General features: G+C 35.9%; 3 protein-coding genes and 1 long non-coding RNA gene across 9 annotated transcripts; 3 read left to right on the top strand and 1 right to left on the bottom strand.

Annotated features, from left to right (window-relative positions):
• Positions 1-22,151: 22,151 nt before the first annotated feature.
• Positions 22,152-23,286, bottom strand: LOC145001641 (uncharacterized). The gene is made up of 2 exons (XR_013661670.1): positions 22,841-23,286; positions 22,152-22,729 (listed from the first exon to the last, which is right to left on the bottom strand). It is a non-coding gene; the product is annotated as an uncharacterized LOC145001641 (long non-coding RNA).
• Positions 23,287-25,040: 1,754 nt separating this feature from the next.
• LOC145046561 (peroxidase 27-like) lies at positions 25,041-26,701 on the top strand. Its single transcript, XM_078994849.1, has 4 exons — positions 25,041-25,323; positions 25,428-25,613; positions 25,733-25,907; positions 26,053-26,701. Exons 1-4 carry the CDS (start codon positions 25,099-25,101, stop codon positions 26,454-26,456), a joined length of 990 nt encoding a protein of 329 aa, XP_078850975.1. The 5' UTR covers positions 25,041-25,098; the 3' UTR covers positions 26,457-26,701.
• Positions 26,702-41,312: 14,611 nt separating this feature from the next.
• LOC145046570 (peroxidase 27-like) lies at positions 41,313-42,940 on the top strand. Its single transcript, XM_078994857.1, has 4 exons — positions 41,313-41,569; positions 41,667-41,852; positions 41,972-42,146; positions 42,292-42,940. Exons 1-4 carry the CDS (start codon positions 41,345-41,347, stop codon positions 42,693-42,695), a joined length of 990 nt encoding a protein of 329 aa, XP_078850983.1. The 5' UTR covers positions 41,313-41,344; the 3' UTR covers positions 42,696-42,940.
• Positions 42,941-43,342: 402 nt separating this feature from the next.
• LOC145046578 (uncharacterized) lies at positions 43,343-45,994 on the top strand. 6 transcript variants are annotated; one of them, XR_013682033.1, is made up of 8 exons: positions 43,343-43,662; positions 43,786-43,847; positions 44,259-44,665; positions 44,731-44,873; positions 44,967-45,036; positions 45,130-45,248; positions 45,567-45,690; positions 45,772-45,994. XR_013682033.1 is itself a non-coding variant. In XM_078994874.1 (8 exons), exons 3-5 carry the CDS (start codon positions 44,630-44,632, stop codon positions 45,033-45,035), a joined length of 234 nt encoding a protein of 77 aa, XP_078851000.1. In that variant the 5' UTR covers positions 43,343-43,662; positions 43,786-43,847; positions 44,237-44,629; the 3' UTR covers position 45,036; positions 45,130-45,248; positions 45,567-45,690; positions 45,772-45,994. The 6 variants fall into 6 exon arrangements, 4 of the variants coding, with proteins under 4 accessions (XP_078851000.1, XP_078850997.1, XP_078850991.1 ...); XM_078994874.1 differs by having other exon boundaries at positions 44,237-44,665; positions 44,745-44,873; XM_078994871.1 differs by having other exon boundaries at positions 44,745-44,873; positions 45,114-45,248.
• The last annotated feature ends 26,095 nt before the right edge of the window (positions 45,995-72,089 follow it).

Genomic DNA, 72,089 nt, shown 5'->3' on the forward strand with positions numbered 1-72,089 from the left:
TAAAGGAACTGAATGAGTCATTGCTCTCATGCAATGGTTCGAGAAAACAGAGTCGGTTTTCGAAATCTGTTGATGCCCAGAAGGAAGCAAAGTGATGTTTGTTGCCTGCACTTTCGATGGTAAGGCCCTAACATGGTGGAACAACCATGTTACGTCACCGACCCTATCAGTGACAAACTCAATAGGTTGGGAAAACCTAAAAGAGTTCATGCAGGAAGAATATTGCTCGTTAGGCGAGATTCAAAAACTAGAACAAGAGCTGTGGGATCTCACTATGGTCGGCTCAGACATAGTAACCTACACAGACCGACCCTATCAGTGACAAACTCAATAGTTTGGGAAAACCTAAAAGAGTTCATGCAGGAAGAATATTGCTCGTTAAGCAAGATTCAAAAACTAGAACAAGAGCTGTGGGATCTCACTATGGTCGGCTCAGACATAGTAACCTACACAGACGGGTTCATTGAACTAGCAGCTATCTGTCCCGAGATAATTACCTCAGAGAGCATGAAGATAGAAAGGTACATTTGGGGTCTTACTACTCCGACCCAAGGAAATGTGTTGTCTTCTAACCCAACCACGTACGCTAGTGCTAAACGCTTGGCTCAGCGAATCATCGATCATGGAGTCCGCCACAGCGTGAAAGTCCCGATTCCCGAGTCATTAAGGGAAGAGGACTATAATCAAGAATCGGAGAACAAGATAAAGAAGAAGCGAACAACACCAGACACCCCGCAAGAGCAACAGGTGAGTACTATGTACGCCGCTACAACGCCTACTGCTTCAGCACCTTCCATTCGATATGCTGGAAACCTCCCCAAATGTGGATTACTGCAGGGTATGCCGAGAAATGCAGTGTCTGAACTGCCACAGAAAAGGATGCGCTGTCCATTACTGCAGGGCACCAACTCAACCAATCTCCCAATTCCTCGGAGCTGAAGAAAACCAAGCCTGCTATGGCTGTGGTGAGACTGGACACAGTTAGAAGGACTCCCGATAATCCGAAACATAGGCGCGGATAGACGCATTCTGATGATCACCGCCGGAGAATCTACCGAGGAGTCGTTAACGAGTAGTGGTATGTTTTCATAATGGTAATTTCTTTTAAAAATTAATATTATATTCATATAAGATTAAAAGTTGGGGATAAACACTTAAAAAGTAACAATAACAACTCACATGTTGAAGTAGGTCGTAATGTTCAAAAGAACTAAAAGATCCCTTAGAGAAGCTATTATGGCTCACCATATACATCATGGTTGTGCGCAACTGAGAGGTTGCCGACTTAGAGTGAGTGACTCCACATAGGTCCCCTTACTTAATTGGTAGAGGATTTGAGGCAGAGATGCTCAGTCGACTATCTGGCTCATCTTAAGTATTCACAACTTGTATATGACGGGCGACGGTAGTGGTACCATGGGGGATCATAGTACAAAAGTATCCCTTCTGTAAGTAAAGCACTTTTATTTGTATGTATGTGCACATAGCGGTACGATACATAGGAGTGCTAATTTCAATATAGAAGACAGGAAACCCAAGAACAGTGACAAGGAGTACATTGTTGGACATACTAGGAGTACAGTACAAATCATACCGGGGATACATCATCGTATATCAGACGCTTCTTTCATTTGACAAAAAACTTCGTTCAGTATGTAGTCAGTTGTTTTCTTTCCTCATGAGTTGGCGTGGTCCTCACCATACTAGGTTCATATGTTTCTATCGCCTCGATCGGCAAGTTCTTGAAACTTTCATCATTCGTATCGAAAGTCCGACCTAAATCAAAAATTTTATCTTTCGCATTCGAAACCCCCGAAGTACTCGTGTGAAGAGTACTTTGTCCTCTAAAGCCTTATCTTCAGATGTCCGCAAACCATCACGACATACCACTCGTCCAGCAGACCAAGTTCTAGCACAGAGGCTAAGGACGAATACAACCCTCCTATTATTATTTATTGTATACGCAAGGGTGGTAAATGAATATGATTTCGCAGATCTAGTATGTGTGTTTCCTCCCTATCTCCTGTTCTTCGTCGAGTTGTGGACCTGAAGCGGAGTCGCACATCTGACAGTCCTACTAATCCTAACTATATATGGATTTTATACACGAGGTAATGATAGATGGACCAAGTATGAATCCTATCAAGAACACCAGAGCAAGATTTCCAGGTCTACGAGTGAGTATTCCACAAAGCAGAAGAGCTCAACCCCAGTAGTAACGTTAAGAGAACTAATTTCGGGACGAAATTCATTCTAACGGGGGGATGATGTGACAACCCAAAAGTTTCCATTCTGTACAACCATCCACTTCAATAGAAGTCAAAACTGTTTCTACTAACTTTCAACCTTGTTGGAGTAAGTTTGAGTGTTTTAAAGTTAGTGCTTCCAGAGGATATCAGGAGAGAGGATAAACTAGGGTTTAATATGTTGCAATAAGTTCCCAAACCTTTAAGAGTTTGGTATATTAAAGTCCAAAAATCGTATTTGGATCAAAAACCCCTGAGCCTATATAAGGAGAACTTAGTAATTTTGAATTCATTTGTGACATTTCCAACTACAGAAAACCCGATTTCTCTCTCAAGGATCTTCACCCGATCACCCCCAATTGTGAGAACTTCAACCTAGAGTGTATATAAGTGTGTTATATGCCTTAATAGCATGAAAAATCAAGCCAAAACGCCAAGGAAATGGTGTTCACGGCACAAGATCTACTTGGACCATGAACACTAAATCTAGGTCCAAAGTGTGCCCAATCTCCCCTAAACCTTGGAAACCAAACATGGAACAACCCTCGACATGTATAGGCCTCGAAAACATTAATATTAAGGGGTTAAAAGTGAGTTCACAGCCAAGGATGCTCTTGGGCCGTGAACCTCATTTTATGGTGCCAAAGTGCCCTAAATGCCTTCCTTAAGCCAATAGACTAGAATAGAACTTTATCTTGATGTGTTTAGGACTCAAAATAATCCAAATACCATCACCCATAGGTGATTACGGCTGCAAACACAAGCCAAAATGGTCCAAGGGCCGAAAACTCAAGTTAGGGGTGTTTTGATGCCACAAACACTTCCTAAGGATTAGGCTTGAATTTAGGATGCTTCTTTATGACCTTTAGGACCCTCATTAACATAAATAACAATGATTTTATGGTAGTAAACTCATTTGGGACGTGAACTCCTCAAAAACTCCATAGATGGTTGTATTTCTCATCCTAGGGTAGAGCTAATGTCCCTAAATCACCTCCTAGCCTTCAAACTTGCACTAACCCATGAGTAACCATGAGATTATGCCCGTAAACTACCTTGGGCCATGAACTCATGGTATTAAACTCATGTGAGTGCCTTTATACCTTCCTATGTTGAATCACATGTGATTCCAACACTTGGTCAAGGTGTTTCCTAGTCCCGGAAGGTGTTTCCTTTCATATAGTTTTTATAAACACTATATTCATGTTAATATGCATCCTTATATGTCATTTAGGACTTATTGTGTCTCGGGACTTCATTCGTGGAACTTCTCATCCTTACACGCATACCCGTTTGGATCACCCACATCAGGTGAGTTCATACCCCGTAATGAATCGTTTAACTATTTGAACTGTTTTAGGGCGGGGGGGGGAGGGATACAGGTTGAACACAATGATAATTGTGTAAATGTTTTTTGTTAAACATCATTCAAAATGTTACTTATGTTATTTATAAGTTGTCAAAACATTTCAAAACTCGTTTAAATTTATGTTATTTTACAATTATACAAAACTCCGTCTTTAAAATAAGAGCATAACTTAGTAGAGAAATGAGTTTTTTCAGTAACAGTCCAAGTAGAGCATTAGTAAACTATTATAGGTATAGTTTAGGAGAATGTTATTCATTACTTCTAGTACAATGAAGCACACAAAGAAACAATACCATAACAGAACGAACAGTGAAGAGAATCAAATATTACCATAACAGAACGATAAGTGAAGAGAATCAAACATTACAAGAACTGAACGAACAGTGAAGAGAATCAAACATTACCAGAACAGAACATAACAAATTAAGTTGCTATATCATGAGAACACACAGATAGGATCTAATTATACCAATGAATCACTTCTACATTAGTGATAGTTATATTGGGTATACATGATCATATAACTTTAATTTGGATTACATGGCTTGCATGGATTTGCTTGGGTCGCATTGGGTTCCCTTAATCTACTTTCATTAAGAGTGATTACTAGGGGTTCTAGCTTTCACATTATGACCGTAATAAGAAAAATATGTTTTTAGGTTATTAGTACATCTGCATGTTATTATAAACGACATCTGTGTACTTACATTTCCCATTACTTTCATAAAGTGACAATACCACTTGATAGTTAATCTATTTTCTAGTCAAGATAGTTATAAACTAAGGAGAATATACTTTACATTTGACAAAGGAACAGTCGGGTTTAACACAGAATAGAAGATGCCATGGTAGCAGGCTACGATTTAAAGGTTAGGATCATGATGCTAACTTTATGATTCGTTAATGTATACACTATAGGATACATATATGCTAAATAGATCCCGACATCTAATAGGATGTGTAATCTACGCTATATGTCCTGTTCCAGTTGGATGTGGGCTTGCACCGAGGTCACCCAATCTATTATCTACCCAAATCTATATATATTTATACTTAGTATACCTTAAGTCATCATAAGGGTACTAGGTATGGATCAGGTCATAGGACATAGAGTTAACACATAGTTAATCTAGTACAAAACTTACTTTTCAAAGTCAGTACTTTTGATATGCAAAACAAATGATTTCCCAGTTAAGGGCTTAATCCATTTTATTAAGCAGCACAGTTTTAAAGACTTTAAGTGAGTTAACTCTATAACACCTTAGTTTATACACCATGTTTATATATAAGACTAATATCCAATAGATATTTAAATGTGTGTCTTCCCCTGACGTCCTGTTCCCGTTGGATGTGAGCTTAGGGAAGATTCCCCCAATTAACTATCTACCTGATATCAGATTATATATAGCTGTATAAACAAAGCTATTGTAAAAGTAACCACCATAGTAAATATTTCATTAGAAGAAAATTAAGTTTTCTTACAAGAACTATCCATTAGATATAAAGGAACCATTACAAATAACTCCATGAGTAACAAGTGAATACAACAAGGTTATATATGACAACGATCTAACAACCAATGGAATATGTGCTATCCACCTTACTTGTTGTTCCCCGGTGGGTTGTGAGTTTAGGACAGATGCGCACAATCGATTGTTTATTTACTCTAAGTATATATAACTTGTACCCACTTAGTACGCATAGAAAGGCTTGTAGTGTCATATTACTTAACTTCCAGTAAAGTATGAAATATAGGATTTTCTAGAGGAACAGACGAACTTTTCAAAACAGAACTTACAGCTTACATCACTGTTACATATACATTTTCCATATTTTATAGCTTACTCACATCAGTAAAATCTTATGAACTCACCAGCTTAATTGCTGATCAACTCTTTCAAATAACTTGTATTCTCATGAGACTATTAGACAGGTGCTTGTGCTGGGATTCAGAAGATGGAGCATTACAGCTTCAAGTCTTGTTTTGTTATTTGTTTATGACTTCTATGTTTTGTGAACACACAAATTGTAAACACTTTCTTTCTAAATGAAATGGTTGATCTTTACTTGCTTACCATATATATATCTCATGATACTTGATATGACGTCCTCCACCCCTAAACGTTTCCGTCGTTCCGGTTTTGGGGGTGTGACAAGTGTTATTTATGTTTTATTTTCTATTCAGAAAAATTAAAAATCCAAAAATAGTGTCTCATGATAGCCTGTCTGCAGGTGATGTGTTGGGAAGTGATATCAACTCAGTGATGACAGACCATGTTAATTTGTGTAAGGTACCAACGCTGAACTGTCTAGACTCCTTGTTTGATGCACTGGTAGGCATGAAAATTTTTAATTAACCAGACTAGGTATAGATGGACTTTAAAAGGACTTGACAAGTAATTGAATTAGATAGTTCCGATTGGTCTGACAATACGATGCTCGTGTGTATTGATGTGACAACCAGATATTTCGACTCTATGTAATGACCTAAAAAGTCAAGTATTGTAGCTACTTTTGAAATAATGAAATTAACTTCAAAAATGAAATGTGTAAAAGTCAGTATAGGGATGTCTATTATGCTAGATAATGTGTCAAGGTTTATAGAAATACTAAGAACACTAAAAACCGAGTTATAACGAAGAAGTTATGACCATTCTAAGATTTTCGACAAAACCGGCAACACCAATTAAACGAAAAATGCGAAGTTTCAATACAATAGTTTTTAGCCTTAGGTATCTAAATGAAAGTTATAGATAACTGTCACACCCCGAAAACCGAAGGTGGAAACATTTCCGGGGCGGACTCCACATTGAGTATCAAATCCAATGCACATAGTAAGTAAAGTAAAAAACCATTACATTACATATAGAAATTTACATTTGTTTCAAAAGTAAAGTTGTACAAGTGATATACATATGTATCATATTAACAAAAGTAAAGAGGAGATCTTCAGTACGCTCCGTCCTCTCCAAAAGGATCGCTGGGTACCTGTCTAACGTTGACCTGAGAATACAAGCGGTTTGAAAATCAGCATAAATCTGGTGAGTTCATAAGATATTTGTTTTCTGAAAATGTTTAATTTTCCTTTGGTTTTCCGAAAAAGTTACGAATCCAATAAAATACCATATTTTCTTAAAATTAGTATTTAGTTAATGGTTGGCTTACACAATTCTAGTTATGTATATTTATTATCCCAGGAAAATCATATATTTTCCTAAAAGTAAGGTATTAGTTAAAGACCACATTGTAAAGTTTTACTCATAAAACTATTCACTGAAAAATCATGGGATTACTATCCCGTACCAAATATAAGATAGTTTGATATACAGAAAACTGTAGATAGATGTAGACTTAAAGCTATAGGACTATCATCCAGTACTAATTATAGATTCAAAACCATGAGATTATCATCCCGTACCAAATATAGATTCAAAACCATGGGATTATCATCCTGTACTAATTATAGATTCAAAACCATTGGATTATCATCCCTTACTAATTATATATTCAAAACCATGGGATTATCATCTTGTACCAAATATAGATTGAAAACCATAGGATTATTATCCTTTACTAGATATAAGAATTATAAATAGAAGGTAGATATGAAATTTAATTCCATGCATAGACTTATATTAATACGTATTGTGAGTCGGGTAACCATGTTGATACAACAAAGAGACCTCCTTGACGTTTGTCGGACGTCGAAACTCTACCCAAGAATTTGTCACCCCAGGCGTGCCCGCCTAACTATAGCTAGCAGTTAAGGTGTGGGATTATCAGTCCCGAATAGATCTATCCACAAATTCCACGCTCCCCCTTCAGGAGACTCTGGTTAGACTTCCAGGGAGGATTTACTAATAAAGATGATGAACCTCACAAACTAGTATTATACTATTCACGGTGTTCTTGAATGTTATCAAACATACTAATCATTTAGAAACATAATACAATACAAACAGTTTAATACAATTAGATGATTTGTCAAAATAATCTAAATTAAACAGAGATAAACTGAATGAGACATAGCTTATCTATTAACTTTATATAAGTCTATATTCGTAAAACAAGAACTAAAGACTCCAAATTATTCCCATAATAATTTAATTGGTTTGGTTGTTTCCTTACTGAAATTCACGTAGTTATAATTGAGAAAACTTTCCTTATGCTCAACATAATACATAAGGGGTAAAGATATTTAAAGGTTAGCCAGATATTTATAAAATTACATCAGTATTAGGTTTTTGAAAACATTTATAGTTTTTCTTGTATTACCCCCCTGAAAACATTGAAAAACATGGAAAAACGGTAGAGGTATGAACTCACCAATCGCGGAATGTATCAGATTGGATGCTAAACGTCAGTTTAAGGATTGAAAATGTGCGTGGTTCCTATGAAATGTGAAATGATACACATTTGTATCTAATTATATTTTAATTCACTTATTAGATATGATTACTTACTCTAGGATGCGAAAACACCTCAAATCAAGTGTTTGGAGTGACCCGGGTGACATCTAGGGATGTATATGTCTTGGATATTGAGTTTACTCTTCAAGATTAAACTCATACTAGAGTTTTCGGCCCTTAACACCTCATCCATATGAGTTCATGGCCGTGAACTCATGGATGGTATTTTTTGGTGCAAAATGGCTTCATAACACTTGGCGATTAATGCTAGACTTGGTTATGAGGCTTTGGAATGGATTAAAACTCACATAGGGACCATTTATTGGAGTTTATGGCAGTGAACATGGAGTTTACGGTCATAAACTCCCCCTCATTCCAATCCTTAATGTTTTGGGTCGTTAATCAATCACATGTGATTCCAAATTATTTTTCCAAGCCTGTATGAATTTTTTGGGAATTTTGGCATGCATTTAGGAGTTTATAGCCCATGACTCCCCTCATGGTTGTGAACTCCTTAGAGGGGTGTTTTAATATGTTTTAAGGTCCCAAACTTGATAGTGGTCACTTCTAGAATTTAACCCAAGGCTTATGTTGTGTGTAAATGGCATTTTAACACATTAGAAGGAGTTTACTCCCCAAGTAAATGAGTTTACGACCCAAGCATGTTCTTGGGTAGTAAACTCAAGTTTACTCCTCTAATTTGATGTTCAAGGTGTTCCAATGCCAAGTCCAATATTCTACAAGTCATATCTAAGCCTCAATGGAGTTTTGGAAGGGTTTAAGGGCATAAAAACTCCTTTAATATGTGTTTACAGCCCAAGCATGCTCCAGGGCTGTAAACACATGAACAAGGCCCTAAATCATTGTTTAATCACGAATTTGAAAGCCAAAGATGTTTTACTAGGAGTTAGGGAATGTACCTTGGTGATTAGAAGCCTTAAATTGGTGATTTTGGACCCTTAAACTTGGTTGAGGAGAGATGTTAGAGAGAGAGTAGAGAGAGAGGGAAAAAGCTTCAAATCGAAGCTTAATCTCCTTTAAATAGGTTCTAAGTTCGGGACCCGATGGAATTCTACCCGATACCGACGTTAAACGGGGCTTTTGATCGTACCCGATTAAGATTTCGTAACCCGAAATGGTTGAAACTAAAATGTTTCCGATTACTAATATGGAGTGTTAAAATGAGTTGTAAACATGTTTAGACATCCATTAAGTCATAATAGAAGTTTGAAAAATAATGACTTGATTTAAAACCCAAACGGAAACAATTTGAAAAAGACGAACTTTATGGATGGAAACGGGTTACGGCGATGAAACAAACATCGGGTTGTCACATTATCCCCCCGTTAGAGGGAATTTCGTCCCAAAATTCAAACTTTAAATGCAACTCAAGGATTTTGAAATAGATACGGATACTTCAATTTTATCGGATCTTTACGCTCCTAATGGATTTGTGTCTTCGTATGGCATTCCGGCGAACCTTCATTATCGGGATACAGTTTTGTTTTGTATGTTTAACCTCTCGATCTATGGGTTCGATTGATTTCTCCATGAGGTTCAGACTTTCGTTGGTTGCGGTCACATCGAAGGGATTACTAAGGTTTCATCGAGTAAGCACTTCTTACGAATAAAGACGTGGAATACTGGATGGATGCTGCTAAGTTCTGGAGGTAATTGAAGTTCGAAGGTTACTAAAGAGGATCTCGAAGGGTCTAATGTACCACGGGTTAAGTTCTACGCACTTTCCAAGACATACCATGTCTTTCCAAAGTAAGACCTCCTACAGGAGGATACATTTTTCGATGTCGGAATGGTTAAGGATTTGGCGATTCAGGAAAATTCTTGATGAACATGTAATAGTAGTCAACGAGACCCAAGAATTGATGGGTTTCTGTGGGTGTCTTTGGTGCTGACTAATTCTTTATTACTTTGATCTTAGGAGGATTCCACATGTATGTATTCATTTTCTACTACATGACCAAGGGAAATGGTTTGATCGATGGGCATCACTACGATCTTATAGTGACCGTATCGAGTCCGGCATTCTGTCTAAGGAATATCACTCTTGTGGACTCGTAGCTGATGGTACCTTGTTGTAGGGTTTATCTTTGAGAAGTGGTTGGTTCTCTGAGTTGGATCGAAATAGTCATCTATTCGAGGAAAGAGGATATCGGTTATGATGGTCAACTCATCAAGCTGACTAAATAACTCTTGCATTACTGCTAGCGCTAATCGACATTAGGGTTTGGCTACGAGGGTAGTTCTAGGAATTAGGTCGGTGCGAAACTCAACTCGACACTCGGGAGGAATTCTTGGAAGCTCTTCGGGAAAAGACACCAGGAAAGTTGTAGACTTCGGGGATATGCTTCCTATTTCTCGATGGTCAAATAAGCTAGGAAATTATGGCACACTCTTTTGTGAAGCTCTTCGAGATTTTGACATACGAAATGGTACAACAGCTGGAACTAATCTTATCATCTCCAACGTTAAGAGTTTGGCCGGGGGAAGGCCGAGATGGATAGATTTTTTGGAACAAGGATATCAACATGATTGAGACTCAATCAACCCATGCCAATGAATATTTCAAAGTTCTTAATTGCAAAAATGGCATAAGATCGATAGGAAAAGGATGATTGCTGAGGGTAAGAGCTTAACCCACGAATATATTGCTAATGTTCTCTTTCTCGTTGTTAGACATCTCGACGGTTGACATTTCGGTTACTAATGGAGGACTACGGTTAAGGTGATGTTTCGATTGAATGGATAACAGATTCTCTTCAACAATATAATCGAAAAAAAGTTTGCAAGTATAAGGGCTACCGAGGAAGAAAAATATATATATACTTGTCGCGACAGTGGGATCCGCGGCGGCCTTACCTTTTCCTATAGCTAGGATTCTTACAGCGTTGCCAGTTGCTGCTGCTTTAGTGCAATTTCTCTTGAAATGCCCTACGTCGCCGCAACCGTAGCAGGCCCGACTGACACCTGCTCCGGATGATTGGTTTGTTGATTTGGCTGGTTTTCTGCAGGTTCGAGCAAGGTGGCCCTTCCTGCCACAGTTGTTGTAGAGTCTTTCGCGACATGGTCCAGGATTACGACAATGATAGCTACATTTGTCGCACCAAGGAAGGGTACCGGTATATCCACTGGTAGGAGTTTGAGTTGTAGATCCAATGGTAGTGACGGCAGCAGGGACAGTAGCAGCATGGACTGCTATTGTTTGTTGTTTCTTAGAAGATCCCTATGTACTTTGGGCCTTCTACTTGTTCCAAAATTTCTTTTTACTTCCACCACTACTCTTAGTTAGCTCAGGAGTAGCGGCCTCCTCATCAGGGTTATCTTCATGGTCGATCAGAATTTGCGCAAGGCAGTTGGCGCTGTCGTAAGTATCCGACCTCGCAGCTAAGATGTTTCCCTTGGTTGGCTGGGTCAACCCCCAGATGAATCTCTCTATCTTCTTACTCTCCGGGGTAACCATTACCGGGCAAAGTAGCGCCAAGTCGTCAAACCTTGAAGTGTAAGCAGCTATGTCGGAACCTTGCATCTTTAGATTCCATAGTTCATGCTCCAACTTTTGCATCTCGCCCCGTGGGCAGTACTCGGCAAGAAGAAGATCCTTCATGGCCTCCCAACCCGTAGCATTAGGTACAAGTAAAGTTAAGGATTTGACTCGGCCATTCCACCAAGTTAAGGCTTTATCGGTGAAGGTACAAGCGGCGAACTTCACTTTATCTGACTCAGAGCAAGCACAAATTTCGAAAATAGATTCGATTTTCTCGAACCATCGAGTTAGGGAAATGACACCTCCAGTGCCATCGAAGGATGTGGGTTTTGCATTCATGAAGTCTTTATAAGAACCCCCATTTCGGTGTCCTTGACTATCTTCTAGGTTCTGGGGTTGGGGATCACCTCCTGAATTACTGGGGTTCCTTTTTGACATGATTGTTGTCACTGCAGCAGTAAAAAGTGTTTGAAGGGATACCATATCGATTTCAAGAGAAGGTGACGGCGGAGGAGGGTTGTTGTTGGCCTTTAAGGTGGGTCTCTTTCTTGGAGGCATCTTGATCTAATAAGATTAGGAAAGAGAGGATGATAAGTCCTCCAAATTGAATCAAGAGATATGACAGTTATATATTCCAAATAAGCGATAAAACAGGAAGAAATTAGCGAAACAGATGATTTATCGCTAGAGAAATGATCAGGGAACAACGCTCTATTGAGGATTTATAACAAGGATTGACTCGAGAAAGACTCCCATAGTATTTCATGATTCGCTACGACCACGGTTCGATGTTTGGGATATTAGGGTAAGTTTTAGGCATGTCGCACACCACAGTCACTCCCAAGAACATGTTGGCCGTGTCTCAAATGAATATAGTTGGCCAGACTATATTGATCCTAGACACAACTACATAACTGCCCAGGTTTAACCACAGCGCACAACACCCATTTAATTATGTTTTGTTCTACTTGTAGTTACGGATCTCGACGGTTAGGTATACTTGTATACTTTTGAAAATACTTATACTTTGAACGATACTTTTAGTTCAGAGCACTTAGGCCCCTTAGTGTTTATAGTTTTATACCATGTAAGGTTTGGTATACTCCATTCACTATAAACAAGGGCTCTAATACCAATCTGTCACACCCCGAAAACCAAACGTGGAAACATTTCTGGGGCGGACTCCATGTTGAGTATCAAATCCAATGCACATAGTAAGTAAAGTAAACAACCATTACATTACATATAGAAATTTATATTTTTTTCAAAAGTAAAGTTGTACAAGTGATATACATATGTATCATATTAACAAAAATAAAGACGAGATCTTCAGTACGCTCCATCTTCTCCAAAAGGATCGTTGGGTAACTGTCTAACACGGACCTGAGAATACAAGCGGTTTGAAAATCAGTATAAAGTTGGTGAGTTCATAAGATATTTGTTTTCTAAAAATGTTTAAGTTTCCTTTGGTTTTCCGAAAAAGTTACAAATCCAAGAAAATCCCATATTTTCTTAAAAGTAGTATTTATTTAATGATTTGCTTACACGATTCTAGTTATGTATATTTATTATCCCAGGAAAATCCTATATTTTCCTAAAATTAAGGTTTTAGTTAAAGACCACATTATAAAGTTTTACTCATAAAACTATTCATAGAAAAATCATGGGATTACTATCCCGTACCAAATATAAGATAGTTTGGTATACATAAAACTATAGATAGATGTAGATTTAAAGCTATAAGACTATCATCCAGTACTAATTATAGATTCAAAACCATGAGATTATCATCCCGTACCAAATATAGATTCAAAACCATGGGATTATCATCCCGTACTAATTATAGATTCAAAACCATGGGATTATCATCCCGTACTAATTATAGACTCAAAACCATGGGATTATCATCCCATACCAAATATAGATTGAAAACCATAGGATTATTATCCTGTACTAGATATAAAAATTATAGATAGAAGGTAGATATGAAATTTAATTCCATGGATAGACTTATATTAATACGTATTGTGAGTCGGTTAACCATGCTGATACAACAAAGAGACCTCCTTGACGTTTTTCGGACGTCGAAACTCTACCCAAAAAAATTTCACTCCAGGCGTGCCCGCCTAACTGTAGCTAGCAGTTAAGGTGTGAGATTGTCAGTCCCGAATAGATCTATCCACAAATTCCACGCTCTCCCTTCACGAGACTTTGGTTACACTTCCGGGGTGGATTTACTAATAAAGATAACGAACCTCACAAACTAGTATTATACTATTCACGGTGTTCTTGAACGTTATCAAACATACTAATCATTTAGAAACATAATACAATACAAACAGTTTCATACAATGAGATGATTTGGCAAAATAATCTAAATTAAATAGAGATAAACTGAATGAGACATAGTTTATCTATTAACTTTATATAAGTCTATATTCGTAAAACAAGAACTAAAGACCCCAAATTATTTCCATAATAATTTAATTGGTTTGGTTGTTTCCTTACTGAATTTCACGTAGTTATAATTGAGAAAACATTCCTTATGCTCAACATAATACATAAGGGGTAAAGATATTTAAAGGTTAGCAAGATACTTATAGAATGAAGTCAGTATTAGGTTTTTTAAAACGTTTATAGTTTTTCTTGTATTCCCCTCCTGAAAACATTGAAAAACATGGAAAAAGGGTAGGGGTATGAACTCACCATTCGCGGAATGTGTCAGTTTGGATGCTAAACATCAGTTTAATGCTTGAAAACGTGCGTGGTTCCTATGAAATTTGAAATGATACACATTTGTATCTAATTAGATTTTAATTCACTAATTAGATATGATTATTTACTCTAGGATGCGAAAACACCTCAAATCAAGTGTTTTGAGCGACCCAGGTGACATCTAGGGACGTATATGGCTTGGATATTGAGTTTACTCTTCAAAAGTAAACCAATACTAGACTTTTCGGCCATAAACACCTCGTCCATATGATTTCACGGCCGTGAACTCATGGATGGTATTTTTGGGTGCAAAATGGCTTCATAACACTTAGGGATTAATGCTAGACTTGGTTTTGAGGCTTTGGAATGGATTAAAACTCACATAGGGAGCATTTATTGGATTTTACGACAGTAAACATGGAGTTTACAGCCGTAAACTCCCCCTCACACCAATCCTTAATGTTTTGGGTCCTTAATCAATCACATGTGATTCTAAATGATTTTTCCAAGCCTTGTATGAATTTTTGGGGGACTTATGGTATGGATTTAGGAGTTTATGGCCCATGACTCCCCTCATGGCCATGAACTCCTTAGAAGGGTGTTTTAATATGTTTTAAGGTCCCAAACTTGGTTGTGGTCACTTCTAGAATTTATCCCAAGGCTTATGGTGTGTGTAAATGGCATTTTAACACATTATAAGGAGTTTACTCCCCAAGTAAATGAGTTTATGGCGCAAGCATGTTCTTGGGCAATAAACTCAAGTTTACTCCTCTAATTCGATGTTCAAGGTGTTCCAAGGCCAATTCCAATATTCTACAAGTCATATCTAAGCCTCAATGGAGTTTTTGAAGGGTTTAAGGGCATAAAATCTCCTTTAATATGTGTTTACGGCCCAAGCATGCTCCAGGGCTGTAAACACATGAACAAGGTCCTAAATCATGGTTTAATCTCGAATTTGAAAGCCAAAGATGTTATACTAGGAGTTAGGGAAGGTACCTTGGTGATTAGAAGCCTTAAATTGGTGATTTTTGACCGTTAAACTTGGTTGAGGAGAGAGGTTAGAGAGAGAGTATAGAGATAGGGAAAAATCTTCAAATGGAAGCTTAATATCCTTTAAATAGGTCCTAAGTTTGGGACACAGTGCAATTCTGCCCGATACCGATGTTAAATGGGGCTTTTGGTCGCACCCGATTAAGATGTCGTAACCCGATATGGTTGAAACTAAAATGTTTCCGATTAGTACTATGGAGTGTTAAAATGAGTTCTAAACATGTTTAGACATCCATTAAGTCATAATAGAAGTTTGAAAAATAATGACTTAATTTAAAACCCAAACGGAAACAATTCAAAAAAGACGAACTTTATGGACGGAAACGGGTTACGGCGATGAAACAAACTTTGGGTTGTCACAACAACATTGAACTGTGAACGTACACAAAAACAACATCCAAATCTGACTTCGTATGTGGAAGTTGTGATTTTTCCAAGATTCGGGTATAGCAGTAGACAGCTAAAAACTCGAAATAGAGCTCGAGATACTTTTGACCAAAACAACCTAAATGAGAATCGAAGGTCTCAACATTAGTAGCGCAACGATGAAAAGTCTGACGAAAACGGACATCGGATGAAGAAGTTCTGGATTTTTAACGGACTTTTCGTGTCCTGGCCCCTTAAAAATAAATAATTAAAAATAAATCCAAATTTTCATATTTTTTTAGGAATCAACTAGTTAGAGGCATGTAGAGACACAAAACGTGTAGGGGCATTTGCATGTGTTGTCTTTCAAGTACATTGTAATTTATTTTAAAAAGTTGTTCACAATTATTGTACATTGTAATTCTTTTAATACTATTCTTGGTGTTGTCTTATAACTTTTTCTTTGTGTCCCTTTGTATTGTCACGTGCCGTGTTTCCGCTTTAGCGGGGTGTGACACAAACCAACTACTCAAAAAGGCCCAATTCAAGAAATGGAGACCGAACGCCCAAATATCGGCCAATATTCCAAATTGGGCCCAAACCCCTACATGGGCCTTCAACCAAAAAACCCAACATAATGACAGCACCCCAAAATAGAAATATGATGGCCTAACAAGGCCTTAACCTCTTAATGTCCAAATATGGGCCCAAAACCGAGAAGCCCAAAACCTAAAGCCCACCTGCTAAGTACGCGGGGCGTACATAGGTCGTACTTACCGTATGCCCTATGGGGCTAGTACGGAAAGTGTATAATCTTATCACGCCGATCATAATCCCTAGTTGACCACCCCACTGAATTAAGCACTTAATCCATTGAGACATTAAGCCAATCTCTCAGATATGATTCTATAAGAACACCAATCATATAAAGTTGACAAATTTACACGCATGCATGGCTTAATGTGGCTCAAGAGCTCAAAAACAGCTTAACAAAGGTCATAAAACATGCATGGTCCAAGATGCACCTAAAAGCTTGTGTTTTAATAAATAAGGGGACCAAAAGAGTCCTAGATCCATCACCAAAACTTCTAGAATTAGTCAAGAATCTCATCAACCAATCGAAGGACTCAAAAATCATAAAATAACAATATAACTAAATCTAACATCATATATCATAAAGATGTAAGATTTTTACCTCAAAAGGCTTGCAAATGATGAGCTATCCCCGAATATTCAAGCTCAAGACACATCTCCAAAATGGTCATCTTCTTCTTCTCCTTCACAAATCACCAACAAGCACACTTTAAGGCTCAAATGTAACACCGTGAAAATTTACAACCAATTTAAACTTTTCAAAAACATCCCATATTCATTAAGTTATTACAAAAGGTTTTCAGTTCATTTATTATCAGAGTATCCCAGAAACATCAACATAAAACTGAGGAGTGGTACGATCACGCCTTCGCCTTGCTACGGTCTCCTAAAGTACCTAAAGCATTACACTAAAACTGTAAGCACGAAATCTTAGTAAGTTACCCCCAAAATACCAACCATGATACCATACACATATCATATCATATCATAAATAGAACAGCCATGCATGTCGAGTCTACCGTGTGAGTGGTCTGCCTGCACCAAGCCTTCAGTCTACCCGGTCCACTCTCTCTCCGAGTCTATAGTATGATTGGTCCACCCGCATCGGGCCTTCAGTATGTCTGGTCCACTCTCTGAGTCTACAGTATAAATGGTCTACTCGCACCGGGCCTTCAGTCTATCTGGTCCACTCTCCGAGCCTCGACATGTCCGGTCCGCCCTCTTAGGGCCTTCAGCCTATCCGGACAGCTCACCGGGCCTTCGGTCTAACCGGTTCGGCCTGGGTAAGTTGGCCTATAGCGCAAAGCAGGACCCACCTGAACCCAACCCCAGTTTAACAACCATGTGCAAATAAACATATAATCATATAGAAATTTACAACTAATCAACCGATCTAGCAGATCACATAGCATAACAATATCCTAACTAGGATACCGACGTAACCGGTCACTAACATAGCATCATCCTATATACCAGGATACCGACCTTAACCAGGTCTATAACATATACCATCCTAACTACCAAGATGAAGACATAGTAAAGCAATAACATAACAAACAACTACCCGGATTCCCATCCGATAAAGGGCCGGCCTTGGTGCCTTAGACCCTATCGATATAGTGAGGATAACTCACCTTCAACTGCCAACTTGAAGAAATAAGACCACACTGCTCCGACCACCAGCACGAACTCCACCACTGATCATTACCAAATAACTAAAACCAATAAACACCAATAATTACCAAAATACCCTTGGAAGTCAAACTGGTCAACCCTTGGTCCAAGTCAAAGTCCTCAGTCAAAGTCAGCCTTCCTGGTTGACCCTACTCGCCGAGTCAACCCTTTGACTCATCGAGTTCCTATGCTCAGAAACTCCCATGACACGACTCAACTCGCTGAGTCACCCCAAGACTCGTTGAGTCCAACAAACTCTGAGTCCCTTCCTGCTCAACCCACCGGGTCATCCCTCGACTCACCGATTCACAGCTCAACTAGAAAAAGGTTAGGACTTCATGACCAGACTCGCATAGACCAAGAACAAACTCGCCGAGTCCAAGGCAATCTTCAACAGACTCGCCGATTTGTGCTTCCAACTCGTCGAGTCCACACGTAACATGTTCATTCAGATGATCACATGCCATTCCATTGCTTTCAATACATAGATCTTGACTCCTAGGGCCAGATTCACACGTAAAGTTTCCAACTTTACGTGCATGCAAGGCTCAACAAGCTCTAATCAAGCTAAAATGAAGGTTTAAGGCAAGGACACTCTTAATCAAGCCCCAAAGCTATTACTTTCTGATCACATGGTTCTAAACCAACCTAGATCTGAAGTTGCAACCTCAGATCTAGTCTCTATACCCGAAATAGATCCCAACCACGCTAAAGAACCCCGAATCACACACCATGGATGAAATAACAATGAAATAGCTTAAGGTAAGGTCCTCTTACCTTAGAGATGAGTCTAAGATGATGTAGACCTCAGATCCACAAGCTCTCTTGATGCTATCCTCAAATTCCTTCAACTTCTCTTCACCAATTTCTTCTTCCAAGCTTCAATCTTCTCAAAAATGGAGTCTCTCACGATTTAGGGTTTCTCTGGAACAATCAGTGAAGATAGAGGCTGACATGAAGGCATATTATTGTAACGCCCGTAGATCCGGGCGACTCAATTTAGAGGCAATATGGGTCGAAAACGAATTTTCGGCAAAAGATTATTTAGAATTAATAATTTTAACCAAGTTATAGTATATGTCACAAGGTTTCCGTACATATAAAGAACGCCGAAATCTGAGTTATAACGAAGAAGTTATGGCCCGTCGAAGTTTTACGGCAAAACCGGCACGGCACCGGGAAGCGTAAAAAGTGAATTTACGATAGAGCGAGATTTAGCCTTAGCGCTCTAAACGAAAGTCATAGAATATGTTAAACTAAGAACATCGATAAAAAGAACGCCCAAATCTGACTTCGTATGACGAAGTTATGATTTTTCTAAGATTTAGCATAACAGTGCACAGCCCGAAATCTGAATTTTAGATCGGTCGATTTTTAGCCGACGGGATCTAAATGAATGTTGTAGTACTCATAAATACCAACGCGTAGATATAAATAACATCGATAATAGAGCTCGTATGCAAAAGATATGGACGAAGCTTAGTCCCTACTTTTCGAGCGCGACGAAATCGATAGAGTTTTGTAAATCCGAGATAGAATGAGAATTAGCCAACGAGATCTAAATGAGAGTTGAAGATCTAATTAATAGTAACTCAACGGTAAAAAGACAGACAAAAACGAAACTCGTATGCGAAAGTTATGGACGAAGCTTAGTCCCTACTTTTTGAGCGCGGCGAATTCGATACAGTTTTGTAAATCCAAGATAGAATGAGAATTAGCTAACGAGATCTAAATGAAAGTTGAAGATCTCAATAATAGGATCTCAACGGTAAAAAGACAGACAAAAATGGAGCTCGTATGCAAAAGTTACGGATGAAGCTTCGAGACCACTTTACTATAAAACTCCTATAAATACAAGGGTGAACTCCTCATATTTTCTTCACACCATAAGCCTCTCTTTCTCTCTCTAACTTCTCTCTAGCCTCCCTAAACCCCTCCCAAGTCTACGGAACCTCCCTAGCACGAGTAGAAAGCCCCGGAGCGCCCGACGGCTCCGAGAAGAAAAGCTTTCGGCTTGGAAATGCTGCTCCAGCAAAGCCCGGTTTTTAATAAAAACTCGCTGTAAGTGAGCTACGTCCATACTATATTTAATATAGATTTTATTTAATTATAGTAACATTATTAGGACCTTAAAATAATTATTTGGGCTATTATTATGAGTTATATTGAGTGTTATTTAACGCTTATATAATAATAATAATAGCTAGACTATCAATTTGTCGTGGTTAACGTTTAAAACTAAACCTTAGTGGTATTGATACTAGGTTTTGTCGAGGAAAATTGTTTTGAGATAACGAAGTGCTGTCTGAGTTCAGAATCACCGCCTAATCAGGTGAGTGCATAGTCCCTTTCATCTTACACATAGATATGAAGTATTTTATATAAACTACGTGCTATGTGTGCATATTATCTGAATACTTGTTGTCTATGTTGGATGAACGTTTTATACATGTTTTAAAGGATTTAAACTGTATACGTATTTTATATATACGAATATGTTGGGTATGATGATGGGTAGATAAATGATGAGAGATAGAAGATGACGTGAGTATACATTGGCAGCTATAGACTTAGTGCCTATGGGACAAACACCGGTAGCTATGGACTTAGTACCTGTTAGACGTTGGTAGCTATGGATTTAGTACCTGTTGGGAATTGGTAGCTATGGACTTAGTACCTATTAGTTAGACGCTGGTAGCTAAGGATTTAGTACCTGTTGAACATTGGTAGCTATGGACTTAGTACCTATTAGATAAAGACTGGTAGCTATGGATTTAGTACCCGATGAATAGACTATAGCAGCTATGGAATTAGTCCTTTATGAACGAACATTGGCAGCTATGGATTTAGTGCCAGTCCTAGAACCCTCGAAGTAAGGGACTCCGGAATAAACGAATGAAGGATAGATGACTCTTAGGTTAAATCCTTAAAGAGTAAAGAAGATAATGGGGATGGGTAATTGGGTTGATTGTTTGATTAAACATAATAATTATATTATTGTGGGTTGAAAACCCTATGTACTCACCAGGTTTCCCAACCTGACCCACTCAGTTTATGTATATCACAGGTGACGAAATGAAGTGACATTACACTGAGAGATTTAAAGAGATGTAGATCACTAGTGTAAATAATTGTAAGTTCTGTTTATGCTTATGTTTCTGTATTAACGATGACATCCCAAACGTTTTAAGATGAATAAAAATACGTTTCTTCGAAAATGTTTTAATAACGTATTTATCGTGTTTTTCTGGGAACAAATTCCGCAACCTTTTTATAAAATAAAGTACTCTGATTTTCATAAAGCATAAACAAAATCGGTCTTTTCTGGCCGTGAAAAAATGGGGATGTCACAATTATTCTTTAAATATGGTGCAAATCCCAGGAATTAGGGTTTCTCATTCCAGCACGGACTCGTCGAGTCCGATCACTTATCATGTGCCTAGCACACGCATAGAATCGACAAGTTGTAGCTCTTACTCGCCAAGTTCCTCTTTTCCAAACATACACTTTACCCACTAAACTCTTGATTATGACTTGGGATGTTACATCAAAACACACAAACATACACTAAGCTTTCGATTTCTGGGCAAAGGAAGGTGAACGCTGCATTAACATGACCAAATGAGGCTATCAAAAGTTTTAAATAGGATGAAAACCCTAAAAATTACGGTTTCATTAAAGTCCACGTACACCATGCCTACTCCGCCTATGCCTAGTGTGTGTGGATGGGATCCTCGATTAACTTCAGGCTAGTACGTTAACTAGAGCATCTAGTACGCCCCGCGTACTAGACTAAGGACCAAAATGCAAACTTTTTTATTAACAAGGGTTAATGTGAGACTTACCAAATTCAAGTGTTACAATCTACAAATGTTCAACACTGGCGAGCGGTTTGGTAGGATTTGAAGTTTTAAGATCTGAATTTTTAAGATGTCTGTATTTCTAAGATGATCTGAATTTTAACATGTTGTTTGGTTGGAACCACTAAATTAATGTGCTGAATTATAAAAATGACCATTCTACCCTTATATATTATTCTTTGCCAAATTCAATGTTTCAGTGTATAAAATAACAAAACAACTTATTGAATATATATATATATATATATATATATATATATATATATATATATATATATATATATATATATATATGTATGTATGTATGTAAACACCATACACAATCTAAATTAAACATAAATTAAAATTAAATAAAAAACCAAATCAAACATAACTAATTGACAAATCTATCCAAATATTGCAATCATTGTTTTGGACAATAATTCGTTAACCTAAACAGATTTTAGAAACTGAATGTTCTAATATGAAGAGGTGAAAGTATGATGTTATAACAAAAGAAATCAACAAAAATATATGCCTATAGTCTTCAATACACTAGTTGTTTGACTTCACAAAAGTCTTGAATTATATACGCCTTCTGCTTTCCAAAGGTCTGCTCTTTTTGAAGTTGTTCGACCTGCATTATAAGTCATATAATTGTATATATTTCTGCAATCAGTTGTAATGCATAATTAGGAGCTGTTTGGAGTGCTTGATTTTGTCCCCTCTCTTTTATCTATTTCTTGTGCTTGTTGTCTGGTCTCTAGATCCCCTTGAGTCAATGAATGGATGATATGATTTACAATAACAAATTTTTAAAAAGCAATAACATCTAAACATATAAAGATATTTGGTTATGTTGACAAAGAATTCATCAAACAGGATTCCGCATCAGATTTCAGATTTCATAGGTTCAGATTTATCAAGTATCATGATATAAGATTTCACATTTTACATAATCAATTCTGTCAAAGAAAACACGACGAAAATCAGAAACGTTCAATCCAAAATCAAAATCAAGATGTTATTCACATAATCAGTAAGATTAGATATCAGAATTTGAATCAAAGCATCACCTTGAAATCGATTGTAGATGCCAAACCTAAAAAATTGATTTCTCCATACATCAAATCATGAAATCAATTGCTCCAGGGTGATGGTTGTGGGGGAAGACGGAAGCGACAATAGGTATGGTGGGATGACAACAAGTATAGGAGGGGGTTATGGTTGTGGTGTCCCTGATGAAGGGAGGAAGAAACAAGGTTCTTAAATCTATTACATAGAATCGATTTGAGAAAAAATCTTACATGATATTGTTGTCTCTGAGTTTTGACGAAGTCGGATGCAAAAGGGGCTAGTGTTGGTGACCGGATCGAAGGGTTGATGGTGGACGCGGAAGGTGTGAACGTCAAGAGAAGAAATAAAAGGAACAATGCCTCTTATTTTCTTTTTCAGACTTTACACTATATGTGAAATATTAAGTGGTTTTTAAAAAATTAGGAGACAAAAAATAAAAAGCTACCAAAATGGTCTGTATATGAATTTTTAAGAGGTTACTTTATAATATTTCAATTAAAAGGTAAACAAACAGGACTTGAGCGTCTCAACGAACTAACAATTAGTATATAGACATGATAAAGACAAAACACATAGTCAACTTATTCTAGATGATCATGTTCATGTTACACTTCTTCGGGTATGGTATGCTTAGACTTGTTAAAAAGGTAATTTTAAAATGTTTTTTTAAAATTGTTTTTTAGAAAATGAATTTTTACAACTTTTACATGTTGTTTACTACTCCATTTTAAAAAACTTTCCTAATTTTTTTTTGTTTTTGAGATTTATCCGTTTTTAGATATTGGTTTTTCTATAAGTTTTTTATTATTGCTTTTTTTTTTTGGATGAATGTGGGGGTTTAATTTTAAAAACATGTATTTATTTGTTCAAAGAAATAGTTGATATGTAGTTTATTTTTTTAAGATCATAAATTTTAGATACGTGTCAATTGCACGATGCATTGCTTTTATTACCTTGGTATTTTAATTTTAAATTTTTTAAGGTGCTAAATCCATTAATAAGAACATAAATGGCTTGTAAGATTCTTATTAATTTGATAATGCATGTTAAAGAGCTTGTGCTCCCCATGATCTTATGTGATCTAATTTTTTTATTCAAGAGCATGTTCTAAACTAGTGAAGGCACCGAAATAAAGTCAACGATAAAGATTTAGTACTTCACGAAACCATTTCAGTGATAAAAGCTAATTTTACCCATTTCTCCTAGACATAATTTGCTAATTGATTGTAAAATAAAGATGTAACTTGTAGAAAAAAATTCGATCATTTCAACAACCACAAATAGGCAAAAACCTAAGATAATTTGAAACGTTGATTATATTTACAAAAAATCTGATCAGTCATTGAAAGTGTCACTATGAATGCAAGAACATATGATAAAGGTTTCATTTCAGTTTAGATGAACCTAACTGATGAGTTGAAACTTGTAGATAGTAACCCAAAATTTTAAGTTCAATTAAATGGTTCGTTGAGTTTTCTCCGTTGAAAGCTTACTGCTAGATATAGATCAACGAATGTTAAAGTTTCACTTTCCCGAAAATATTATAATACACATAAATAATACCTGCTCCTCACAATTGGATTCATTCTTACGCATTGTAGATCACATCGGTGCAGTTGAATACATGAGTTGTGCTTAACTGCTTATATGATATTTAAGCATATTTAATTTTAGGATTTTACCAAACCATGTTTTTTAATCAAGCCATCTGCTTTAATCGATCCATTGATTAGCTGGACAGTTACTTTCGTTATTTTATATATTGTGTTACAAGTTGTTCTCCAATTCTTTATAACTTGTTGGGATTTTGCGATGGTAATGCATTAGGTTAATGATTGAAGAATGCATGTTCCTAATGCAAAGTCAACTATTTTGTGCCTTTTGATTGTCTTTACTTTTAACATGAGTTGTTGTAAACAGTTAAACGATGGCTAACCTTGTCATCTATAGTACATGTTTGCTAGATATTATAATAAATGTCCAGACCCTAGCAAATATTACCATTGTTAAAATGACCGTTCTCTGATCTCTATCATTTTGAAACGGCTTGATTATGTTAACTTGTCAATGTCAACCATATTTGTTTTTATTAAATTTCCATAAGATGCAAATTCATGCCATGTGGTGACAACAACATTTTGATGCTGTTCAAATTATTGGGTTTCACTAATAGACTATATAATGAGCCTTGATATGGTTTACATTCCAAATATCCCACAAATAAGTTAAAGTTGTGTGAGAGTCTTTCCAGTTCGAAATGGCTGGTGGAATGAACTTATTCCGGTTTTTCATGCTTCAAATAATAGTCCTATCACTGTTTACTTTACATGCAGAAGGCCAAGGGTTGAAAGTTGGGTTCTATAAGAAATCATGCCCTCAAGCCGAGGTGATAGTATCTAAGGTTATCAGCGATGTTATGGCTGTAGCACCATCTCTATCTGGACCTCTTTTGAGAATGCACTTCCACGATTGCTTCATTAGGGTTCGTAATAGCATACTCTAGCACAAGATGCTAATTCCTTTCTTTTTGCATCGTAATTTACTTTCTTAATTACTAATATACTTGTATGCCTCTTGTGTTCATAGGGTTGTGATGGATCTGTCCTACTGGATTCTCCAACGAATCAATCCGAGAAATTTTCACCACCAAATCTAAGCCTAAGAGGGTTCAACATTATCGATAGAGTGAAGGTGGCGTTAGAAAAGGCCTGCCCAGATGTGGTTTCATGTGCTGACATTGTTGCATTAGTTGCCAGAGACGTTACAGTGGCGGTATATATTATTCTTTTCTCAAATCTTAATTTCGGAAATGACTTTTTGTATCCAGTTTTCATTTCAAGTTGCACGATAACCAATTGTGTTTTGTTTTTTGTTTTTTCATTTGTTGACAGACTAAGGGACCATTTTGGGAGGTTGAAACAGGCCGAAGAGATGGAAATGTGTCTTTATTCATTGATCCCATAACCCCAGTGACAGGCTTGCCATCATTTACCTCAAACATCAGTGTTTTAAAACAATCCTGGGCATTACGGGGCCTAAGCACGAAAGACCTTGTTGTTCTCTCAGGTACATTCTTCTCTATTCCGTACGTGAAAACTTCTTTCAACAACAATGTCAGCTTTGGATTTTTAAAAGCTAGTCGAATATATTGATTTGAAAAGCATTATTTAATAATCTTTATACATGTGGATTCTTGATCATTAATTTATAGGAGGGCACACCATAGGGATATCTCATTGTTCGTCATTTGATAGCCGGCTCTACAACTTCACCGGTAAAGGTGATACAGACCCCACCATGGACCCAAACTACATTGCAAGATTGAAGTTAAAGTGCAAGCCAAATGATCAAACCACTTTTGCTGAGTTAGACCCAGGAAGCTTCAAGACATTCGATGACTCCTATTTCAAATTAGTGACAAAGAGGAGGGGGCTTCTTCAATCAGATGCAGCCTTACTCGATGATCCAGAGACTAGAGCTTACATGATTCAAGCTACTAGCCGTGGTTCCACATTCTTCAAGGACTTTGGTGTGTCTATGGTTAACATGGGCAGGATTGGGGTCCTTACAGGTTCTCAAGGTGAAGTTCGGAAAGTGTGCACCAAAAGTAACTAGTCCTCATTTTATACTAAACCAAAATAATACCTAAAAATATCTTGGCCGATATATGTTTGCATGTTGATTTAATCTTAAGCTTAAGATTGATTAGTGAATAACAGACATCCATCAAAGAGTGTGCTACGAGTCTGACCCCGTACACTTTATTTTCCCGGTATGCCATTCTATATAGACAAGAGTTTACTTTGTCACATTTCTTGTCGCTATGTATTCAATTAAAATTTTCAAACTTTTTTCCTTTATTTAAGTGTATTATTCTTGATTTGTTGCTTTTTTAATGAAATACATCCATCAAAGAGTGTATTACGGTGACGTTTGTGTTTGTTCTTTCTCATGGAGGGGTTTGCATAGGTATTTAATAGATAGATATCTTCGATAATGGGATAAAATAGCATATATATTATAAATCTAAGGAGGCGTTTGATATTTATAACTAAATTATATTTGAGTGAGTGAGAATTTGATTCGGTTAAAAAACTCTTACTAAATTAACTTCTAACATAAACATATTGTTTAATTTTGCATTTGACTGATTATGTAGAACGATTATACCTCAATCAACATTTTTTTTTTATAATAATTACTGGACACACCAATGAACTCAAGCATAAAGAAACTTTTAAAATATACACTCTTTTTATATATACTATTCTCACCATAATATATTCATGTTTAACTACAATATCTATTTGATATACATACTCAAATCATCGTATCAGCAACTAATATGTTGACCTGTAATCAAATGTGTGATCAAACGCAAGCACTTTCAGGCATCTACAAATCATCTTCGAGAAAACCCATGTCGTGAAAATGGATACATATTATCAATAAGCATTACACATACATTCTCATGGGAGTAGCTAGCTACATGGCACATGATTAACAAGACATGAAAAATGAATGCTACGTTGTATGAAAGCTAAAACTTCAAACTCAGTGCTAAAGCATTCTCAAAATCATACTTTAGTACACTTTTACTATTACATTGCAAATTTAAAAATTAAACGCATTTTTGTTAAGAAAATTCTCCCCACTCATTCTATTTCTCTTTTATATTTGTTTGGTTAATGTAGTTTTGGTCAACTTCTCGGATGCTTCTGTTACTTGATGTAGAGCACACAAAGACTCAAACGCATCCCCACTCACTCTATCAAACTTGACGAAATCACTTAGTGATAATGGAAAATTTACCTGATAAAATATACTACAATTTCTAGTTTAATTAAATTACCACCATTCGATCGATTGAGGTTGATTTCAGTTTCAATTTCAATTTTCAACAGTTTAAAATATGTTAGAATTTTCCGAATAACATGTAGATAGCAAGGAATATTTCAAGAAATTGAAACCCGAAACACAAACAAGAACAACAAAATAAGAAGTCTCAGCAAAATTGGAAAAATGGGAACAACAAAAAGGGAAAAAACACCACTAAATGAGAGGAAAGGTGATGGAGTTTGTGTAGTAACAGGAAGACCATAAAAATCTATGTGGAGTCGGAACCGATACCAAGGAAGATTGCTTTTTTTTGTGGAGGCGTATAGATGAAGAACATAGCATTATCATTTAACGTAAAAGATAATGAAAAATGAACTTATATTAAGAGATAAGAGTATGAGAAGGGATATAGGGGTAGATTTACGAGAAAGGAGGAAAAATATTACTGATTTCTTTTGGGGAAAAATGGGAAAGAAGAACTACATAATCAATTGAAAAGGCAATGTGACCAATTGAAAGTGACGAGGGCAAAGCGTATCATTTGGGGCCGATTGAATGCCAAAACTCGGTCAACAGGTTTTCAGATGAGGACCGAATCATCAAATTTCTTTGGATCCAGTCCTTTCTTTGGACCGAGTTTGAAGATGAACAAACCAAATCAAACAAAGTAACTTCTGATTGAGGACCGAGTCCTTTGTCTTGACTGGTTTAGTATCAATATCAAACAGTCCCTACGTGAATATCATTTCGATATACATACTTCGTTTTCCTTTATAGTTTTTGGATGAAATGATTTTACAAAAAAGAGAGGATAGTAACAACCAGAAAAAGTTCATTCCAACGTAAAATTAGGATTCTGAGACCACTACAAGAAAAAAAGCGTAATAGTGGCGACAAAAGTTTCCGGTTCAGAATATAAAAGTGTAACATTTCGTTTAGAATACAGTAATTTAATAATAAATCCTGAACCTTAAATGTAATTATTATTATTATTTTATATTATTGTAACCAAAAATCCATAGTATTTAGCGGGACATTGGTTTCGGGGAGCCAAATGACATGATATAGAGTTTTGGGGGTTAAATTGTAATTTCAGGACTTAATATGAAAGGATTTTGGATGGATGGGGCTAAAAGGGTAAATCATGTACATAAGTTGAAAAGAATTTGTCAAGTCGGGGCTGCTTGGTAAAATCCAGACTTAATTTTTAAAGGATTTCAAGAGGTAGGGTTTAAATGGTAAGTTATTGATTTGTTTTGAAAGAAAAGCGAAAAGGAGGGGCTAATGTTGTCATTATGGGGTTATGTCTCACGGTAGTCGGGTATATAACTCCCGTCCAAACCCTAACCCTAGGAGACCCCTTTAAGCCGCCACCTTCCCTTCTTCTATTGTTGGCACCGCACCAGTCTTATGCCACCCTTCACTACCGGCAGAGCCACGACTGTTGGAGTCAGAAAAAAAAAAGCGCCACCATTTACCTAGCCTCCATCATCCGATGTTGTTGCTCGAGTCATATTTATCGCAGTCCGCAACCACCACCCCCCCCCCACACACACACACACACACTGTTACATTGCTGCTACTACCACAATTGGTCGCCATTTCTGTGGCATTTCGGCGATGTACAACCACCTTGTAGGTGGTTAAATGCGTTTGTGTTCTCCTTTAAGGGCTGTTTCTGGAGCTAATAGTGAAACATGTGTGTTTTGTTGGTAGGAATCAAGATAACACACCACCACTGTCAGGTGGTGGCTGTCATCTCCAAACACCAATGGCCGCCACAAAGTTGTTGCTTAAGTGCATAACCCAGTGGTTGCGTCCAAAATTCCAAGAAAGGGCTTGCTGGTGTATGTTGCTGCTTGATTAGGAACCACAAGAAACCACCGCCACCATCGTGAGGTGGTGGTTGCGATCGTGAAACAGTCGTTTTCGTCCTCGTGAGCCACCATGGGTGGCTGGAAACAGAATCGCGTGGGTGTGCTTGTAGATGGTGTTTGATGGCTGGGAAATAGAAAAGATACCTACCATGGGTGCCATAAATGGTGGCTCCTGCTATGCATCATCATTGGCCACCACAAGGTGGTTGTGTGTGTATTTTATTTGGATGTTTTATTTTTTGCTTAAAACATTGAAAAGGTAATTAAAGATTAGAATAAATAAATAAAAAAACTCATAACCACCACCATGAGGTGGTGGCTGTCACCACCAGCCACCGTGTTGGGTAGTGGTGTGCTTTCTTTGTGTTGAGATTTCATTTGCTATGCTTTGACAAAAATGGATTAGAACCATAGCCACCACCGTAAGGTGGTCGCCGCCACCATTATCCACCATTAACCACCACTACCCAAGGTGGTAGTGGGTGGTGCCCGACTATTGAAACCCTAGTAGGCCTAATGAAACCCTAATGAGCCTAATAAAACCGTAATGGATCTAAGGACTTAGTTTTTGAGCCTATTGGGTTGTGACTGGGTCGGAAACCCTAACTAGGGTTTGGAAAACCCTACTGTCATGAAACCCTAATTTTGGGAATTTCATCGAGACCGTACTAGAATTATTTATTAGACTGAAAATGTTAATTAATAATCATTTGCAGTTAACCTAAGTTAATATTGGACTTAATGAATTAAGTCCTTAATGGGTGAATGTAATACACGTGTTTCTAGGCTAAGCATTAAAGATGATGTAATAATATAGGTTAACCTTTGTAACTCGTTTTGAAGTAATAAGAATGAATTATGTGAATTTATGTGTTTTATACTTAATTATTAAGATTTAATAAACTAAGGATAAAAATATGGGTCAAAAATAAATGTTAGATAAACCGAATATCTATGAATAAACATTTTATATAAGGTTGTATAAAAATTGTTGAGCTTCCAGCTACATTTGGAACCCATACACTAGTTAGTGCTACATTTCTAAACCTTTTGGGTTTGAATACCCCCATTTAGTGTCGAAATAATTTTTCACCAAATTGGTTTATGTAAGCTAATGGTTTCAAGGGATGTTCTTTAAAACCCCAAGGGCTAGAACCAATTCCTGATTTTTCTATAAAAATAACGATTAATGGCCATAAATTCAAAATAAGAGTTTTAAAAAGCGATAAAAATCTAAAAAATGGTACTATTAATGTATTCACTTATTAAGTATGTCATGTAAAATTTTAGTCTATTTGGATACTGTTTGGTATTTTATCCATATTTTTCAATAAATTGGAGGACGAATTTCCAAATTTAGGTCATTGGCACCAAAGACCCTAACTAATATTGTTATCAACCTTGGGAACAATATAAGAACCTATAAAAATTAAGTTAATAATTTTAGAACTGTTTAACAATTGTTTTTAATTTTCTGTATTATTTGGGCTTTAGTTTACAAATAAATATAAAATGACCTTCAAAAATGTCTATAAAATTTTTGGAAACTAATACCCTCTGTTAGAACCAAAATAAAAAGTTTTACAATTTTTGGAGTTCATTTTCATACTTTTATGGATTTTTAAACACAAGGCACCGTCAATTCAATAATACTAATAATGAACCGGACAAACTTTGGGCACATTGCGACACCACTAGTTGGATAGGTAGATATTTGATAATCGTTTAGTGAATTTTATCTCACTAAAAACTATTTTTTCCATAGGGCACTAGTAGAAATCGATCTCTACGACACCGAACCGCAAAGCTCGAACTGCAAACTCTCCCTAGTGAGTATTCACAACTCCCCCTATTTTTGTTTTTTTTTAAATGTTTTGGGGTGGAAAGTATGCTACCGCTTTTTGAACTTACTGAACTCTATTTTTGTGGATTTATTGAGCCTTGGTTTATGAACTTATTGAACTTGGAACGATATTGATCTATGAGCTTATTGAACTTGGAAGAATATTTTTTTTCTGAGCTTAATGAACATGGAACACTACTCTTTTATGAACATTCTATTATGAACATGTGTTATGAACTTATGCTATGAACTCTATGATATGAACTTGTTATGAACTTTCTATGTTAAGTCCCTGAGAACCAAACTATAACCTATTAACTCGTACTTGGAGCCAACAATCTTATTGATAACATTATTTGGGGTAGATAGCCCCACTCACCGACAACCGTGTGTGCGTATTTCTATAGACTGACAACATGGGAACCATGGACATGAGGGAATCGAGCAACAATAGTTGTTCGGCTTGGTTGTGAACAAAGTGCTTTGGAATTCAACACTCATTTTGGGTTGGAACTTTTGTTGAACAAATCTATATGTTCTTACTGAAATGATGTACCTTTATAATCCTGTGAACTCACCAACTATTTTATAGTTGACCATCGTTTTTGCATGCTTTTTCGGAAACGATCAGTGAAGCAGTTTAAGACGCCATAATGATTTATGTTTATTGCTCTTGTTATTTACTAGACTATGGAGTATAGAACTAAAATGTAATATTGTTTCGAATATGATGTAAAGATTAGATGCTCAATGATAATGCTTAGTAATCCTATTTACCTTGTGTTGTGAGACCTTAGCCTATCACCCTTCATGTTTCCGCTTTAACGAGTGTTACGTTGGGGAACTCACTAAGCTTTGTGCTTACGGTTTTCAATGTATGTTTCAGGTCCTTCGGTTTTCAAATGGAAGAGCTCGGGTGGTTGTAAAGCACACATCACATGTTTTCGTAATCTGTGATTTACTCTGATTTGATGATGTTTTGATAAATCTGGATTATTTTGGTTTCATAAATAATATGGTTGTAACATCGATTACTCTCGGTAATGCTCTTTCCGTGTTTAATTTATTAAATATAATTTGTGAGGGTTTTGGGTGGGCCACGACCTGGTGGTTGACGCCCCACGACATGACAACGTCCATTTAAGAACACAAACGTTTCTGATGCGATAATTTCTTATATCAAATTTATAATTTCTATACTCCGTAATATCTCTTAATTCAATGATATTAACGAATTAATCATCCCAGAATACCTAATTCAGCATAATCTACTCTAATTCATCAATTACATAATCACTAGTTAGGGTTTCTAATGTTGTAATTTCCTATATCAAATTTATACTTATAAATTGTACTTACTCTCTCTGAAATCACTACACAATTAAGGAAGTACCTATTTGTTTTTCAATCTTGATGTAGTATGTACGTGATGTCGAACACTTTGGAAACGAAAATGATTCTTAATAAATTATCTACTACAAGTTAAAAAAATTAAAAGGGGTGATTTTGATTTCGCAAGTTAAGAACACTTAAAACATAACTAAAATAACTAAAATAAATCACTTAGAAATATAGAAAAGCGATTCTAGAAAAGCAGTAACTAAAGAGAACTTTGTATAGGTTTGACTAGCAAATTCATTATGGTTGATTCATATGACAGTGTTATGGATTTAAGTTCGTTAGCTACCGGTTCCTAATGTGTGACAACCCAAAATAAAATTCTCTTACAAGTCCAGCCAATCAGTCGAGAGTCAGACTCGTTTCTGCTATCTTTTAGCATTGTTAAGGATCATTTTATGAGTTCTAAGCATAGTACACTTAAGGATTGTGTGTAGGGTTATGTACGGTCGTACACCCATGGTGGTCGTTAACTCATGCTCATATATGTCTTATGCCTTCATTTCTATTCATTTCTTACACTACCAAGTCTAGGAAATCGGTTCTCTCTCAAGTATCATCAAGATTATTCATCCTAATCCTCCAAAATCATAAGTGATCCTTCTATCCTTCTTGATATCTTCCTTAGTTATGTATCATCTCATGATTCATCCATGAAAACAACTCTTTAAAATAGATCTTCAAACTTTCATCCATTTCACCAAGAACACCATGAACACATACTAGTTCTTGCAGACTGTAAACCCCATTCAAGCTTCCAATTCGTATGTATCCTTTCCATATACTTAGTATACATTAGAAACTCTTGATTAATACCCTAGAAACAACCATTTTGCATGAACAACAAGACTGTACGGCCGTACTCCCTTGCATGATCGGACATACCTCAAGACCCTCCAAAATGAGAACTTTATTCATGTTCTTGTTGTACATTAGACACACTAGCTTCCCCATGCATCAATTACCCCTTTTATTCATGTTTTACCGTGAGAATACGGTCATACACTCAGTGACCGTACACCCCTTGGCCGTACACTCCCTTGTATGGTCTTTAACTCCTTTTAGTGAATCACATGTGATTGTAACACTTAGTTCAAGTGTTTCCAAATCCCGAAGGTTGTTTCCTTGCATGTTATTTGTCACTAATTTCATGCCTATATATACCATCATATGTCATTTTACGGCTCGTTTGTGTCTCGGGAATTCATTTTTGGAACTTCTCATCCTTACATGAATCTACAATTGAATCACCCACATAAGGTGAGTTCATACCCCCTATAATTAATCTTTTAAACTGTTATAAATGCTTTTAAGGGCGGGGGGGGGGGGGGGGGAATACAAGTTGAACATAATGATAATTGTGTAAATGTTATTTGTGATAACCATCACTTTAAGGGATTTCTTATACTTTTATAAGTGATCAAAACCATTTCTAAAACTCTTTTAAGTTATGTTACTTTATTGTTTATAAAACACTGTTTTTAAAGTACAATAATAACTAGTAGATAAATGAGTCTTTTATTCAAGTCAGTAACAGTTCAAGTAAACATACTCGTAAACTATAATAAATATATTTTAGAGGTACAATACATACTATAATGAGAAACAGAATGAACATACTATAAGGAGAAATAGGAAGGAACATACTATATATACACTAGAATAGAAGGAACATACTATAACAAGAACAAGATAACATTAATCTGAGACTACTTCACGACTTAACAACTTCTTTGCTAAGTCGCGTTTTGTAACCAGCATCTCCTGGAGGGAGAGCGTTATTAGTATGGTGACAACCACATCACATTTTTGAATATACTTGAAACAAGTTGTTTTTAAGTTAGTTAGTACTGTAGTAGTCACTTTAACATACTACTATATACTTTCATTATTACAAAAGACAAACAGTACAGCTGAGTCTTAGTAAATTCACTTAGAAAGGGACTTATAATGCTAACTTTATGATTCCTTACTGCATACATCAGGAATATATATTAATCGTGCTCGGAAGACAATAGGATGTGTGTTTTCCGCTTCATTTCCTGTCCCTTGTTTGGTTGTGGGCTTAGAGAAGATGCACCCAGTCTACTATCTATCTGATCTTATATATATATATATATATATATATATATATATATATATATATATATATATTCCATATACACTAAGTAATTATAAGGAGTACAAGCTATAGGTCAGCTCATAGTATTTAATTTCAATACACTCTTTTATAGTACAAAAACATACTTTTGAGATAGAACATGTAGTAGACGAAACCAGAAACTTACCAGTAAAGGGTTTAATCTATTTTATTAAACCAGTATAACTTAAAGGACATTTGGTGGTTAATTCTATAATACCTTACTTTATACATCAGAGTTATATATAATTAATATCTGATTGGCAGTTGGATGTGTGGTTTCCGCTTTACTTCCTATTCCTTGTTTGGTTGTGGGCTTAGGGAAGATTCATACAAGTAACTATATGTTCGATATTAGATTATATATAGCCAGTATAAACTAAGTGATTATAGAAGGAACTATTGTGGTTACCATTTTTACTAAATGAAATAAGCGTTTTTCTTAAAGAATATTTTCATCAAATATAAAGGAACTATTACAGTTAACTTTGTGAGTACCAAATGAATACGTTAGGGTTATATACAACGAAGATCTAACAAACAATGGGATGTGTGACTTCCGTCTCATTTCATGTTCCTTGTTTGGTTCTGGGCTTAGGGCAGATACACACAATCGATTGTCTGTTTACTCTAGGTTTTATATAACTTGTATCCATTTAGTACTCATATAAAGGATTATAGAGTCATTTTTACTTATCTTTCATCATATGAGAAGATATAGGATCTTCCGGAGGAACATGCAAACTTTTCTAAAAGAACTTACAACTTACTTTACATCACTAAAATACTTATGAACTCACCGGCTTAAATGCTGATCTGTTCTTTCAAAATAACTTGTATTATCAGGGAACTAGTAGACATGTACACACACTGGTATATACTTTTTTACATCTTTTCTATTCTCTTTTCTAAAAAAACAAGAGTTTTGTCCAAATAGAGAATTTCAACTGTAACCTCGAAATGCTTTAATCTGAAAATGTTTCACAACTATCATTGATCTAAGATTTCAATACATCGTTTTTCTAACAAAAAGTATCCTAATTATTAATGATTATAATTCCATTGCTATTAGTAGCATCGTAAAATATAACAAGGGTAGCATTCCCTTGAACTTTTACTAGAAGTATGATTTAAAAAGAAATATATCAAATATAAAATAGTAATATTGCATTCCTTTGACATAGTCTCGTATCCAAAGCATTTATTTTTTTCATTTTCAATTACACTGAATGCTCTAACAAATTAGAAACCATACTGGCGAGAAGCTAGAATTACAACAAGTTCAAACATTCTCTAGTCGAACAATTGCACTAAGTTTTTCAATTCAACAAATTTCCTTTCTTACATCTAAATTTGATCTAATTGAAAGCTAAAAGTTTGACTTCACTCGCTAGATCTTGAATGTTCCTCATGGCATTGTTGAAAGAGTGATAATTCTTGTATTTCCAAATAACCTAGGTAGTGGCCATGAGCGTGACAGAAACAACTTTTTTTTTAGTGATAGTAGTGTTGTTGTCCATTTAAAACAATGTTTAAATACAGTTGAAAGCAATTGGAATTTTGTAACACCACATGTGAAGTATGGAACGAATTTGAATTGTGGTCGAGCACCCAAATGTATCTTTGACTCAACTCTACTGTTACAAAGTGGGTAAAGTGTCGATTGAAGATCAATCCAGGTTGACCTTTTTGTGCAGCCTCTATAACCTTGCTTTCCACACTAAGATGTGAACTTTTCCGGGACAAATACGCTTCTAAAGAGTCTTGATCATGTTTGACTATAGCCAGTTGTCATCTATAATTTTTCTAAACGATGTCACTGTGTATTTTTCATTAGAATCACTACAAGAAATTTCGGTATTAGCGGCGACACTGAGTATTAGCGGCGACATGTAATTGATGCGTTACATGTCGCCGCTAATACTCGGTGTCGCCGCTAAAGGCGTCGCTACTAATGATGCTACAATATTGATCCGCGTCAAATCAACCCTATCCTTTCGATCTGTTTTTTATCTAACGGTGGGAAATGAGGAAAAATGGCGTTGTGTTTTCCCTCCAGGGGTGTCGCCGCTAATACCCTATTGTCGTCGCTAAAACCCTAGCATCGCCGCTAATACGCGTCACCGCTAATACTCATCGCAGATAACGCCCCAACTACGTCACTTTCCTGTTCACTCTGCTTCCTTTCACTCCTCCAAAGGTAATCGGTGACTGCACCTCCGATGACGACCTCGTTTGCGCCACATGACTCGTCTTCGGCAACCATTACCGCCGGCCACTAGTGGAGCTCCATTATTACCGGCGACCACACTTATTTCCGGCGACAAAAGTTCGATTTAAGTTCCGATTTCTTCTGTATTTTCTATTCAACTTCTGTTTTGAAGTTTTCTTTACTAGTTTAAGTGTTTAATTTAATGTTTTTTGAGCCCTTGTCGGAAAATCTAATTCTGCCGCATTTATTGCCGGAATTGTTGCCGGAAAACTAAATTTCTTACCGGAAAATCGCTAAATTACACTACCACAGGTTCCTTTTCATGAATTTTGAGATTATATATTTGATTTGTATGTTATTTGTATTGTTATTATTTAGAATGAATTGTCACGGAATTTTTTATGTGTTATTTGTATGTTTTTGTGTGTTTTTTGTATAGTTATTATTTGGAATTAGGTTGCTATAATAGAAAAATAAGTATGATGCTATAATGAATATGTGTAGGAAAATGTTTATATGTATTTGTACGTATAGTGTGTGTATCTATGTATGTAATGTGTGAAAAAAAAGTGTGTATATTACAAAGAGTAATTTTTGAATCAAAGTTAATATTTATGTGGTATTTTTATGTTTTTTGTGTGATTTTTGTATGATTATTATTTGGAATTAGGTTGCTATAAGAGAAAAAGAAGTATGATGCTATAATGAATATGTGTAAGAAAATATTTATATGTATTTGTATGTATAGTGTGTGTATCTATGTATGTAATGTGTGAAAAACAAAGTGTATATATTACAAAAGAGTAATTTTCAAAACAAATTTAAAATTTATGTGGTATTTTAGTTTTAAAATTATTCATAATCATAAATTGCTTTGTAAAACTATTAAATTAAATTTTCGATTATTAATTTAGATATTAAATATAGTTATAAGAAATATAGTTATTTATAATCATAAATTGTTTTGTAACGGAGGTGATGGCCGATATTATAGGCCTTGGTCACGGTGGTGATGGAGCTGGGGATCCACCATCTCCAGGAGGCTTTGGTCGCGGGCAACATGAACAGGATGGTAAGTTTTATTATGATATATTTAATAGCTATTTTAATTTATTTATTATAAGTTATCGTGACTAACATTTTTAATTGTATTTTTTCAGTCAAGCTTCCAAAGAAAAGAAGGGGCTTGTCAAAGAATATAGTGCTAGGAAAGTGGATAAGGGCAAACAGGGGAAAGATTGTGGATTTGAATTTTGACAGGGAGATCACATATTCCCCTGTCGGGAAGCCTACTAATTGGTTCACACATGAAATTGGGAGGTATTTGTGGAACAACGTCCCTTTAAACGTATCTGGTTGGGATAATCTTTCCCTCGCGTTAAGGAATGCGACAGTTATGCATTTAAAGGTAACTTGAATAATATTTTATTTGAATAATATTTTAAGATTCGTTGTGATTGTTATTTAATTAACTAACTTTTTTGTATTTGTAGAATAAGTTTGATTTGGATAAGGTTAACTTGGATCCGGAGCGTGCATAATTGTTGCGGAGCATTGATTCGAGTCTTGCAAAAGTTTACAGAGGCTGAAAAAGTAAAGCCCATTCTTATTTTAAGGATATCGGGGGGCCTGCAGATATCCCAATGGCACTAAACAACCCCCCTCCCCCCCCCCCCCCAATGGTATGTCACCAGAAAATTGGGTGAAGGTAGTCAAATATTTTCAATCGCCCGAATTTTTAAGTCGTTCAACATTAAACAAAGAAGTCCGTGCAAAACAACTAGTTGTAAACAGAGCGGGGTCGAGCTCGTATAGTAATGCATGTTTCAAAGAAGTAAGTTATGATATATTTAAATGTTTATTTAAAGTATAATAAATCTATTTTTTTTTTTTGTTAAATATGATATCACTCGAATTGAAGCATTCCATAAGGCTAATTCGAATCGCCAAGGGGTGTTTTATAGTCATGCAGTCGAGCAACAATACGTAAGTGGTTAATTTGTATTTTAATATACGTGTTTATATCGTCATGGGTATTTAGTAATATATTTTTATGATGTTTATCATTTTTTGAAAATACAGAATGCTTTACTTCAAGAGATCAATCAACAAACTCAAGCTTCTTCTTCAGCATGCAGTTTAACGCCAAGTGATACAAGAAAATGTTTTGAAAAAATATTGGGTGTTCGATGCGGACATATTAGAGGCATCGGGCGTAAACCCCCTACCATTGTGTCTATGTATGATCAAGAACAACCGATGACACAAGAACCACCACAATCACAGGTAATTGTTTGTTTAAGTTGAAAAATATAATGCTATAATGCTATAATGACATGTTGTTAGTTTTTGAAAAATATAATACTATTATGATATATTGGTAATATATTATGATTTCTTTGAAGATCGAAATGTTGCAAACGATACTGCGGCATTAGAAGAGTGGTTTCGTTCATTGTCATCACCAAATAATGAAGAAAATGATGAGAGTGACGGCGAGGAGTAGGAATTTTGGATTTTATGAAATGTTTGTTTATAAGAATACTTTAATTAGGTTGTATGGACTAATATTTTTGATTGTGGATTAATATTTTATAATTGTTATATTGTTTTTGGTTGTGTATGGGTTAAATATAGCTGATTTTATAAAATCGTACATTTATATTCCATAAAATTGTAAAAAAAAAAAAAAAAAAAAAAAAAAAAAAAAAAAAAAACTAAAAAGAATCTTTTGCAGCGATGCTTTTAGCAGCGACATATAAATATTATCAGCGACGAGTTTTTAGCAGCGACATGTAAGTATTAGCAGCGGCAGGTTTTTAGCAGCAACAGGTAAGTATTAGCGGCGACAAGAAAGACATTAGCGACGACGTATTTGCGGCGACGCGTCGCCACTAATACTTTTAGCGGCGACACACCTATTCTTTTGTGGCGACGGCTGTCGCCACTAATACCCGTATTTCATAGTGAATCTCCAATTCATCTCCATTGATTACTTTTAGTAATTCTTTTAATTTTGTTTATATATTTATTATGATCTATGATTTAACTATTAACTTAAGGTTTATTAATATTTTTTTTTCATTTTATTTTTAGTTCTACTAATCTCATCAAAACATAAAAAAAAAACGTTCTACAACTGTAAATAATCATTTTTAAAAGTTTAAAACACAAAGAATAGTACCAATATTCATTGTATTTATTAGTTTGTGTAAGAATCTTTAACTTTTGTAAATTAATATTTATTATTAAAATTAGAAATTAGTATATTGTGACACTTGTTATATTATTTTAATACATTGATCCAATTATTTCTATAATGTTTTCAAGTAAAACTAATGATGCATGCCTTAGGTTTTTTTCTAGATCTGCATGGCATTAACGACCACGAACACTATGACATTACACGGGACAACATTAGTTGCCGCCGGTAATAGTGATTTTGCCGTTATTACCGTTGCTGTTAATGCTAAATGACTCGATCCGTGTAAATTGCATCCCATCCATCCGATCGAGAGAAATGAGAAGATAAGAACACTGGGGTATATAGAATACATAGAAAAAGAATAGGTATGGTTGCTACTTGTGATTGAAATATTTATGAATATTTAATTTTAAGATTTTACCTAACCCTGTTTTTTTATAAAGCCATCTGCTTTAATGGATCCATTGATTAGCTTAACAGTTACTTTGGTTTATTTTATATATTCTTCTACAACTCTTTTTTCCAATTCTTTATAACTTGTTGGGATATTGCGCTGGTCATGCATTAGGTTAATGGTTTACGAATGCATGTTCCTGCTAAAGTCAACTATTTTTTGCCCATGGATTGTCTTACTTTTAACATGATTTGTTCTAAACAGTTAGACGATGGCTAACCTTGTCATCTATACAGTACATGTTTGCTAGATATAATAAGAAATATTGGGACCCTAGCAAATAGTACCATCGTTAATGAAAGTTTTCCTATCTGTATCATTTTTTAAACGGCGTCATTGTGTTAATCATCAAAGTCAACCATTTTTTTTTTAAATTTCAATAATATATAAATGCATGCCATGTGGTGACAACGACATTTATATCGTGTTCAAATTATTGGGTTTCCCTAAGAAACTATAAAATGAGGCATGATATGGTTTACATTTCAAATATCCCACAAAGAAGTTTAACTTGTGAAAGCCTTTCCTATTAGAAATGGCTGGTGGAAAGAACTTATTCAAGATTTTCATGCTTCAAATAATAGTCTTATCACTGTTTTCTTTACATGCAGAAGGCCAAGGGTTGAAAGTAGGGTTCTATAAGAAATCATGCCCTCAGGCCGAGGTGATAGTATCTAAGGTTATAAGCGATGTTATGGCTGTAGCACCATCTCTATCTGGCCCTCTTTTGAGAATGCACTTCCACGATTGCTTCATTAGGGTTCGTAAAACCATACTCCAGCAAAATATTTTAATTCCCTTCTATATGCATTCGTAATTTACCTTCTTAAAAGACTAATACACTCTCCTATTTATAGGGTTGTGATGGATCTGTCCTACTGGATTCTCCAACGAATCAATCCGAGAAATTTTCACCACCAAATCTAAGCCTAAGAGGGTTCAACATTATCGATAGAGTGAAGGTGGCGTTAGAAAAGGCCTGCCCAGATGTGGTTTCATGTGCTGACATTGTTGCATTAGTTGCCAGAGACGTTACAGTGGCGGTATATATTATTCTTTTCTCAAATCTTAATTTCGGAAATGACTTTTTGTATCCAGTTTTCATTTCAAGTTGCACGATAACCAATTGTGTTTTGTTTTTTGTTTTTTCATTTGTTGACAGACTAAGGGACCATTTTGGGAGGTTGAAACAGGCCGAAGAGATGGAAATGTGTCTTTATTCATTGATCCCATAACCCCAGTGACAGGCTTGCCATCATTTACCTCAAACATCAGTGTTTTAAAACAATCCTGGGCATTACGGGGCCTAAGCACGAAAGACCTTGTTGTTCTCTCAGGTACATTCTTCTCTATTCCGTACGTGAAAACTTCTTTCAACAACAATGTCAGCTTTGGATTTTTAAAAGCTAGTCGAATATATTGATTTGAAAAGCATTATTTAATAATCTTTATACATGTGGATTCTTGATCATTAATTTATAGGAGGGCACACCATAGGGATATCTCATTGTTCGTCATTTGATAGCCGGCTCTACAACTTCACCGGTAAAGGTGATACAGACCCCACCATGGACCCAAACTACATTGCAAGATTGAAGTTAAAGTGCAAGCCAAATGATCAAACCACTTTTGCTGAGTTAGACCCAGGAAGCTTCAAGACATTCGATGACTCCTATTTCAAATTAGTGACAAAGAGGAGGGGGCTTCTTCAATCAGATGCAGCCTTACTCGATGATCCAGAGACTAGAGCTTACATGATTCAAGCTACTAGCCGTGGTTCCACATTCTTCAAGGACTTTGGTGTGTCTATGGTTAACATGGGCAGGATTGGGGTCCTTACAGGTTCTCAAGGTGAAGTTCGGAAAGTGTGCACCAAAAGTAACTAGTCCTCATTTTATACTAAACCAAAATAATACCTAAAAATATCTTGGCCGATATATGTTTGCATGTTGATTTAATCTTAAGCTTAAGATTGATTAGTGAATAACAGACATCCATCAAAGAGTGTGCTACGAGTCTGACCCCGTACACTTTATTTTCCCGGTATGCCATTCTATATAGACAAGAGTTTACTTTGTCACATTTCTTGTCGCTATGTATTCAATTAAAATTTTCAAACTTTTTTCCTTTATTTAAGTGTATTATTCTTGATTTGTTGCTTTTTTAATGAAATACATCCATCAAAGAGTGTATTACACTACAATAAATCAAAGTTTAGCGGCGACGCATAGCACTACAAGAATAAGCAACTATAGCGACGAGATTTATGTGGACAACATTTGTGGTCCCTATAGGCTACCTATAGGGACGACATGTCGTCACAAAAGAGTTGACGAATTTTTTTGACTTTTTAAGCTACAGAGGCGACTTGTGGTCTAAACACCGTAAGCGGGAAAGGAAATTGATTTGGCGCGTTCTTGAAATACTTGTGGCGACGAATTATCGCTCTAACAAATAACAAAAAATTAAAAATAGCATTTTTTTTAATAATTTAACGGAAATAAAATTAGGTCGTTTTTTTTGGGGATAATTATAGGGACGACTCGTCGTCCCCATAGCTATGTACTCCCGAAATTAGGAGAGCAGCTCCCTTCGTTTAATTCACGCACGCTCCATCATCAATCTCACTCTCTCTCTCTCTCTGTCTCTCTCTCTCTCTCGATCGACAATTCTCCCCTGGCAACCTCCTCACCTCCCACTCCTAGCAATCTTCTTCCTCTCTCTCTCGATCCACATGCTAGTTGTCGAAGACCACCGGCGATTACCTTCAAAGCCGACGATTCTAACTACCAACTTCATTTTCACATCCGATTACAAATTCTAACGAATACAAGCCCCACTCTAGCGGCCTAGGTTAGTAATTTTCACATCCGATTAAAATTTGTGATTTTCTATGGTCTCGCAGCTTTTTGTTTGAAGATGCAATACTGATAAACTGTAACCATATCAACGATTTTCGGTTAATTTTCTTTCTAGTTGTTCGTTATTCAAGCTTGGAGTATTGATTTATCTGTGGATTTTGATTCTGCGATTAAAAGGTATTGTTTTTCATTGAGATATGTTTTCAGCACCGATCATTGTCATGTCAACCTGTAACAGGAATTAGGAACTTAGAACATACTTCATAATTGGATATTATTGTCATTCTGTATTCATTGTGCTTCTTTACCGGTTGAAAGTAATGAAAAAGATGATTAGTAATTGGTATAGACTTTAACATATAACATCAAGTCAAGTAATATATTCACAGTTAGGATTATGAAAATTTGTCTATTAAGGAGGAATCTCTTACTGTATTTCATTCGTTATAATGGTCAATAATTCGCAAAGAATTTCTTCACTTTGTTTAATAACTTGAGTTTCTTGTTCAATTGATCGGTAGTAACATGTTCATTTTGGTATGTTTATGTTAAATGCTGACCGATAGGTACACTATGATGACATAACAGGACATTAAATGGAAGCACCAAAAAGGATGAGGCTGAAAGTACAATGTTCATGGTTCTCAATTTCTTGAGCAGCTTCATGGAAACATCTCTTCGTTTCATGAAAAAGAAGTTATTACAACATGACTGCTTGACATTGCTGAAGCAAGAAAGGAAGGACATGTTATCATTGGTTCACATTCTCAAGCAATGCCATTGTTCATATCCATCCATATAAACGGTAACCCATTGGCAAAGAAGGTAGTAAAAAAAAGCATCACTTCTTGACAGAGGGTAAATTGGTCATTTCTTTTATTCAAGCAATTCATTCAGTCCAAAAAATAAACAAAACATTTTAAGTTAACTATTCCTCAACAAATTTTCATAATCCTAACATGGTGTTGGAAAATGTTAGAGAGATGTGGACTGAGGTTAGTTCTTTCAATGGAAAATATCTGGTTCCAAATTTGTATGCATTTTCTGATTTTTTTTTTAGTTTTTGTATGATAGATCACAAAAACAGGAAAAGGCAAGAAGAAAGCTCTTCTAGTTAACAAAGACAGATTTATCAGCAAGATGTTTCTCCGAGGCGATTCTATCATCATTCTTCATTCTTCATTCTTTTCCTTGACAAATCAGGTCTTTTAGTTTTCTTTTTGATGTTTTGCCATGTCTTGTGACCTTCGTGACTGGTTCATTTGTACTAAAAGAATCACTAAAAATATCACACAGGAGAACAGAAAGTATGCAAGTGAAGGAAGATATGAAGAGTATTACAATCAGCCAGTAACTGTTTATTAAGGTAACACACTATATATTTTGCTGAAGATAAGTTACAAAGATCATTTTTTTGAAGGGGTAAAGATGTCTTTTTTATAGATCATTATCTTTTTAGGTCTGGCAATGGGGAGGTTGAAGCTGTTCAGACTCCACTGGATGTTGGACAGTGTCTCTGATGCAAGACCTCATAAGGGATTCATATATTAACTATATATCCCTGTAAAGCCTCGAAAGGTTCACTTTCTTTTTTTAATATAAAATTTGATCTTTATAACAAGTTATTTGTATACTTATATATAAGAGTTTTCAAAATCTTGTAAAAATAAATAGCACTCAAGAGTTGAAAGATTGAATTACAGTTTCCTTTTTTGGGTTAACATGGTCACCAATTGGTGATAGAGAATTTTAGTTTCTTTAAATTTAATCATGGTTTAATGGAGGTAGGCTACATTGGTCATTAAGATGCAATTTTGCAACCTAATAATCTTGATTCTAATGTTTCTGTTTGTTGAATGAAGTGGAGCTAAAATACTAATTAAGTCCTTTCTTTAGTTGAACATCTTGTTCATGAAGCCTCCAAAAAATATGAGTATGCATACAAAAAGATCAAAAAAGTGAAAAAAGACAACTCACTTTGTGTGCACGAAAACGTGAAAAGCCATGGATCGGGATCAAGGTTCCTTTTTCCTAGTTCTTTCATCCTTTTCTCTTTTTTTTTTTCAAAAAAAAAAATGATTAAAACTGAATTCATGATCAGGTTCAGATAATGAAAGTGGGAAGAGTGCAAGAAGCTGTAAGGAGCACAGAAGGGCACACTAAGATGAGAAGCAATATATTGTTGATGGCACTCTATGATGAGAAGTAGTCCATTGTTGATGGTGTTATTTTATAAACCATGTAGAATGTAGTGTTATGCACACAAATGATCATGTGATGATTATGCTAATTTCCTCAAGTTAATAATTTTATTCTTCATAATATTTGCAATAATGTAGAGTTTTGAAAATATATCGTATTTTAATGTTTTGCAATTAAATTTACCGTTTTAGCTATTTTGTAAATTTACTGCTTTAGTAATTTTGAAATGTAAAAACGGAAATTATAGAGAAAAAAAATCAGCCTTATAGGCATATACCTATAGAGACAACATGTTGCTTTTATAGGTTCATCTATAGAGATGACATGTCATATCCACTGGTACATCTACCACAACGGCCCGTTGTCGCTAAAGGGTATGTCTATGACTCCACACCTATATCTATGGAGACGACATGTTGTCTTTATAGATATACCTATAGAGACGACATGCCGCCTCTATAGCTTCATCTATGGAGACCAACACCATATAGCGACGAACTAGAAAACGACGACATGTGGTCTCTAAAGGATAACTATTGCAACGATATTTATAGCGACTGTCAAATATATCTATTGCGACGGGGTTATGGTAACGAAAGCTATAGGGACGACTTTTAAACCTATAGAGACGACATTTTTCGTCCCTATAGGTCCCGTTTCTTGTAGTGTAGCAATAGCGGCGACATGTAAATGACGCGTCACATATCGCCGCTATTGCTCTGCGTCGCTGCTAAAGGCGTCGCCGCTAATGCTTTGATTTAGCGATCCGCGTCATTTTCACTCCATCCGTCCGATTTTCTTTTGATCTAATGGCTGCTGAGGAAAGCGGAAACGTGTGTTACCTTTTCCCTCCACTTGTCGCCGCTAATGCCCTACTGTCGCCGCAATTGCGCTTGCATCGCTGCTAAAACCCATCGCCGCTAATACTCAACGCAAATTACCCCTTCACAAGTTACCTTTCTGCCATTTTCTTCCTTACCTTCCACCTTCTCTCGTTTTCCTCTCTATCTTTCTTCAATATCATGATTTTTTGACAATTTTGTGGAGTAGGAATTTCTTCTCGGACCGGTGCTTACCCCTCCTTCCCCCAAGACAGCCATAAACCAGAGACATTTTTGCAAATTCCGAAATTGCCCCTCCTTCCCCCAAGGTCGAATTTCTCATCTTTTTTTAATGATTTTTCTGTTTTTGTGTTAATTAAGATGATAAAATGTCAGCATTTTTCAATTTTATTGAGTCATTATGTTTGTATTTTAATATATGAAGTGCTTATGCATATTTTGTTGGATTATTTTGTTTGAATGTATGTATTTTGTTGGTTTGTGTGTGTGTGTGTGTTTTTTTTCTTCAGATTTGTGGGAATTTAATTATGCATTTTGTGTATATTTTGATATTTATGTTTAGATTACATTGATGTATAAAAAAAATGACATGAATATATACATTTGTTGGATTGCAATTTATGTTTATACCACATTGCCTTAAAATGAAATTTAGATGTATATATTTGTATGAAATTGGATGAAATTGGAATATGCAAATTAGATGTATACAATTGACTTAAGTGTATGAAATTGGAATATGCAAATTGGATTAAATTGGAATATGCAAATTGTATGAAATTGGATATATACATTTGGCTTAATTGTATGAAATTGGATGAAATTGAAATATGCAAATTGGATGTATATATTTGGCTTAATTAGGTTATTAATAGCAACTGACTTCTAGTAATGTATTGTATATTGTTTCAAAGTGCTTAATTTGTTAGTGACTTAATGTTTGGCCAACTTAATAGCAACATACTTTTAGTGACTTAATGTTGGTCATTACAACTTTAGCTTTAATTAGGTTATTAATAGCAACGTACTTCTAGTAATATTAATTTAATTATAGAATAAATTTAAATTAACTTAAAAAAAACATTAAAAAAATAATAAATTAGTTGTAAAATCAAGTTAATGTTAAAATTAAAATAAAATAAAGTTAGATTAATAAACTAAAATTAAAATAAAGTTAGTTTAATAAATTAAACTAATAACAAAAAAGAAAATATTAAATTAATTATAAAATCTAATTAATTTACCTTTAGAATCAAATTAAGTTACCTTTATAAAATCAAATTATATTAATTATAAAACTAACTTAATAGCAACATACTTTTAGTGACTTAAAATAAAGTTAATGTTAAAATTAAAATAAAATAAAGTTAGTTTAATAAATTAAAATGAAAATAAAGTTAGTTTAATAAATTAAACTAATAACAAAAAAGAAAATATTAAATTAATTATAAAATCTAATTAATTTACGTTTATAATCAAATTAAGTTACATATATAAAATCAAATTATATTAATTATAAAACTAATTTAATAGAAAATATTAAATTAATTATAAAATCTAATTAATTTACCTTTAGAATCAAATTAAGTTACCTTTATAAAATCAAATTATATTAATTATAAAACTAACTTAATAGCAACATATTTTTAGTGACTTAAAATAAAGTTAATGTCAAAATTAAAATAAAATAAAGTTAGTTTAATAAATTAAAATGAAAATAAAGATAGTTTAATAAATTAAACTAATAACAAAAAAGAAAATATTAAATTAATTATAAAATCTAATTAATTTACGTTCAGAATCAAATTAAGTTACATTTATAAAATAAAATTATATTAATTATAAAACTAATTTAATAGAAAATATTAAATTAATTATAAAATCTAATTAATTTACCTTTAGAATCAAATTAAGTTACCTTTATAAAATCAAATTATATTAATTATAAAACTAACTTAATAGCAACATATTTTTAGTGACTTAAAATAAAGTTAATGTCAAAATTAAAATAAAATAAAGTTAGTTTAATAAATTAAAATGAAAATAAAGATAGTTTAATAAATTAAACTAATAACAAAAAAGAAAATATTAAATTAATTATAAAATCTAATTAATTTACGTTCAGAATCAAATTAAGTTACATTTATAAAATAAAATTATATTAATTATAAAACTAATTTAATAGAAAATATTAAATTAATTATATAATCTAATTAATTTACCTTTAGAATCATATTAAGTTACCTTTATAAAATCAAATTATATTAATTATAAAACTAACTTAATAGACAATATTAAATTAATTATAAAATCTAATTAATTTACTTTTAGAATCAAACTAAGTTACCTTTATAAAATCAAATTATATTAATTATAAAACTAACTTAATAGGAACATACTTTTAGTGACTTAAAATAAAGTTAATGTTAAAATTAAAATAAAATAAAGTTAGTTTAGTAAATTAAAATGAAAATAAAGTTAGTTTAACAACCCTCGTTGTGTCGTCGAGCATGCTAATCATCGAAATATTTGGGATCTACCATCCGACAATCTTCATGTCCAAAATGCTTATAGTGACTCTGTCCAAGATGTCGACAATGTGGAGGCCAAAAATGTTGACATAGTTCAAAACAACTCTTCATCTGGAGCTAGATTTTTTATTGACTTCTCACAATACTTTCAAAACAATGTTGACGTAGCTCATAACAATGTTGATTATGATGATGAAGACGAGACTAAAGTGCCTCCGCCAACGGGTAGAATCAATAATGTATCCGATGAAGAGACTGATTATGATGATGACGATTCTGATTATGATATGGATGAAGAAGACATTGAAGTATATGATCAAGATTTTGATTAAAAAATCATTTATTTATTTATTTTTTTTTTTGTAATAGAAACTTTATTTGAAATGTCCCTTTAATTCATATTGTTTGTCTAACTTTTATTTATGTTGTTTGCCTATATTGTATATCTTACAATTTCGCTAGGGTAACTAACTTTTATTCATATTGCAAATGAGGTTTACTTGGGCAATACTCTTGGCCATGATGGCCGATGTTATGGGCTTGGATACGGAGGTGATGGAGCCGGGGATCCACCACCTCCGGGAGCCTTTGGTCGTGGTCAGCACGATCAAGATGGTGAGTTATATTATGATATATTTATTAACTATTTTTATTATTTTATAATAAGTTATCGTGACTAATAGGTTTAATTGTATTTTTTCAGCCGAGCTTCCTAAAAAAAGGAAGGGCATGTCAAAAAATATTGAGTTAGGAAAGTTGATAAGGGCAAATAAGGGTAAGCCCATAGATTTGGATTTCGACAGGGAGATCACATATTCCCCTATCGGGAAGTGTGGTAATTGGTTCACCCATGAAATTGGGAGGTATTTGTGGAACAACGTCCCTTTCAACGTATCTGGTTGGGACAATGTTTCTCCCGCTTTATGGAACGCAACAGTTGTTCATCTAAAGCTAACTTGGATACAATTTTAATTTTAGTTGTGATTGTTATTTAATTAACTAAATTTTTTGTGTTTTGCAGAATAAATTTGATTTGGATAAGGTTAACATGGATCCGGAGCGTGCTCAATTGTTGCAGAGCATTGATTCGATTCTTGCAAAAGTTTACAGAGGCCGAAAAAGTAAAGCTCATGCTTATTTTAAGGAAATCGGGGGCCTGCAGATACCCAAGCCGCATTAAACAACCCCCCTAACGGCATGTCACATGAAAATTGGGCGAAGGCAGTCGAACATTTTCAAACGCTAGAATTTTTAAGGCCTTCGGCGTTAAACAAGGAATGTCGTGCAAAACAAGTGGTTGTAAACAAAGAGTGGTCGGGCTCATACAACAATGCATGTTTCAAAGAAGTAAGTTATGATATATTTAAATATTTATTTAAAGTATAAGTAATCTAAATTTTAATGTTAAATAAGATATCAGTCGAATCGAAGCTTTTCGTAAAGGTAATTCCAATCGCCAAGGGGTATTTTATAGTCTTGCAGTCGAGCAACAATACGTAAGTGGTTAATTTGTATTTTTCATATAAGTGTTTATATCGTCAATGGTATTTAGTAATCTAATTTTTATGATTTTTATTATTTTTAAAAAATACAGAATGCTTTACTCGAAGAGATAAACCAACGAACCCAAGCTACTTCTGAGGCAAGCGGTCTAGCACCAACTGATATAAAAGATTGTTTTGAAAGAATATTGGGTGTTCAATGCGGACATATCAGAGGCATTGGGCGTAAACCCCCTACCGTTGTGTCTATGTATGATCAACAACAACCAATGACACAAGAACAACCACAATCACAGGTAATTGTTAGTAAATGCTATAATGAAAAGTAGAATGCTATAATGATATGTTGGTTATGATTTGATATGTAGATATTTTGTAGTTTGGTAATTTTTGGAAAGTAATGCTATAATGGAAAGTAGAATGGTATAATGATATGTTGGTTATGGTTTGATATATTGATATTTTGTAGTTTGGTAATTTTTGGAAAATACAATGCTACAATGGAAAGTAGAATGGTATAATGATATGTTGGTTATGGTTTGATATGTTGATATTTTGTAGTTTGGTAATTTTTGGAAAGTACAATGCTATAATGGAAAGTAGATGTATGTTTAAGTTTATTTGATATGTTGATATTTTGTAGAATGGTATAATTAATTATAATGTTATTCTGATATGTTGTTAATATATTTTGTTTTCTTTATAGTTGCAAATGCTCCAAACAGTACTACAGGTCCCAGCCTGTTCTGCAGCATTGGAAGAGTGGTTTCGCTCATTGCCGCCACCAAATAATGAACGAGATGATGATGAGGACGAGTAGTTATTTTAGGATTTTATAAAACGTTTTGTAATTTGGAAGAATACTTAATGTGGTATGGATTAATAGTTTGGATTGATTGAATAATATGTATTAATATTTCTATAAAAAGATATTAGATTTCTCAAATGCTATATGGATTAACAGTTGGATTGATTATAAATTTAATGTTAAATAAATTAAAAAAAAATCAAAAGAGTATTAGCGGCGACAGCTTTTGTGGCGACACTGTGTTATTAGCGGTGACACCCTATTAGCACTGACCATTAGTATTAGCAGCGACGCCTGGTATTAGCGGCAACATTCAGCGTATTAGCAATGAAACAATACTGGCGACGCATTTGTAGCGACATGTCGCCGCTAAAGGTTTTAGCGGCGACAAGCCCACCCTATAGCAGCGACACGTATCGCCGCTGTTGCCCAATCTTCTTATAGTGTTACCCTGACGTTTGTGTTTGTTCTTTCTCATGGAGGGGTTTGCACAAGTATTTAATAGATAGATATCTTTGATAATGGGATAAAATAACATATATATATTGTAAATCTAAGGAATCGTTTGATATTACTAACTAAATTATACTTGAGTGAGTTAGAATTTGATTGGGTTAAAAACACTTACTGAATTAACTTCTAACATAAATATATTGTTTAATTTCGCATTTGACTGACTATGTAGAAGGATTATATTACCCTCAATCAACATTTTTTTTATAATAATTACTGGACACATCAATGAACTCAAGCATCAAAAAACATTTAAAAAATACAATCTTTTTCTACTATTCTCACCATAATATATTCATGTTTAACTACAATATCTAATTGATATACATACTCAAATCATCGTATCAGTAACTAATATGTTGACCTGTAATCAAATGTGTGATCATGCGCAAGCACTTTCAGGCATCTACAAATCATCTTCGAGAAAACCCATGTCATGAAAATGGGTACATATTATCAATAAGCATTACACATACATTCCCATGGGAGTAACTAGCTACATGGCACATGATTAACAAGACATGAAAAAATGAACGCTACATTGTTTGAAAGCTAAAACTTCAAACTCAGTGCTAAAGCATTCTCCCCACTCATTCTATTTTTCTTTTATATTTGTTTGGTTAATGTAGTTTTGCTCAACTTCTCGGATGCTTCTGTTACTTGATGTAGAGCACACAAGGACTCAAACGCATCCCCACTCAGTCTATCAAACTTGACGAAATCAGTTAGTGATAATGGAAAATTTACCTGATAAAATATGTTACAATTTCTAGTTTAATTAAATTACCACCATTCGATCGATTGAGGATGATTTCAGTTTCAATTTCAATTTTCAACAGTTTAAAATATGTTAGAATTATCCGAATAACATGTAGATAGCAAGGAATATTTCAAAAAATTGAAACCCGAAACACAAACAAGAACACCAAAATAAGAAGTCTCAGCAAAATTGGAAAACCGGGAACAACAAAACGGGAAAAAACACAATTGAATCGGAGGAAAGGTGATGGAGGTTGTGTAGTAACAAGAAGACGATAAAAATCTATGTTGATTCGGCACCGATACCAGGGAAGATTTTTTTTTTTGTGGAGGCTTATAGATGAAGAACATAGCATTATCATTTAACATAAGAGATGATGAAAATTGAACTTAGATTAAGAGATAAGAGTATGAGAACGGATATAGGGGTAGATTTACGAGAAAGGAGGAAAAATATTACCGATTTCTTTTGGGGAAAAATAGGAAAGAAGAACTACATAATCAATTGAAGAAGCAATGTGACCAATTGAAAGAGACGAGGGCAAAGCGTATCATTTGGGGCTGATTGAATGCCAAAACTCGGTCAGCAGGTTTTCAGATGAGGACCGAATCGTCAAATTTCTTTGGATCCAGTACCTTCTTTGGACCGCGTCTGAAGATGAACAAACCAAATCAAACAAAGTAACTTCTGATTGAGGACCGAGTCCTTTGTCCTGACTGGTTTAGTATCAATATCAAACAGTCCCTACATGAATATCATTTCGATATACATACTTCATTTTCCTTTATGGTTTTTGGATGACATGATTTTACAAAATGGAGAGTAGAGTAACAACCAGAAAAAGTTCATTCCACTACAAGAAAAAAGCGTAATAGTGGTGACAAAAGTTGCCGCTTCAGAATATAAAATTGTAACATTCCGTTTAAAATATAGTAATTTAATAATAAATCTGGAACCCTAGATGTAATTATTATTATTATTTTGTATTATTGTAACCAATAATCCATAGTATTTAGCGGGGCGTTGGTTTCGGGGAGCCAAATGACATGATATATAGTTTTCGGGGTTAAATTATAATTTCAGGACTTAATATGAAAGGATTTTGGATGGATGGAGCTAAAAGGGTAAATCATGTACCTAAGTTGAAAAGAATTTATCAAGCCGGAGCTGCTTGGTAAAATCCATACTTAATTTTTAAAGGATTTCTAGAGGTAGGGTTTAAATGGTAAGTTATTGATTTGTTTTGAAAGAAAAGGGAAAAGGAGGGGCTACTGGTGTCATTATGGGGTTATATCTCATGGTAGTCAGGTATATAACTCCTGTCCAATGGCCACCACAAGTTGTTGTTTAAGTGCATAACCCGGTGGTTGCGTCCAGAATTCCAAGCTAGGGCTTGCTGGTGTGTGTTGCTGCTAGATTACGAACCACAAGAAACGACCGCCACCATCGTGAGGTGGTGGCTGCCATCGTGAAACAGTCGTGGTCGTCGTCGTGAGCCACCATGGGTGGTTGGAAACAGAATCATGTGGGTGTGCTTGTAGATGGTGTTTGATGGCCGGAAAACAGAAAAGATGCCTACCATGGGTGCCAGAAATGGTGGCTCCCGCTATGCATCATCATTGGCCACCACAAGGTGGTTGTGTGTGTATTTTATTTGGATGTTTTATTTTTTTGTTAAAACATTGTAAAATGTAATTAGAGATTAGATTAATGAAAAAAACCTCATAACGACCACCATGAGGTGATGGCTGTCGCCACCAGCCGCCGTGTTGGGTAGTGGTGTGCTTTGTTTGTGTTGAGATTTCATTTGTGATGCTTTGACAAAAATGGACTAGAACCATAGCCATTACCGTAAGGTGGTCACTGCCACCATTATCCACCATTGACCACCACTAACCAATGTGGTGGTGGGTGGTGCCCGACTGTTGAAACCCTAGTGGGCCTAATGAAACCCTAATGAGCCTAATAAAACCCTAATGGATCTAAGGAATTAGTTTTTGAGCCTATTGGGTTGTGATTGGGTCGGAAATCCTAACTAGTGTTTGGAAAACCCTACTGCCATGAAACCTTATGTTTTGGAATTTTATCGAGACCGTACTACAATTATTTATTAGACTGAAAATGTTAATTAGTAATCATTTACAGGTAACCTAAGTTAATATTTGACTTAATGGATTAAGTCATTAATGGGTGAATGTAATGCATGTGTTTCTGGGCTAAGCATTAAAGATGATGTAATAGTATATGTTAACCTTTGTAACTCGTTTTGAAGTAATAAGAATGAATTATGTGAATTTATGTGTTTTATACTTAATTATTAAGATTTAATAAATTAAGGATAAAAATAAGGGTCAAAAATAAATGTTAGATAAACCCAATATCCATGAATAAATATTTTATATAAGATTGCACAAAAATTGTTGAACTTCCAGCTACATTTGGAACTCATGCACTAGTTAGTACTACATTTCTAAACCTTTTGGGGTTGAATACCCGCATTTAGTGCCGAAATAATTTTTAGCCAAATTGGTTTATGTAAGCTAATGGTTTCAAGGGATGTTCTGTAAAACCCCAACGGCTAGAACCAATTCCTTATTTTTCTATAAAAATAACGGTTTAATGGCCATAAATTCAAAATAAGAGTTTTCAAAAGCGATAAAAATCTAAAAAGTTGTACTATTAATGTACTCACTAAGTATGTCATGTAAATTTTCAGTCTATTTGGATACTGTTTGGTATTTTATCCATATTTTTCAATAAATTGGAGGATGAATTTCCAAATTTGGGTCATTGGTCCCAAAGACCCTAAGCAATATTTTTATCAACCTTGGGAACAATATAAGAACCTGTAAAAATTAAATTAATAATTTTAGAACTATTTAACAATTGTTTTTAATTTCTATAGTATTCGAGCAACAACTGTTGTTAGGCTTGGTTGTGAACGAAGTGCTTTGGCATTCAACACTCGTTTTGAGTGGGAACTTTTGTTGAACAAATCTATATTTTCTTACTGAAATGATGTACCTTTATAATCATGTGAACTCACCAACTATTTTATAGTTGACCGTCATTTTTGCATGCTTTTTAGGAAACGATCAGTGAAGCAGTTTAAGACGCCATAATGATTTATGTTTATTTCTCTTGTTATTTACTAGACTATGGAGTATAGAACTAAATTGTAATATTGTTTCGAATATGATGTAAACATTAGATGCTCAATGATAATGCTTTGTAATCCTATTTACCTTCTGTTGTGAGACCTTAGCCTATCACCCTTCATGTTTCCGCTTTAACGCGTGTTACATTGGGGAACTCACTAAGCTTTCTGCTTAGAGTTTTCAATGTACGTTTCAGGTACTTCGGTTTTCAAATGGAAGAGCTGGGGTGGTTGTAAAGCACACCCCACATGTAATCTGTGATTTACTCTGATTTGATGATGTTTTGATAAATCTGGATTATTTTGGTTTCATAAATCATATGGTTGTAAGATCGATTATTCTCGGTAATGCTCTTTCCGTGTTTAATTTATTAAATAGAATTTGTGAGGGTTTTGGGTAGGCCATGACCTGGTGGTTGACGCCCCACGACATGACAACGTCCATTTAAGAACACAAACGTTTCTGATGTGATAATTTCTTATATCGAATTTATAATGTCTATATTCCGTAACATCTCTTAATCCAATGAAATTAACGAATTAATCATCCCAGAATACCTAATTCAGCAATAATCTACTCTAATGCATCAATTACATAATCACTAGTTGTAATTTCCTATATCAAATTGATACTTATAATTTGTACTTAGTCTCTCTTAAATCACTACACAAGTAAGGAAGTACCTATTTGTTTTGCAATCTTGATGTAGTATGTAGGTGATGTCAAACACTTTGGAAATGAAAATGATTCTTAATAAATTATCTACTACAAGTTAAACAAATTAAAAGGGGTGATTTCGTTTTCGCAAGTTCAGAAAACTTAAAACATAACTAAAATAACTACAATAAATCACTTAGAAATACAGAAAATCGATTCTATAAAAGCAATAACTACAAAGAACTTTGTATAGGTTTGACTAGCAAATTCATTATGGTTGATTCATATGACAGTGTTATGGATTTAATTTCGTTAGCTACTGGTTCCTAATGTGTGACAACCCAAAATAAAATTCTCTTATAAGTCCAGCCAATCAATCGAGAGTCAGACTTGTTTCTGCTATCTTTTAGCATTGTTCAGGATCATTTTATGAGTTCTAAGCCTAGTACACTTAAGGATTGGGTGTAGGGTTATGTATGATTGTACACCCATGATGGTCGTGAACCCATGCCCATATATGTGTTATGACTTGATTTCTATTCATTTCTTACACTACCAAGTCTAGGAAATCGGTTGTCTATCAAGTATCATCAAGATTCTTCATCCTAATCCTCCAAAATCGTATGTGATCCTTCTATCCTTGTTGATATCTTCCTTAGTTATGTATCATCTCATGATTCATCCATGAAAAAAACTCTTTAAGATAGATCTTCAAACCTTCATCCATTTCACCAAGAACACCATGAACACATACTAGTTCTTGTTTACCGTGAACCCCCTTCAAGCTTCCAATTCGTATGTATCCTTTCCATATACTTAGTATACATTAGAAACTCTTGATTAACACCCTAGAAACAACCATTTTGCATGAACAACAAGAGTGTACGGCCGAACTCCCTTTAAGGATCGTACATACCTCAAGACCCTCCAAAATGAGAACTTTGTTCATGTTCTTGTTGTACATTTGACACACTAGCTTCCCCATTCATCAATTACCCCTTTTATGCATGTTTTACCGTGAGATTTACGGTCGTACACTCAGTGACCGTACACCCCTTGGACGTACACTCCCTTGTATGGTCGTTAACTCCTTTTAGTGAATCACATGTGATTGTAACAATTAGTTCAAGTGTTACCAAATCCCAAAGGTTGTTTCCTTGTATGTTATTTGTCACTAATTTCATGCCTATATATACCATTATATGTCATTTACGGCTTGTTTGTGTCTCGATAATTCATTTGTGGAACTTCTTATCCTTACATGAATCTGCAATTGAATCACCCACATAAGGTGAGTTCATACCCCCTATAATCAATCTTTTAAAGTATTATAAATGCTTTTAAGGGGGGGGGGGGGGGAATACAAGTTGAACACAATGATAATTGTGTAAATGTTATTTGTGATGACCATCACTTTAAGGGATTTCTTATACTTTTATAAGTGATCAAAACCATTTCTAGAACTCTTTTAACTTATGTTACTTTATTGTTTATAAAACACTGTTTTTAAAGTACAATAATAACACAATAGATAAATGAGTCTTTTATTCAAGTCAGTAACAGTTCAAGTAAAAATACTAGTAAACTATAATATATATATATATATATATATATATATATATATATATATATATATATATATATATATATATATATTTTAGAGGCACAATACATTATATAACGAGAAACAGAATGAACATACTATAAGGAGAAATAGGGAGGAACATACTATACAGTAGAATAGAAGGAACATACTATAACAAGAACAAGATAACATTAATGTGAGACTACATCATGACTTAGCAATTTCTTTGCTAAGTTGCGTTTTGTAACCAGCGTCTCCTGGAGGCAGAGCGTTATTAGTATGGTCACAACCACATCACATTTTTTACCATAATTGAAACAGGATGTTTTTAAGTTAGTTAGTACTTCTGTAGTCACTTTAAAATACTACTGTATACTTTCATTATTACAAAAAACAAACAGTACAGTTGTGTCTTAGTAAATTCACTTAGAAAGGGACTTATAATGCTAACTTTATGATTCCTTAGTGCATACATCAGGAATAAATATTAATCGGGTTCGGAACACAGTAGGATGTGTGTTTTCAGCTTCAATCCCTGTTACTTGTCTGGTTGTGGGCTTAGAGAAGATGCACCCAGTCTACTATATGTCTGATCTTATATATATATATATATATATATATATATATATATATATATATATATATATATATATTGTGACAACCCGATATTTCAACTACATGTAAACGATCTAAAAAGTCAAGTATTATAACCACGTTATTGTAATAAAAATTACTTCGAAAATAAAATATCAAAATATCACTAATTAAATTACCTTTTATGATAGATGTCATTAAACCATGATCGTACGTAAAAAGAACGCTCGAATCTGACTTCGTATAAGAAAGTTATGAATTTTTCAAGTTCGGATTAACGACAGACGACTAAAAACTCGAATCAGAGATCGAGCGACTTTTGGCCGGAATGACCTAAACAAGAATCGAAGGTCTCATCAACGGTATTTCAGCGGTAAAAAGTCTGGCAAAAACCGACGTCAGATAAAGAAGTTATGAATTTCTAAAGAAATTTTCTTACCCCGACCTTTTAAAAATAAATAATAAAAATAATTTCGGAATTTGCCGACGGAATCTAAACGAAAGTTGTGTATCGTCTCACCTTCGCGGGGATATAAAGAACATCGAAAACGGAGTTCGTATGAAGAAGATATGAATTTTTGAAGTTTATTAAATAAATTATATATAAATTTAAATAAAAAATCCAAGGGGGGAGTTAGCGTGCTCATCCGAGTTACGCGCCGCATAACCCCGTACGCCCCGCGTACACGAAGGCCTTGGTCTCGGTTCGTCCACGTTGCCCCTATGCGAGCTGTCCGACCCATCCCATCCGAAGCGAGGTAGTCGAGGACTCGGTCACGCGTGACGCACGAGTACGCTCCGCGTACCGAGGCTTCTCAGACCCCTATAAATAGAGATGCGAGGGTTCCGGGAAAAACACCCCATCTCTCTCATTTCTCTCATGATATTGCCTCGATTTCCGTGCCCGCACTACCCCGAAGCCCCGATCACTTTTCTCGAGTCCCGAAGGTCGTTCATGCCGCCGAGATTCATCGAGGAAATCTACTTTTGCAAGCCAAAATTCTGTCCAGTTTTTCATCTCGCAACCTCTGATTTTACAAGTGAGTTCATACCCCTATAATTCACGTTTTTAAATGTTTTATGAGTACTTTTACATGCTTTTAAGGGGGGGGGGGGGGATACAAGTAAAACACTCGGTTATTATCGGGTGTTATATAAACTTTCACTTTACCCGTTTTATCAAAGGAATCATATGTAATTTGAAACTATCAAAGGAAATCTTTTATATGCAATGTATAACACGGCAACACTTTATCTTTTGAAATGAGAAACGATTTAGGTATTTATATAAATCAGATACTTTTCTTATGTTACATTCAGTGTGCCGGTTTTGGCACTACAAAAACTACACTTTTCATAACAAGTGAACATTTTCACTAAGGGTTTATTTAACAAATGAAATACACTTTTAGGAAACTATAATAGGTATAGTTTTACAAGAATACTGCGAACTTTACATACATGGAAATACTATTACGATAAGCTACTTTCATATACAATAACTAACAAACATTTTCACGCATAAATATGTTTTATACTAAGTTTTGTGAGACATTAAGTTCACGTACGTTCGAGTACACATTTCAAGTCCTGTATTATATACCAGAATCCCTTGGAGGGGGAACATGGTGTTTATGTATAGATCTATACGGGCTTGACAACCGATGCCCTGACTGTTAGCTACAGTCCACCTTTTGGGGTGACAAACGTCAGAACATTCCAACGCCTGAAGCGTTGTGTATAGGCATTCCTTGTCAATAGCATGGTTATAAAACTCACATGGGGTACTAAAAAAACACAATGATTTATGGAGTTTTTCAGACAAATTGAAATCTTTATACTTACATACATTTACTAGAAACAAGCATTTGTCGTGAAAGAAGATTACAATTATACTAGTAGAAAATATAGGATTTTCTAGGAACATGCAAACAAAGAACAAAACCATTTCATTTCATACAAAAATTGTCATTAAATACTTATGAAACTCACCAGCTTAAATGCTGATCTACTCTTTCAAAACTACTTGTATGTCCCAGAGATTCAGTAATTATAGATAACAAACAGATTTTGAAGAAGGGACGCTGCGGCACCAGTTTAATTTCATATTTTGACATCATTATGTAATTGATTTTGAACATGTACACTTTTAAACAATGTAAACTTTCAATTATATATATGATGGTTGTATTGCTTGCTTTACTATGTATTCATTTGTTACGTTACCACATGAAGTCATCCGCCCCCGAACGTTTCCGCCGTTTCGGTTTGGGGGTGTGACATATATATATATATATATATATATATATATATATATATATATATATATATATATATATATATATATATATTCCATATACACCAAGTAATCATAAGGAGTACAAGGTATAGGTCAACTCATAGTGTACAATTTCAATACACCGTTTTATAGTACAAAAACATACTTTTCAGATAGAACATGTAGTAGACCAAACCAGAAACTTACTAGTAAAGGGTTTAATCTATTTTATTAAACCAGTATAACTTAAAGGACATTTGGTGGTTAATTCTATAATACCTTAGTTTATACATCAGGGTTATATATAATTAATATTTGATAAGCAGTTGGATGTGTGTTTTCCGCCTTACTTCCTATTCCTTGTTTGGTTGTGGGCTTAGGGAAGATTCATACAACTAACTATATGTTCGATAATAGATTATATATAGCTAGTATAAACTTACTGATTATAGAAGGAACTATTGTGGTTACCATTTTTACTAAAGGAAATAAGGGTTTTGCTTAAAGATTATTTTCATCAAATATAATGGAACTATTACAGTTCACTCTGTGAGTAGCAAATGAATACGTTAGGGTTATATACAACGAAGATCTAAAAAAAAATGGGATGTGTGTCTTCCGCCTCATTTCATGTTCCTTGTTTGGTTCTGGGCTTAGGGCAAATACACACAATCGATTGTCTGTTTACTCTAGGTTGTATATAACTTGTATCCATTTAGCTAGGGTGTGTAGGTATGTCGCCTATGTCTTGGATACCATAGAGATGGGTAAGGTGACAGTGAGTGATGTAGTGGTGGTATGAGAGTTTGTGTACGCATTCCTAGAGTAGCTGCCTGGAATACCTCCGAAGAGGCAGGTTGAGTTCAGGATTGACCTAGTCCCTGGTGCTGCTACGATAGTCAAGGCATCATATCAGTTGGATCCACCTAAGATGCAAGAGTTGTCTACACAGCTGTAAGAGCTGTTACACAAGGGATTCATCAAACTGAGCAGTTCACCTTGGGGAGCCCCAATCGTATTTGTGAAGAAGAAGGACGAATCACATCGGATGTGTACAAATTACTGGGAGCTGAATAAGGTAACGGTGAAAAACCGTTACCCACTCCCGAGGATTGATGATCTCTTTGACTAGCTACAAGGAGCATCTTGGTTTTCCAAGACTGATTTGCATTCATGTTATCATCAGATGAGGGTTAGAGAGAAGGATGTGTATAAGAATGCTTTTCGGACACGATATGGTTGCTATGAGTTTGTGGTGATGCCTTTTATGCTCACCAATGCTCCTACCGCATTCGTGGATCTCATGAACCGTGTGTGCAGACCAATGTTGGATTGGTTTGTGATAGTATTCATTGATGACATCTTGGTTTATTCCAAGACGCTGGAGCAACATTAGGAGCACTTGCGAGAGGTGTTGGATACCCTAAGGAAGGAGAGCTTATATGCCAAGTTCTCCAGGTGTGATTTCTGGTTGCGCGAGGTGTAGTTATGGATGGTATGGACTAAATGGTAATTATTGGAGCTTAATTTGAAGAGATTTTAGGAGTTAAGGGGTTGTTTGGTAACTAACGAACTCATTATGAAAAAAATTATGGGAGAGGGGGTTTAATTGGTATATTAACGATTTAAATTGAAGGAAAAGGAGAACTAGGAGGTAAATGTGTCATTATGAGTAAAAAGATTAGGGTTCGGTATATAACCCTTAACCTTCCACCGGGAAACCGTAACTCTAAGAAAAAGAAGCAGCCGCCATGCTTGGACCTTCTAACCGCCACCCCTCTTCACCCTCAACCATCGGCTGCTACTATAAGGTCGAGTTCATTCACCATGCCACCACTGAAGATGGAGAGACACGAGTCGAGTGCAGGTTGGTCGGGAGATCAAGGACCGTGCTGCTGCTGTTCCTTATTTCGATGGCAATTGTTGAGGCCGACGCCATGGTCACTGTTGCTACTTAAATAATCATTTCTCATCCTTCGGTTTCTTCTTCGCAGCAATGAACCAACATCCGCCACGTACGGCCTTGTGGATGGATGAGTTCGTAGTGGTTTTGTTATCCCCGGAGAAAGATGGTGAGTTTTAGGGGGGCTACTATTTTACGATGTGGATGTGTTATATGATTATTCTGTCAAGCTAGGGTTGTGAAGAACCACCATGGCAGCCTACCATGGTGGTTGCCGCCGTCAGTACCGCTCCTGTCGCCGCCAACGCCATAGGCGGGTGGCTGTGCTTCCATTCCGGGAAAAGGATGTATTTTGTGTTTATTATGTGTGTGTGGTTGTATTATTTTTTTTAGAGTGTTTTGTCTAGCCAGAAAATTGAGAACAACCACCACCATCATCGTGAGGTGGTGGCTGCCACCAAGCGCCATCGCCGGCCACCACGGTGTAGTTGTGTGTATGTGTTTTAGAGTAGTTAGTATTGTGTTTATTTTGGATTAAATCTTTGTAATTATAATAAGAAAAAATAATAATGAAAATAATGATAACCACCACCGTATGGTGGTGCCCGCTATCGCGAACCGTCGTTGACCACTGCTACCCGAGGTGGTAGTGGGTGGTGCTCCACTAGCAAAACTCTAATGGTCCTAGGTAAAACCCTAATGGGCTTAAAGATTAATTTTAGGCCTATTGGGCCATGTTTTTGGGTGGAAACCCCTAATTGTGAGTATTTAGGCCTTGGAAGTATTCGGACCCACTTTTTGGGCCATTGTGTTTTGATTGTGTATTAAGCCCAATTAATCCATATCATTTATCTAGTAGAGTAAAAGGCTTAATGGATTGAGTCCTTAATGGGTTAAGTGAGAAACACTTAACCCTAATTGTTATTTTATGTGTCACACCCCAAAACCAAGAACGGCGGAAACGTTCTGGGGCAAAGGACGTCATGTTTAGTATCACACCACAGTATAACAGTAAACAAGCAAACAAAATCATCCATTGCATTAAATATATAATTTTAATACAAGCGTGTTCCGTATAGTTATAGACACCAAAAATTGTAAATCAAAATAATAAGGTGAGTCTTGAATACAAGTTATTTTGAAAGAGTTTATCAGCATTAAGCTGGTGAGTTCATATGTATTTTAGTGTCGGTGGTTGTATCAAAATGTTTGAACGTATTTATAAATACGAGTTTGTAAACATTGGAAATATAAGTACGTGAATGTTTGTAAGTGTTTGTAAAAGTCTGAATATTTTAGAAAAACCTATATTTTCTATTAATAGTAGCCTTCTACCAAGGCGTAACTGTTTTGTATGTTCGTTTTCTGTAAAAGTGTGTAATTTTCCCCGGTGTAACTATTATTCTCAAAATATAGTTTGTACATTAATGTTTAAGTGAAAGCATCACTAAATATGTAAAGGGTAAACTTATGTAGTACTGTAGTGTTGTATTATAGGATCTACTGTTGTATTAACTACCTTAAACCAGATTTATATTAAGGTATCATGTGATTAATTGTACCATACTATCGATTGGATAAACAACGACAAATGTAAGTCGTAAAAAGTAATGACGTTTGGCACCTGCAGACCTGCAAGTCTGACTGTAGCTAGCAACAAGGTGTAGGATAGTCAATCAAGTATAGATCTTTACGCAAACTCACGCTCTCTCTCCAAGAGACTCTGGCTACAACTCGGGCCATGACATTTAAGGCATGCTCCGATACAGTGGATCACAATTCTGTCAATGTATATATGTATATGTAATGTATTGTTACTCGTTCTAGTATCGTTGTATATGTTCTCTTTCAAGTATGGTTGTATATGTTCTCTTTCTATTATAGTTGTATATGTTCTCTTTCTGGTATAGTTGTATATGTTCTCTTTCTAGTATAGTTGTATATGTTCTCTTTTGAGTATAGTTATATATGTTCTCATAGTAATAAGTATTGACTCATGAATGAACTAACTCATTGATCTAACAATAGTATAAGTATGATCCTGTGTTACCCCGATGATAACTTACAAATGATGTAACTACTATATATGAACATGGAAGAACTTTTATGTCTATATATGTACACATGATATATAATTAATATTGAAATGACCTTCGGACGGCTACCTGATATCTCACCAGACCACATCTAAATTGAGGAAAAGGAAATTGGGTGTGCGGCCTTGCTAATCATTTTTAACATTTCTTATATAACTATACATATATGGGCATGCAATTTATAATAAGTGTAACAAAGTTTAAGTAAAAGTATTTGATAAGTAAAAGAGTTTGTAAAACAGAAGGAAGTAAAACAACTTTGATAAACAGTTTGAATAGTAGTAAAATCATTGGTTTTGTAGTTATTAATCACATGTGATTGATGTAATAACTATAAGTATTCAACTTGTATTCCCCCCATAAAGCATTTAAAATGTTTAAAAGTATTTCAAAGGTTAATTAAAGGGGTATGAACTCACTTGTGGTGAGTGGATTGGATTGAAATGTCGGGTATGGTGCTAGGTGACAAATGAAGACTTATACACACGCACGAGCCTAGTTATCATATAATGAACATATATATAACTAATTAGCAAAATTATAACTAATAATTTAAGTTAGGACACCCTAGAAAATGAAAACACTTTGTTTCAAGTGGTAAGGATCACAAGGATTGCATCCGAGTGTCGGTAGGGCAAAACTAGTGTTTTTGGAGTCCAAAGGTAAACTCCCTTGGAGTTTACGGTTTTGTGGTCAAGACTTAGAGATTTTACGGCAGTAAACTCTAGAGTTTATGGTCATAAGCTCTAGTCTTAAAGTCCAAGTGCTGTTTTGTGGTTTAGCAAGCCATTGAAGCATTTCTACTAAGTGGTTTGGCCTTTGAAATGGACTAGGGCAACAAAGCATTTCTACTAAGTGGTTTGGCCTTTGAATTGGACTAGGGCAACAAAACACCTCATTTCTACTAAGTGGTTTGGCCTTTGAAATGGCAGCGCAGGTGGCTAGACGTAGTCAATGACTACGATGGTGAGATCCTTTACCATCCCGACAAAGCGAATGTAGTGGCGGATGCTTTGAGCCGCAAGTCAGCAGGGTCTTCCACCCTAACGATATGTATGAGGATAACAGTGGATTCTCCGCTGGTGGGTTTGATCAGAGATGCCCAAGTTGAGGGCATCTGCCAAGAAAATTGGAAGATGGAAAGGATCAAAGGTGAGGACACCCAGTTTTTGAAGGATAGTTGGGGACTATTAACCCGATGTGGTCGGGTTTGGGTCCCGATGATGGGTGGGGTTAGGCAGACAGTTATGGAGGAGGCTTCTAAGTCTCATTTCTCTATTCACCCAGGGGCCACCAAGTTGTATCGAGATTTGAGCTTGAGTTATTAGTGGTCGTGCATGAAGCGGAAAATAGCTTGGTATGTTAAGAGGTGGTTGACATGTAGGATGGTCAAGGCCGAGCATCAGAGGCCGCATGGGAAGCTGCAACCCCTAGAGATTCCCATGTGGAAATAGGAACAGATCACGATGGATTTATTACCAAATTTCCGAATACATCAAGGGGGTTTGATGCTATATGGGTCATCATGCATCGATTAACCAAGAGCACCCATTTCTTGGCTATACGAGAGGGCTCATCGGCCGAGAAATTGGCCGAATTTTACGTTCGGGAGATCGTGTCTCGCCATGGGGTTCCTGTCTCTATTGTCTCTGATCCGGGTGTTAGATTTACCTCTCTCTTCTGGCACAAGTTTCACGAGGAGCTGGGCACGCAGTTGCACTTCAACACAGCATTCCACCCGCAGATCGATGGCCAGAGCGAGCAGACTATTTAGACCCTCGAGGTCATGTTAAGAGCATGTGTCATTGATTTTGGTGGGAGCTGGGACTCCCACCTACCACTTGCGGAGTTCGCCAACAACAACAACCAACACTCTAGTCTGGGCACCCCGCCATTCGAGCTGTTGTATGGGCGGAGATGTCGCACCCCGGTCTATTGGGTAAAAGTTGGACACATGGTGATGGGTAGTACGGATGCGGTTTTGCAGACTACCAAAAAGATCCAACAAGTTAGACAATGCTTGCAGACCACTCAGAGTCGACAAAAGAATTATGCCGACAAACGCCGATCCGAGTTGGAATTTCAGGTGGGGGACATGGTACTCCTGAAGGTCTCACCCTGGAAGGGCGTCATCCGCTTCAGGAAGAAAGGAAAATTGGGTCCCCGATATATCGGGCCGTTCAGGATCATTTCCAGGGTTGGCAAGGTGGCTTACAGGATAGAGCTGCCGGAGGAGCTCAGTCGGATACACAACACTTTCCACGTTTCACAGCTGCAAAAGTGCGTCATGGATCAGGAGGCGGTGGTGTCGTTGGAAGATATTCAGGTCAATGAGCTCCTTAACTATGTGGAGAGGCCCGCGGCCGTACTGGAGAAAAAGGTGAAGATATTAAGGAACAAGGAAATACCTTTGTTGAAGGTACAATGGGAGCATCGGAAGGGATCCGAATGGACGTGGGAGGCAGAGGTAGAAATGTGGGAACATTATCCGGGACTGTTCACCACAGCAGACTTCGAGGACTAAGTCTAGTTCAAGTGGGGGAGAATTGTAACGTCCCGATTCCATGTATGAATTTAATTAAAGAATAATTGGTCTTATGTCCTACTCGGCGAGTTGGTTTCCCTACTCGCCGAGTAGCAGTGGGAATGGAATGTGTGTTTAGTGACTTACTCAGCGAGTCCACCAAGGGACTCGGCGAGTAAGAGCTGGCAGATGAAACCCTAAATTCTGGGAGTTTTACACCCTAAAACGTGTGTGTGTGTGTGTTCTTTGATGTGTCCAAGCTTGAAGGAGTAACCTTGGAAGGAAGCACTTGAAGAAGTAAGGAAAAGCAAGGCCAGGAACTCGTGGGAAGCTAATGGATTGCATCAGATGTCACTCTCTGAAGGTATTAGGCTGTTCCATAAGCTCTTTTCACTTTGAACCTCCCTTGGATGGGTGTTATGAAGAGCTCTCCATGTTTAAGCTAAGATCTGAAGTTGTAACTTCAGATCTGGACTTCCCTTGACATCTAGATCCATAAAGTTCCCAGATTGTACAAGGATGAAACTCTCCCAAGGTGTAAAACTCCATTAAAGAGCTTAGATTGATCATTTTAAGCCTTTAGAGCTTTGCATGTACGTAAAGATTGCAACTTTACATAATAAACATGACTTAGGAGCTTGGATCTGTAATCTGGGGCCTTTCCATGGCTTAAAAAGCATCTGCATGGATTAAGAACTGCATGGACTCAGCAAGTTGAATGAGGGACTCGACGAGTCCGTTGAAGATGGCCATGAACTCGGCGAGTTGGATGAACAACTTGGCGAGTTCGTTGAAGATTTCCTTGAACTTGGCGAGTTGGCTAGGGCTTCTTCCAAATCCTGGCCGCATATGAACTCGACGAGTTAAAAGGGGACCTCGACGAGCAAATTAAGGATTTCACGACTTCTCGAATTCAGGAAGAACTTGGCGAGTCGGTGACATGCACTCAGCAATTCGAGTCAACATAGACTGTTGACTTTGACTGTGGATTTTGACTTGGACCAAGGGTTGACCAATTGAATTATGTGGGTTTCTGGGATTGGGAGATTTATGAAAAAGGTAGTTTGGTATTTTAGGTGGTGGAGTTCGTGTTGGACCCGGGAGTTGAGCTTTCTTATTTTTGATGATAGTTGCGAGGTGAGTTATCCTCACTATACTAAGGGGTCTAAGGCACCAAGGTCGGCCCATTGGATATGATATCCTAGTAGTTGTATTATGTTGAGTCGGAGCTATTTATGCATGCTAGTTTGATACGCTTGAGGGTAGGACTGTAGGACTACCTGTGATACTGATTGATTTTCTGTATGTGCATTATCTGTTACATGTGATATGTTATGTGGGATGGGTTGAGGTTGTACTGCTCCGTGCGGTAGCCAACAAACCCTAGAGTATGCCAGATATGAGCTGAGGACCCGATAGGCATTCCAGACTCATACTGAGGACTTAGGGGCATTCCAGATACGAGCTGAGGGCCCAGTAGGTATTCCAGACTCGTACCGAGGGCTCCGTGGCAATCCAGATGTGAGCTGAGGGCCCGGTAGGCATTCCAGACTTACACTGTGGGCCCAGGGGTATTCCTGTCTGCAAAGCTGTGGACCCGTTATGTACTTTTCTGCTCATTTTGTTATGATATGTTATGGTGTGACAGGGTTATGTGGACTGTATGTGTATCGGTATTTTGGGGGTAACTCACTAAGCTCTTGGGCTTACAGTTTCAGTTTATTGTTTCAGGTACCTCAGGGGATCGCGGCAAGGCGAAGGTATGATCGTACAACTCCTCCTATTGTATTATGTTTCTGGGAAAACTCTGATATAAATGTATTTTGAAAACAAAGTTGTAATGTTTTGATGAGTTCGACGTGTTTTGAAAGTTTAAATTTGGCTTAAATTTTTTAGTGTTACAAAGGGAGTTCACGGCCAAGGGACCAATCCTTGGGGGGCTTTCAGCCATAATCTCTTAAGGTCTTGGTTTCTTTGATGATTAAGGTCCCTACTTCGATGGTGGTTGATTCTAGACATTAATCCAAGCCATAGGAGGTGTTTAAGGGTAATTTAACACCTAAAAAAGGTGTTTACGGTCCAAGAATGTTCTTGGGCCGTAAACTCATGTTTACTCCCCTTATGACATGTTTTTGGTGTTCTAAACTCACTCAAGCAAGTCCCTAAGCCATAGCTAAGCACTAGAAAGGATTTCGAAGGGTTTTGGGGCTTCAAAACCCCACTTATGGGTGTTTACAGTTTGAGAGTGTTCCTTGCCCGTAAAAACATGATTTTGAGGCTTTTTGATGATTTAAACACGAATTTTCATGAATAACAAGTTAAACAACAAGCTAGGATAGATCACTTAATAATTTGGAGCTTTAAAGGGGCGTTTTTGGATCAAAATCAGCTTGTAGAGAGAGAGAGTAGAGAGAGAGAGAGTGATATGAGTTGGAAAACCTTCAAATGTGACCACTCAATCCCTTATATAGGGGTTGAGTTTGCGGTCCGATGGAAATCTACCCGATACCGATGTTAAACTGAGCCTATGGTCGTACCCAATTAAATGTTCGTAACCCGACTTGGTTGCAACTAAAAACTTTTCAAAGGGATATCAAGGGTGTTTCACGTGTTCCTAATTCGTTTGGACACTCATGAAGTCATAATAAAAGATTTATTTAATTAACCTAATCCAAAATGTTAATGGAAAAATTGATAAAGACGAGTTTTATTAACGGAAATGGGTTACAGTGACGGAACAAATTTTAGGTTGTCACAATATCCCCCCGTTAGAGGAAATTTCGTCCCGAAATTTAGAATTAAGATACAACTCATGGATTCCGAAAGAGATGCGGATATTTCTGCTTCATCGAATCTTCGCGCTCCCAAGTGAATTCAGATCCCCGCTAGGCATTCCAACGAACCTTCACTATCGGGGTGCGGCTTTGTTTCGTACGTTTGATCTCTCGATCCATGATTTTGGTTGGTTCTTCCACAAAGTTCAGATTTTCGTTGATCTCGATTTCATCAAGAGGAATTACAAGGGTTTCATCGGATAAACACTTTTTAAGATTTGAAACGTGGAATACAGGATGGAAGTTGCCAAGTTCTTGAGGTAGTCGGAGTTTGTAGGCTACGAGAGTGATCCTAGCGAGGATCTCGAAAGGTCTAATGTACCTCAGGTTAAGTTTTCCGCGCTTTCCAAAGCGTATCATGCCTTTCCAGGGCGAGACCTTCAAGAGGACACAATCTCCAACCTGGAATTCCAAGGGTTTTCATCGTTTATCGGTGTAACTCTTTTGTCTGTCTCGTGAAGCTTTCAGTCGGTCTCGGATTTGGATGATCTTTTCAGTGGTTTCACAGATGATTTCAGTACTAGTGAGAGTTCTGTCCGGGACTCGACCCTTGGCTAGCTGCGTGTCCCCTACCTCGGCCCAACACATAGGGAATGTGCACTTTCCACCATAGAGGGCTTCGAACGGGGTAGCCTTGATGCTGGTGTGGTAGCTGTTGTTATCTGAGAACTCGACCAAAGGTAAATGAGTGTCCCATGACTTTCTGAAATCGATGACACATGCTCTCAACATGTGACATCCCCAAAAACAAAACATGATAAAATAAATGCTCTCAACATGTGACATCCCCAAAGACCAATTTTCATTTATGCTTTTAAAATAAATTCAGAGTAAATCCTTTTGATTTGAAAGAGTTGCGGAATTTGTTCCCAAAAACAAAACATGATAAAACAATGTTTACCAAAGCATTTCATAAAAGAAATGTATTTTTCATTATATAATCAAAACTCGGGGTGTCATGTTCCGATACAGACCAATAAGCATAAACGATAACATTACAAGTCATTCAAAAAATATATACATATACAGACTTGTAAACAAAACAACTTGATGGTTCATCCATCTTATGCCCTTGTGCCACTTCCTGTAATACAAATAAAACTGAGTGGGTCAGGCTTGGGAGCCTGGTGAGCATATAGGGTTTTCAACCCACAACAAATAATTAAATTAATTATTATCAACCAACAATAACCTAGTTACCTATTCCCGTTATTCACACTTTATGTCCCTAAAATAACTAACACAAGGGACCTAATCTAAGAATATTTTCATCGGGGTGACAACACATGCTGCGGGGGTTCCTCAGCAGTATAAGTCAAATAAGGTAACCATGAGGGGGATGGAATACAACGAATGAACACCCAAGTTCATTAACACCTACAGGTTATGAGCCTACTAGTGTTCCACTGGACTATCTAGAAAAGTCTGTGGTCGTCATCTAAATTCCGCTAGATGACTGGATCAAAACAACAACGAGGCCTCTCATCTGTTTATTACACACCAATTATGTACCCATGTTCTACCCAACATTTTAGTAGATAAAAACATACATTTTTATACATATTTTCAAAACCTATATAGCATGCTTGATCATTACATTTTCCATATAACAGATGAGGCAGACACACATAA

Source organism: Lactuca saligna, chromosome 1 (genome assembly GCF_052625555.1).
Source record: "Lactuca saligna cultivar CGN05327 chromosome 1, ASM5262555v1, whole genome shotgun sequence".
NCBI lineage: Eukaryota > Viridiplantae > Streptophyta > Magnoliopsida > Asterales > Asteraceae > Lactuca > Lactuca saligna.

Bases quoted from the DNA above. Each gene is read 5' to 3' on its own strand.
- LOC145046561 (XM_078994849.1), top strand. From the start codon at position 25,099: ATGGCTGGTGGAATGAACTTATTCCGGTTTTTCATGCTTCAAATAATA. The intron at 25,324-25,427 runs GTTCGTAATAGC...TTGTGTTCATAG, and splicing joins TCCACGATTGCTTCATTAGG to GGTTGTGATGGATCTGTCCT. The intron at 25,614-25,732 runs GTATATATTATT...ATTTGTTGACAG, and splicing joins CCAGAGACGTTACAGTGGCG to ACTAAGGGACCATTTTGGGA.
- LOC145046570 (XM_078994857.1), top strand. From the start codon at position 41,345: ATGGCTGGTGGAAAGAACTTATTCAAGATTTTCATGCTTCAAATAATA. The intron at 41,570-41,666 runs GTTCGTAAAACC...TCCTATTTATAG, and splicing joins TCCACGATTGCTTCATTAGG to GGTTGTGATGGATCTGTCCT. The intron at 41,853-41,971 runs GTATATATTATT...ATTTGTTGACAG, and splicing joins CCAGAGACGTTACAGTGGCG to ACTAAGGGACCATTTTGGGA.
- LOC145046578 (XM_078994874.1), top strand. From the start codon at position 44,630: ATGGTGTTGGAAAATGTTAGAGAGATGTGGACTGAG. The intron at 44,666-44,744 runs GTTAGTTCTTTC...TTTGTATGATAG, and splicing joins TTAGAGAGATGTGGACTGAG to ATCACAAAAACAGGAAAAGG. The intron at 44,874-44,966 runs GTCTTTTAGTTT...AATATCACACAG, and splicing joins TCTTTTCCTTGACAAATCAG to GAGAACAGAAAGTATGCAAG.